The following is a 72089-nucleotide window of genomic DNA, read 5'->3' as shown; positions in this document are numbered from 1 at the left end:
AATTTTCAAATAGAATATGTAGAAAATGCTAAAATTGTAGATTTGATTTCTAATGATGTATATGTTAATTCATATATTTTTTTTTTTGATTATGTTGGCTGAAGTGATTCTAATCTCTTTTGTTGTGCTGCCGTGTTGGTTGCTCAAATAAATTTCTTGTTCTTTTAGGTATAATTTTTTTTTCTACTAACTGCTTAGTAGTCAAATTGGCGTGGGAGCGATGTAGATGGCTATCAGAAATATGTGAATTTGCCAAATTATTACCTAATTGTTATGTAGATGTGAGAGAGCAATTTTTCACTGAGATGATAAATCTTGAAAATCTCAACTAGTAGGAATAAATGATTAATAAGTACCTCAGCGGATTTAGGGACTAATGATCCTTCAGCCTAAATATGTAGAACACAAAAATGTTGCTCTTGAAATTTGCTGCAATCAGTTGCCATCTGATTCATTATTTGGATTACTGCAGATTTTTTTCTCCTGGTCAAATGGTTCTAAATGTGTTTGTTTCAACAATTATCCTTATATATGTTATTATTTCTCTTTTAGTTGTATTCAAGGTTGAATGGATGCCAATTGGGATTCCATTCTTTTTATATTTTCATTGAGATCCAGAGGAGACTGACAGTGTTAACAGTAGCAATGCCCACGTGATTTGAGAGTTGATTGCTTTCATTTGAAGTTGATTGCTCTCAGTTAAACTTCACATTGGTTTCCACTCTTAATATCTGAATTAGAGTTGCGGATTTAGGTGTTAGAGTTAAGGTGGACTTGAACTTAATACAAATTAGGGAACAAAATAAATCCAGATTATGGAACAGAATTGAAAAGTTTATCCATTAACGAGAGGTAGATGGAAGTATAAAACTTCCATGTAGCGGATTCAGAAATTAGAGTTGAGGTGGACTTGAACTTAATACAAATTAGGGGACAAAATAAATCCAGATTAGGGAATAGAATTGAAAAAGTTAACCATTAACAAGAGGTAGATGGAAGTATAAAACTTCAATGTGGCAAATTCATAAAGCAGATGTTAAATAATTAGAGAAGATACTGGGAAGAAAAAGGTTGATTTTAAAATAAGATGGGAGAAATAACAAACTGCAACCATATGCATTTGAACCCATTGAAAAGAAATGATACATTCCATTTGTTAATGGGATAAATACAAAGGAAATGTATATTCATCTGAATCCACGAAGATAATGAAAGATCATGTACATTAACAGTTGTGCACAGAGAAAATTGTACTTATTTTCGTTGACATCATACTACATGCCAATTGAAGCTTTAAAGATAAATATCATTTTCTTGACATGACAAAAGAAAAAATAATCACAATCGCAAACAACAAGAATGATGATGCAACAAAGTTTGATGGTAAACTGTCATACTTATAGCAAGTTGTAAGGAATTTCACTAGGAAGTGTATGCATCTTGTAGCTTTCAAAAAATTCCTCAATGCCTCAAAATATTCCTTTGCTCACTCAAGATAAATTTTCCCCCAAGAATAAAGGAATAAAAATGTCATTGTCTAGTTAGAGGTAAGTAAGTTCTGCATTATGAATCAGAATGAAGAGATTCATCATTTTGACAACACTCGTATTTACAAGATAAATAAGGGAGCTAATAAGTTTTTATCCTATTTTAGCATTTATCTGGCCGCCAAAAATGGGTAAATAATTATAATGATAATATTAATATTAATAGTATACACCACTAATTTTTCGCTAGCAATTTTTTTAGATTCAGCTAAGTTAAAACAAGGATTAACAAAATTTCTCAAGATAACATTGTTGTTTTTATCAAGTACGTAGAAAAAAACCCCTAAACAAATTCCAAAAGTAAAAGACTTTACTGTAAAGAGAGGTCAAAGGATAAATCGAGATGGATTCCTAAGTCTAAAAATGATGGCGAATATTAGAAACCCTAACAATAGATTGCATCCCTGTCTTTTTTTTATCCTCCTATGTAGAAGACTCCCAAAATCAACAAGGAACAAAAATAGAAGAAGTTGAAAATAGATCAATATCAGATTTGGTGTCTAAAAAAAATACATCTTTGTAATACAACTCAATTGGAAACAAACAAAGTCGAAGGAGACAGAGGCTCGTCAAAGACGGAGAGGAAGTGGGTGTTCGTGTGAGCCGAGATGCCTGCACCATGAATCCCTACCTAGATCCATCTGGTACCAAATCTAGTGAGGTGGCTATTTGTCACCTTCACCATCCTATCTTTTCCGCTATGTATTCAAATCCAATTTCCTTCTTACACATGGGCCGGTAAGGATGTAAATCTATGACTCGAATTGTACTGAATCAATATGATTCGTGTGTGATCACGACCACATCACCAGATCCGTCGGGATAAAAATTGTCTAACATTTTATCGCCCAAATCATTTTTGCTACCTACTCAAACGTGTAACAGACACATTAATGATCAGATATGAAATGGTCAACGTTAATGGCAAATATGTAACCGTCTAGGTGAAATGATCAACTTTTCATGGTCGGTGCTAGCATTTCGAGCCAGGCAAGTAAAGGCAGCAAATGACCTTTATTCACCCTTTTAACGCTACCAAGGGTTGGTAGAGAATGTGATCTTGAGTAGGAGAGCAGATGCAAGAGAAAGAAAACTTCATCTACTACTGTTTTCCCTCATTTATTCCTCTCCATTGTGTGTTTCGCTCGGTGATCTACTCGTGATAGTATTTGGGTACGAATTCAGTTCACCGTGACCAATCAATGTTTGGTGCTGATCATGATTTGTTGTTATGTCTTGAGAAACAGACGTCCTTCATAACCCCGAAGCACAACCTGAAGGGGATAAATATGTTTCAAAAAAACTATGTCAAACGTGGGTCTGGACTTTTGATTTTCTCACTCAATCCTCAGGTAGCGATCCACTCGGACTCGGAGTACTTCCTGAGCACAACGTTTATGTTCTCGACTCAGTATAATTTCCCATCTCGGTCCTCAATGTCCCACTTGGGCTCGGACAACTTTGATTACTTGGCAGACTCGACATTGCGGGCTCATCACTCAACCGACTCAACACTCAACTGACTTGGCACTTAGTCGACTTGGCAGCTCGACACTTGGTAGCTTGGCCGACTCGACTCTTGCCACCTTCTTGCAACTCGGCAGCTCGGTCGACTCGGACTTGGCAACGACGATCCACTTACGCTCGAGCAATATCATACGGTAGTTTGGCGAATGGTGACAAGATCGCTCAAGCACTTAACAGCGCTGTCAACAAAGTAGATCGATCATATCCAAGCTGACAACCTGACAATTTGATATTATCAACTCAAGTCATCTCGCGGATAAATTTGAAGTTGCATTAATAATTTCAATTGAGTAAATTCATTTTTATCTCTGCCAAAATTGCCAATAAAGTTTATTGCCAATCTTCCATATGATATCTCAATGTAAATCCTTGCTAGATTGCCTAGAATTTATTACTCGGCTAAGATGGTTTACTAGAGTTGGAAGATAGTAATTATGAGTGATGAACTATTTCAGAGGAGAAAATTGGGGTAATTGAAGAATGATTATATGTGATAACAAAGGTTGAAGCAAATAAGTTTTCTTGGCATGCATTTGGCTCTCGTTTGAATAGATGACAATGCGCATCTTATCATTAGGAGCCAAAGAATGCAAAGCTTGGTGGGGTCTCCCATCAAACTTGTTTGTTTCATAAGGAGCTGAGTTGGACAGAGGAGTAGTTTTGATCAGATGTCCTTTTGTAAGATAACATAAGATAGCTCAGGTGTATATATATATTTCTATAGTGGTCAACTCGGCTCCTTTAAAATTTCCCATTGACCAAAAGGAACGGTGTAATATTACGAGTGGTTTGAACATTATCGATGTTCATTTGTACGGTGTAAAAATCAAATTCTCATTACTGAAAATTCATCCGTTCGTTTACTATCGGAGATTAAATACCTTTTTGTGCTTGTTCAATTGCTAGTGTCAATGGTTGCCTCTTCGTGCCGGGGGAATTTTTTTAAGCATTTGTAGTCAATTGTGTTTATAAATACGAGTCATGACTTAATTTATACGGGAGTAACTTATACCTTAGGAGGAGAGGAGGGTAGCTAGTGTTAATAGATCATTGGTGAAAACATCAAAAAGGTGAATTAGACGTAATACATGTATCAAAGAATTATACTCATCTTAAATTTTCAAAAACCGACTTTTAAATTTTAAAATTTTAGTAGTGTTATCTGTTTCGGTCTGAAACCAATGTGTTGAATTGAGTCACATGTGAGGAGGATTACATGATTTTAAAAATTCATTCTTTTCGGTTTTGAAGTTAAAGTGCGTGGCAGAAAATTAAGTTAGAAAGAGAAGTAGAAAAATGAGCAAAAGAAGAAGAACACAAGTGGTTTTACTTGATTCAGAGTCTTCGCCGACTCCTACTCCAAGACCTAGGTCCCTCGGACCTATCAATGGGTAATCTACTAAAATACCTCTTCCGAAACTGCCGGAAGATGAGATCAAGTACAAAGAAAGTCGGAGAAGTTTAACACGCTACACTTCCTGTTTGCAAAAATTAAGTACAATAAAAGAACTTTGGTTACTAAACAATGTTTGAAGTCAATCGGCTTAAGCTCGGTGTTTGGTAGGCTTCTCGACGACAATCGAGCTAGCAGAATCGTAGCAACGTAGCAGCAGGAGGCCAGAGCAGTCGGAAAGTTGTTTGGATGTGTAGAAGCTCGTATCGAAGGTATCTTTGAAGCTTGCTAACCTCTCCTTTTATAGCCTTTGGTGGGGACTCGAGAGCTTATCAAATCTCAAAAATTCGAATTAGATGAGAAGAATTTGACCTTATCTTTTACTATTTGAATCTGGCTAATCCAAGGCGCCTCTATTAAACTGGTTCAACACACTAATCTTCCGGAGGTTATATCTTTTGACTTCGAGCTCGGAATCAAGCTCTATTAGTTGTCATGCGTGTAGAATTTGAATATCTACGTTTGTCTTTAAAATATAGAGTTAGAATATATGCATGAACAATTTATATATATTTATGAGTTAGATCCTATCTTACCAAGACCAGGATCTAATTAAAGTCTCAATTTAGGTTTTCGAAATGGACCTAAATTAGACCGATACCTATTGCCCTTAGAACGGGGATGCGTCCTCACTTAGTCACTCTCCTCTAGTAACTTACCTCTACTTACCGGGTGTAGAGTTACCTTCTGAAATCGCACATCCGGACTTCGGGAATCAAACATCCCTAACTACCATAATCGCACATCCGATCTTCTCCAGTTGGGAATCGCATATCCTGACCTATCGGAATTGCACATCTAGACTTCGTCCACCATGAATTGGACATCCCGACTGCCAATCGAGAATCGAACATCCCGACTGGATTTTCTTCCAATTGGGAATTAAGCAGCCCGACTGCTAATCGGGAATCGAATATCCCGCAATCTGCACACTTAGTAAATGCATTAGATTATGACAACACCTAACTTAACTCTTTCATTATTCATCAGAATCTAAGTTAGACTATTAGTGTAAATTGCACCAACAATCTCTCCTTTTTTTTATGCAATGATAACCTGGGTTATGGTTAGGAAAACTAATACAGAAGAAAATAACAATAAAAACTAGCAAGTTTTGTTTTATTTCCTTAAACATTTTTGGGTTAGTGTTTTCAAGTTGTCACTTATATTTTAGTTTTTCTTACTTAACCCTTACCCTCCCCCTTAGGCATTCATAAAAAAAATATACATGTAAGTACACATGGGAGTATAATTTCTTTAAAAATAAGCATAAAAAATATTTTTCAAACTTTTTTCAAAGGACTTAAACAAACACTTTTTAAAGCATGTTTCAAAACGAATATTTCAGAAGTATACGTGTGTTTTTAAGGCAAGTTTTGAGAGTAAAATTTTTAAAGAAGATTTTTAAAATAGGTTAAGAAAACTCCCTCTGAACCTAATATATGGTTAGAAAAATATTCATCTTAAATGTCTAACCATTAGTTACTAACTAACTATCAGAGGACAGTAGTGTTCACTTGGTTAGTCAAGTTAAGTAAATGGATCCATGTAGTGTTTGACTAAAATGAATTACTTAACCTGATCATTATAATTTTGATATTTTTCACCCAGACTTGTGTTAATGCACTGATATAAGCATCTGAAGTCTAGGCAATCTGCCTATGCATCTCACATCGTTCTAAGTTTGTGAATACACAATCAAGGTATACCTATTGTGTTTGTGAGATGCTCAAGTCCTAGAACTATAGGAACATGATTTCTATAGATTTGATCTAGATTAAGGCTAAAATTAATTTTGAAATACTAAGAAAATGAGAATTTTTAGAAAAATATAAGTAAAGATTTTTCTTAGAATTTGTAAATCATTTTAACAAAATATTTTAAAAAAATAGTCCTAGCCTATTGTACACATTCCCAGTTTTCTTCATAGATTACTGAAATTAGATTCTGGTAGTGATTTAGTGAAGATGTCAGCCAGATTTGACTTGGACTCAACATAGTTGAGTTCAATGTATCCTTTGGTGACATGATCTCTAATCAAGTGATGTTTAATTTCAATGTGTTTGATTCTTGACTGATACACTAAATTTTTAGTTAAGTTAATTGAGCTAATGTTATCAATATTGATTTTTACATTTTTATATTCTAGGTTAAAGTCTTTTAATGCGTGCATCATTCATAACAGTTGTGCTACACACTCACCTATTGCTATGTACTCGGCTTCAGTAGTAGATAAAGCAACACAGTGTTGTTTTCTACTAAACCAGCTGATAAGTGATGGTCCCAGTAATTGACATCTACCACTTATACTTTTACGATCTAGTTTACAGCCACTATAATATGAGTCAGAGTAACCTATTAGTTCAAAATTAGGTATCCTAGGGTACCAAATTCCTACATTTGGTGCGCCTTTTAGATATCTAAAAATTATTTTTACATTAGTTAAGTGAGATTCCTTAACATACGTTTGGTATCTAGCACACATACTAACTGCAAATAAAATATCAGGTCTGTTGGTGCAACATCTCTCAGGTCAAGGTTGACCTGGTTGACCAAGCTTAAGTCTTGGTTTGGGTTTCGATGTTTGACAATACAAGGTTGATTGAAGAAGAGTCAAGTAGGTCAAGGATTGACTGGATACTTGACTGGGAAGTCCTAACTGGGATGTTAGGCGAAATGAAAGTCCTGGTGAGTGAAGCCAGGCAGCAGAGAAATCCTAGTGAGTGAAGCTAGGTGAAAGTCCTGGTGAGTGAAGCCAGGCAGAAGAGAAGTCCTGGTGAGTGAAGTCAGGCAGAAGAAAAGTCCTGGTGAGTGAAGCTAGGCAGATTGGAAGTCCTGGTGAGTGAAGCCAGGCATGATGAAGAAAAGTCCAAGTAGGTCAAAGGGATTGACCGAATACTTGGCACAAAGAAAAGTCCAAGTAGGTCAAAGGGATTGACCGGATACTTGGCACAAAGAAAAGTCCAAGTGGGTCAAACGGATTGACCGGACACTTGGTGAGGGAGTCCTAGCAGGTCAAGGAAGTGACTAGATGCTAGGCATGACGTACCAACAGGTTAAGGTTGACCCAATGTTGGTTTGGGAGGCTTGGGACTTGGTTTTGGGTAAAAACCAAGAGCTGGATCAATCAGTGGATCGATCAGTGGATTGATCAGTGAATCGATCAGTGGATCGATCAAGGCAGTTTCCCAGCGCACAGAAAGCCTCTGGATCGATCCAGAGGTCCCAATCGATCAGTGGATCGATTGGGACGCTGCTGCTTCGCGCGATAAGCGCTGGATCGATCCAGGCATTTTTCCAGAGCACAGAGGCGCTCTGGATCGATCCGTGGATCGATCCAAAGCCTCCCCGATCGATTGGGAGCATTCCAATCGATCGGGATTCGACCGTTAGCGTCGATTTAAGCCGCAGGCGTTCATTTCCTTCGGTATTGCTTCCACGACAGACCTCAGATCTTCACCAGCGACTCCACAGAGCTCTCAACGCCAGTTCTTGAAGTTCTTAGAGATTCTTCCAAGTCAAGAGGTGGATCTATTGCAAGAGGAAGAAAACTAGGGTTAGGGTTTTCTTGTACTCATTGTAAGCTTTGTGCTTGTATTTTGTATCCTTTCCCCTTCTTCTTGTAGTGTGAACTTGTAGGGCTTCTCCGCCTTCGGTAGTTACCGAAAAGGAGGGTTTTATTAGTGAAGGGTGCATGAGTAGGTGTGGATCCTTGGACTAGTCACCTCTTATGAGGTGGATACCAAGTAAACCAACCTTGTCAGCGTTGTGTGGTTTGTTTCTTGTATTTCCGCTGCGCATCTTTGAAGAAACAAGCAACGACGAGCACCTAGCACGCGACGAGCTATTCACCCCCCTCTAGCTACTTTTCGGTCCCAACAAGTGGTATCAGAGCGAGGTCGCTCTTCACCGGAATCATCGCCGGAAGGGGCAAACAAAACAAGCCAAGCTAGAGGGTGAAGAAGTTGGAGCAAATTCTTCAAGTTCAAGATTTTATCAAGCTCAACTTCAAGATGCAATTCCAAGATGGACTTGGATTTGACACAAGGGTGGCTCCACCATATTCATCTACAAGCTTCGATTCTTGGAAATCAAGAATCAAAAATTTTCTTATGATGGAGATAGAGCAATGGTTTGCTCTAATAGAAGGATTTGAAGCTCTAAGAAATTCAAAGGGAAAAGTCCTCAAGAAAAGCAAATGGAGCAAGGAGCAACTCTAAAGATGTGAGGCCAATGACAAAGTGACCAAGCTTTTGGTCAATTTATTGCCAAGCAACATCTTGGAGCAAATTGGAGAGTTCAAGGATGCCAAGGAGCTTTGAAGCAAATTGACATCAATCCATGAGATCCCCTCCACTGTACCAACCCAAGAAAAATCCAAAGAGGGTGACTCATTGGAGCACGATCAAGAGGAGGACTCTGAGGTTGAGAGATGCTCAACTTCCGAAGAAGAGAAAATCCAAGAAGTTTCATCCTCAAGGGAATGCAATGAAGGGAACAAGGAGGGAGCATACTCCTTGTTCCATGTAGAAGATGATGAAGCCTCCACCTTGAGGGTTGAGGGGGAGCAATCCTTGGTGACGCCGGATCAAGAACAAGAAGAATCCTCCACATCCGGGTCAAGAGAAGAGGATGAAGAAGCTTCCACCTCCACAAGTCAAGCAAAATCAAATGGAGGAGTATCAAGTTCGGATCAAGAGGAAGCTTCTACCTCCGGATCCAAAGGAAAAGATGCCACTCCTACAAGCAAAGGTGTAAATATTTCAATTAATAATAAAAATCATATTATATGCTTTGAATGTAGGGAACATGGGCACTACAAGAGCAAATGCCCTAAATTGGTCAAGAAAAAGGGCCAAATGGCACAAAAGGGCAAGGAGAAGCCCAAGGAGACCATCCTCGAAACAAAGAAGAGCAAGGAGCACATTGTGTGCTTCTCTTGCAATCAAAAGGGGCATTACCGAAGTCAATGCCCTAATGGGAAGAAGGTGGTCAAAGCTCATGGAGGAAGCTCAACTCAAGGGGGAGCCTCCAAGGTAAAAAAGAAGGTATCTTTTATTGAGCCTATTCCCTTGTAAAATGGTAAAAAGCATGCTAGGTCAAATTTATATCATTTTAATGCTATTTACCATGAAAATAGGAAGCATGATAGCGTTAAGGAAAATCATGTAGCTTATCATGCCAAAACCTCTCAATCTAGGGTTAGAAAGGTAGATAGAAACTTAGGTAAGAACCCTAAGGATTCTAGGTATGTACCTAAGAAGAAGAAAAATCATGATTTTAGTGAAAAATCTATGGTTGAGGGATTATGGAAGGAAAATCAAGTCTTGAGGTCAAGACTTGATAAATTAGAGAAGACCCTTAGAAAAATCACAAATATGACATAAGGGTCTAAGGGTAAAAATCTAGGTCTAGGAGTATCAAAGTCATCCAATGGCCATAGAGGTTTGGGATACAAACCTAAGGCTAAGAAGGATGAAATTTCGTACCATAGGGTTCCATATAGTTATGGAACTAACCCTAGGTCTAGTGGTAAAGTCAAGAATACTAGGGAAGTCATCCCTAAGAGTATTTTTGCAATAAATGTGACTAAGGCTTCTAAGAAGTCTAAGAAAGTCACAAACAAGGTCACAAGGGAGACTATCCCTAGAGTTGACCTAGAAAATGTGACCAAGGCTTCCAAGAAGCCAAACAAGGTCACTAGAAAGGTATCTAGGGAAGTTATCCCTAGTAAATACCTAGAGCATCCAAGGAGCACCAATAGGTGTTGGGTTCCTAGGAGCATCTTCTCTACCCATAGATGGGTTAGAGAGTGTCAACTCTAAGAAGAAGGGTAGTTAACCCAACTTTGAAGAAATTGACACTCAAGGAGCATTTTCAAGGTTATTATTAACCTTTGAAAATGAAAAGGATTATTGATTTACTCTATGAAAGAGTAAAATGTGCCAAATTTGAGAAGTCTTGATCTTATTTTAAAATGACATAATTTAGGTAAGGCATAAGAAATACCAAGTTGGGATTTTGGTATTTGCTTAGTAATTTAAGGTAAATCTAAGCCTTAATTTAAAATGCTACTCTTGTGGAAAAATGAAATATGCCAATATTTGATGAATAAGCTTGATTTCAATTGACATAAGTTAATCAAGAGAATTAGAAATGCCAATTTATGTTTTGGCATTTTCTTGAAGCATTTAGGGCGATCTAGGTTTAACTGTTAAGGGTAGCTAAGGTTTAAGGATACTTAGATAAAAAATCTAGGAATATTTTATTTATACTAAATCTTACCATGTCTTGTTTGCCCATCATATGCCATGACATCATGATTATTTTTGCATTCATGACTTATTATGAAAAATATAAAAATACCATGTCATGACATACATACATCATGTAGTTATAGGAATTTTTTTTTTTAAAAAAAAAATTATTTCTCTTTGATGTATACCATAACATTATCATGCATTATGTTTATTTCCTTTAAGTTAAGGACAAATGGCATTAGCTCAACAAGTGGCATTTGTTTAACAAGTGGAATAAACAAGTGACATTTGTTTAACAAATGAATCAACAAGTAACATCCTTGGTGGATGTTTATCACTTAAAATGCCTAGATAGATATGCATGATCCCTAGATTAGGGCAAAAGCAAACTTTACATCTCACAAAGACACATAAAATGACTTGTATGTGTTTCAATGCACATTAGATACAAGTGAGATGTTAGGATGATGAACAAAAACTCAAGATGTTGATTTAGTGCATTCTTTTGAGTTTTAAGTTCATCAAAACACATAGTTATGTGTTTTCCCATCATTGGGAAAGCTAATGTACAAGTCATGTACATTAAGCCCAAGGAACATGATGGGATATTGGTTTTGAAAATGGTTTTAAAATGATTTTGGAAAACCTTGGTGAAAGCTATCTTTTGATAGTAATCACCATTGGATAGTTAGACACAAACTTGAAGAAAACACTAAAGTTTTTGCAAGTTTTCAAGTTTGTGTCAATCTTTTAAAACATGAAGTATTTTCATAGAAAACTATTTTTCCATGATAATATATGCCCTAAACAATGTCTACACAAGTTTTCACGATTTTTGGAATTTTGTAGAATTTTCTAGGGGTTTCTGAAGTTGACTGAAATTAAATTTCAGCAACTTTCAGACCTCAATCGATCACCCAATCGATTGAAGGGTCTCAATCGATCGGGCGATCGATTGAGAGCAGGCTTTCTGCCAACAGAAGCCGTCTGGATCGATCCACCGATCGATCCAGCCCTCCTGAATCGATCAGTGGGTCGATTCAGCAAGGTTCAATCGATTGGAACCCAACTCCAATCGATCCAAGTTGCTGATTTTGGCTGGGAAGGCCTGATTTCAGCATTTTGAACCTATGTTAGTCTAGGTAACCATTTCAAACCCCTCAAAATACATTTGTATACATAAAAAGGGAGTTTTCATGTTGAAAACAAGGATGAATTGGTTAAGGAAGACTATATTGAAGTTTAGGTTGAGGTGTGTTTCAAATTTTGAATATTTGAACCTCACAACTTCAAAATTTGGGTTTCCTAAAGGTTTAGGAATTCCAAGTTATTGTTGGTGCAATGACAGAAGTTATCACCATGTCTTTAGGGGGAGGGACTCTTTAAAGACATGAAAATTATTTTTCATGAAACTTGGAAGGTGGTTAACCTTCTGTGTGAGAAAATACTCAAGGTTGAGCATTTGAACTTTACTGGGGAGTGGATATCCTCATTGTTCAACTGGTTTCAAGTGGATAATTCTCAAGGATGGACATTTGCCTACATTGAGGAAGAATGTAGGGTTCAGGACAAATGAAGGGTATGAGACCTTCATTTGGGTCATTGGACCTTGTTATTGCTCCAGGGCGAGCATTGTTGATAATGAAGGGAATGGGCCCTTCATTATCATGTTGATCATAACGAGTGAAGTTGTGAACCATGATGAGCAACTCTTCAGGGGGAGAGTTTTCAATAAGTGGATTTGTTGATGTGTGCCCAAAATTGGGGCATGGGTTGATGTGTGCTCAAAGATGGGTTGATGTGTGCCAATAGGGGGAGAATGAAAGGACTTGTGAATGAGAGTAAGTTAGGCTTTCATTACCTAGAGGGAGTTTGCCCTCTTAAGGGGAGAATGGAGAGCTTAACTTATGTGTTCATTACCTAGTGGCATGAAGAAGAATGAGGCTATGGGATTAGTCTAACTTACATGTGGTATTGTAAGTGTTATTGTGGTATTATCAAATATCAAAAAGGGGAGATTGTTGGTGCAACATCTCTCAGGTCAAGGTTGACCTGGTTGACCAAGCTTGAGTCTTGGTTTGGGTTTCGATGTTTGACAATACAAGGTTGATTGAAGAAGAGTCAAGTATGTCAAGGATTGACTGGATACTTGACTGGGAAGTCCTAACTGGGATGTTAGGCGAAATGAAAGTCCTGGTGAGTGAAGCCAGACAGCAGAGAAATCCTAGTGAGTGAAGCTAGGTGAAAGTTCTAGTGAGTGAAGCCAGGCAGAAGAGAAGTCCTGGTGAGTGAAGCTAGGCAGATTGGAAGTCCTGGTGAGTAAAGCCAGGCATGATGAAGAAAAGTCCAAGTAGGTCAAAGGGATTGACCGGATACTTGGCACAAAGAAAAGTCCAAGTAGGTTAAAGGAATTGACCGGATACTTGGCACAAAGAAAAGTCCAAGTGGGTCAAACGGATTGACCGGACACTTGGTGAGGGAGTCCTAGTAGGTCAAGGAAGTGACTAGATGCTAGGCATGACGTACCAACAGGTTAAGGTTGACCGAATGTTGGTTTGGGAGGCTTGGGACTTGGTTTTGGGTAAAAACCAAGAGCTGGATCAATCAGTGGATCGATCAGTGGATTGATCAGTGAATCGATCAGTGGATCGATCAAGGCAGTTTCCCAGCGCACAGAAAGCCTCTGGATCGATCAGTGGATCGATCTAGAGGTCCCAATCGATCAGTGGATCGATTGGGACGCTGCTGCTTCGCGCGATAAGCGCTGGATCGATCCAGGCATTTTTCCATAGCACAGAGGCGCTCTGGATCGATCCGTGGATCGATCCAAAGCCTCCCCGATCGATTGGGAGCATTCCAATCGATCGGGATTCGACCGTTAGCGTCGATTTAAGCCGCAGGCGTTCATTTCCTTCGGTATTGCTTCCACGACAGACCTCAGATCTTCACCAGCGACTCCACAGAGCTCTCCACGCCAGTTCTTGAAGTTCTTAGAGGTTCTTCCAAGTCAAGAGGCGGATCTATTGCAAGAGGAAGAAAACTAGGGTTAGAGTTTTCTTGTACTCATTGTAAGCTTTGTGCTTGTATTTTGTATCTTTTCCCCTTCTTCTTGTAGTGTGAACTTGTAGGGCTTCTCCGCCTTCGGTAGTTACCGAAAAGGAGGGTTTTATTAGTGAAGGGTGCGTGAGTAGGTGTGGATCCTTGGACTAGTCACCTCTTGTGAGGTGGATACCAAGTAAACCAACCTTGTCAGCGTTGTGTGGTTTGTTTCTTGTATTTCCGCTGCGCATCTTTGAAGAAACAAGCAACGACGAGCACCTAGCACGCGACGAGGTATTCCCCCCCCCCCCCCCCCCCCCTCTAGCTACTTTTCGGTCCCAACAAGGTCAACTTGCAATTATGTATAAAAGACTATCTATGACACTCCTATAATATTTTATATCTACTGGATTTCCATTTGGATCATTATCTATGTTTATGTTAGTTGCCATTGGAGTTTTTATTTTTTTGATATTTTCCATTCCAAATTGTTTAAGTAATTCTTTGATATATTTTGGTTAGTAAATATAATTTTCTTCATTAGTTTGTTTAATTTGTAATCCTAAGAAATATGTAGTTTACCTACTAGGCTCATTTCAAATTCTTGTTGAATTAAAGTTATGGATTCTTGCAAAAATTCTGAGTTTGTTGAACAAAAAATTATGTCATCTACATATACTTGTGCTATGAAGATGTCTTGTTTGAGTGATTTTACAAATAGAGTTGGATCAATTTGACTTTAGGTGAACCCTTTGAAGATTAGATAGGAGGTCAACCTTTCATACAAGACCCTAGGTGCTTGTTTAAGACCATACAAGGTTTTCTTTAGTTTAAAGACATGGTTAGGATGATCTAAACTTTCAAACCTAGGTGGTTAACCTACACATACCTCTTCCTTTATTAGCCCATTTAAAAAGGTGGATTTAACATCCATTTGATAAAGGTTAAATTCTTTATATGGTGCATAGCTCAATAACATTCTAATAGACTCAAGTCTGGCTACTGAAGTATATGTTTTATCATAACAAAGTCCCTCTACTCGACTAAACCCTTTAGCTACTAGTCTAGCCTTGTTTCTAATAATTTTCCCATTTTCACTTAATTTGTTTCTGAATACCCATTTTGTTTCTATTACCTTTTTATTATCAGGTAGTGGTACTAAATCCAAACTTCATTTCTTTTAAACAGTGCTAGCTCTTCTTGCATGATTATGATCCAATCTGGGTTAAGTAGGGATTCTTCTACTATTTTGAGTTGGATTTTAGAAATTAGAGATATTTGACTTAGGTTTCTAAATGAGGATCTAGTTTGAACCCTTAGTTTAAGATCACCTATTATTTAGTCAATTAGGTGATCTGAGCTTACTCTTATTGTTCTAGACTCTATTTGTGTTTGTTCATTTTTTTTGTGGTTGATTTTGTTCATCTTCGTATTCATTTATTGAGTTTTCATTTGCTCCCCCTAGATTAGTGTTAGGTTTAATAAAATCAATTGGTTGATACTGAGTTAAGTCAGATTCTTTGGTAGTTTCATTGAATTTTACATTGGTTGTTTCCTCAATTCTTAGAGTTGTTTTATTGTAAACTCTATATCCTCTACTGTTTAGAGAATAACCTATGAAGATTCCATTTTCTACTTTTGAGGTAAATTTTTTAAATATTCTCTTGTGTTTAATATGTAAACAGGACATCCAAACACCTTAAAATATTTTATGCTAGGTAATTTATCATAATAAATTTCAAATAGAGTTTTATTTTATTTTATTATTAATTATTGTTCTATTTTATATATAGCAAGCTGTATTAACAGCTTCTGCCCAGAAATATTTTGGTAGTTGATATTCATTAAGCATTGTCTTAGTGGCTTCTTAGAGAGTTCTATTTTTCCTTTTGACTGCTTCATTTTATTGAGGTGTGTTAGGACAAGATAACTCTTTATTTTTAGTCTTTTTCTTTTTCAATTTGTTTATACAAATTACTAAATATTTTGTAAGTTTCATTCTTATTTTTTAAAAATTTTACCCAAGTAAATCTTGAGTGATCATTAATTATTACTAGACAATATAAGTTTTTATTTATATATTTTATTCCATGTGAGTCAAATAAATCTAAGTGTAATAATTCAAGCGTTGAATTGGTTTGGATTTGATTAATTGGTTTGTGGGTTGATTTAATTTGTTTCCCTTGTTGACATGCTTACAAATTGTTGAGTCTAAGTCAGGTAGTTTTGGTAGTCATCTAACTAGTGATACTTAAGTGAGGAGCTTGTTAGGTTAATTGTGTAAATGTTTTTATCCCTAAATCCTTTTAATTTTATTGTGGGGCTTGTCATATGTTTAAGTAAACATTCAGTGGATGTAAATCTAACCTTATACTCTCAATCACACAATTGACTGATACTAAGTAAATTGAATTTGAAGTTTTCATTCAGTAGTAGTACTTTATGAATAATGAAATTAGATTCTAGTTCAATGTTATCTATTCCAATTAACTTTAGCTTCTCGTTGTTTACAAAGGCAACTGCTCGTAGTCTTTTGAAGGTCAATTTTGTGAACATGGTTTGATCCTTGGTCATGTGTCGAGAGTAGCCACTGTCTAATATCCATTTAGATTCCTACAAAGGGTAGGAGAAAAGACTTTGCACTTGGTTGATCTATTTTTCTTTTAAGTTTAAGTTTAGTTTAAAGAAAAAAACTTAAGTTCAATTAAAGTTTGATTTTTAAGTTAAGTTTAATTATGTTCTTAAGTTTATTTTTTTTTAATTTGAGTTTTAATTTAATTTAGTTTAATTTAATTTAATTTAGTTTAGTTTAATTTACTTTAATTGTAATTTAGTTTAGTTTAATTTAATTTAATTTAATTTAATTGAATTTAATTTAATTTAGTTTAATTTAATTTAATTTAATTTTAATTTAATCTTAATTTAATTTAATTTAGTTTAATTTAATTTTAATTTAAATAATTTTATGTTAATTTAATTTAATTTTAATTTAGTTTAGCTTAGTTTAATTTAATTTGAGTTAATTTGAATTTAAATCCTTAGTTATCTTACCTGATCTATATTTTCAATCAGGAAATCTTATAATTTTGTGAGATGAGTTAAGCTCAATTCAGGATTTGATTTAACTTTGCGTTAGATTTAAGTTTTGCTTTGGGTTCAACAAATAGACATTTTTTTAGATAAATTTCTAAGTTATGGCGAGTCACTTGGATATTATTAGAGTAACCATGCATTCGAAATTTTCCAAATAGTCCTATCCACTGAACTTAGTATAAAACTTTGGTCTAACCAGTTAAGATCAGTAAGGGATAATTTCAGTTAATTCCACTCAGCCAAATGCACCAGGTCGAAACTATATATTTCTAGACATGCATAAATAAAGCTTCCTTAACCTACTATCATCCAAAACTTCTTCAGTACCATTTTATCAAGTTAAACTTTTATCCCTTTTTAACTTAGTCCTAATTATCCAGCAGAGTAAATTGTTATTTTTGGAGGTGCCAAATAGTTTGGAGCCTCCTCCTTAATTATTGGATTTTTTTGTTTTGGTTTTAGGTTTGTGTCAATTTATTTTATAGTTATAATAGACTTAGTTATAGTTTGAGTTTCAATTAATTTCGTATTTATTTAGTTTATATTTATTTAATTTTATTCTTTTGGTTTAAATTTATTTTAAGAGGTTTAAGTTTAGAATCTAGAGTTGAGTTGTTTGAATTTAGTTTAGAAGATTTAAGGTAGTATATTTTATCTTTCGGTACATAATATTGACTGAGTCCTACTTGCGTGGTTAGATACACTTTTGGAACCCAAGCCTTGGTCATTTTCTTAGTTTAAGTTAGGGTTAGAAATGATTTGCATTTTATGTTACATTGGTATCCGAATCCGCTCTTTGGGAGCATCATATTTAGGCACTTGGTTCCCGAGGTAAACTTTTCCAACTGTCCTTTGAGCTTGGTACATGACTTTTCAGGATAGAGTTTTCTTTCTCAAGTTTTACAACTTGAGTTGAATCTTTGTCTTGAACTTGGCTAGTCACCGAGTTCATGTTCAGTTGTTCCTTAAGGATGTTATTTTTCTTTAGGAGTAGTTTAGTGTGTTCCTCGATTTTAATTAATCTTTTATTTAGGTAGGCTATTATTTTAAAAGAATTTATGTTAAAGAAGGAGTTTACCTTGGGCCAGTCTGATCCGGATGACGATTCATGGCTCGACTCATTTTCGGACTCATCGTCTTAATCTGTTTCACCTTCGATTGTCATCAGTGCGAGGTAGCTTGCTTGCTTTGGTTTGTTTGCTCCCGAACCGTCTTAGGAAGACTCGTCCCAAGTCGCCGTTAGTGCTTTTTTCTGCTTTTTCTTGATTTGGTCTTCATTCGGGCATTCATGTTTTAAGTGCCCCTTTTTGTTGCAGCACGTGATGTTTGCCTTTAGGTTGTTAGATGTCGACTTGAATATATTCTTTCTGTCGTGTTTGGTGAAGCTTTTTTTGCGTCTGGTAAACATCTTCCTTATCATGTTCACCAGTTGCTCTTCTTCGTCTGATTCTGATTCAAATTTAGTTTCTGCTTTGGGTCTAGTTCCCTTTGAAGTACCTGCAAGAAAAGCAATTTCTTTCTCAACCTTTGGATCATTAGTTTGTTTATGTAATTCAAGCTCACAAAATAATTCATCTAATTTTAACTTAGAGAGGTTTCTTGAAACTTTATAGACATCTACGATTGATGCCCATAAGGAGTTTTTAGGGAACGAGTTTAGAGCATACTTGATAACGCCGCGATTCTCGATTTGGTGTCCGATCATGTGCAGGCTATTGAGAATATCCTTGATCTTCGCGTGTAGTTGGCTCGTGGTTTCTCTGTCATGCATTTTTATATTAAATAAAGAATTAAGGAGTAGGCCATGTTTCATTACCTTCGAATCAGGAGTTCCTTCGTGTAGTTCAATGAGCTTGTCCCATAGCTTCTTTGTGTTCTCGTGCGGGCCGACTTGGTTGACTTTTTCCTTTGTGAGTCCGCACTGGATCGTGTTTAAGGCTTTTGAGTTGGTCTGGGCCTTCTTCTTGTCTTCTAGACTCCATCTTTCTAGATTGAGTGATACTTTTGTTGCTTCGTCTACAGGTGCTCGGTACCTTCGTCGGATAGAGAACCATTATTCGATGTCCGTCTTTAAGTAAACCTCCATTCTCTTCTTCCAGTATGGAAAGCCATTTCCGTTGAAGAGAGGGGGGCGAGCGGTGCTATATCCGTCAAGTTAGGCCATTGAGCACTGAGAATAGAAAACTAAAAAGGAGGTACCAAGACTTGGTCTTGGATTAACAGAGTTTGAGAAGAGAGAAAAAAATATCGAAGAACTCGAGTGGTGTTGCACCAACTTCGAGTTAAATTTGAACGAAAAAGTAATTATCTGAAGAGGTAAAGGTTTACCAATTCAAACAAAATGCGAAAAACTGAAATCTAAAAATAACACTAGTTCCCCTAACTTGATTGATGGTTGCATCAATTCAGAGCAGAACTTGTTCTGATATCACTTATTGGATTGAGTCATAGGTGAGGAGGGGGGGGGGGTGAATTACGCGGTTTTGAAAATTCTTTCTTTTCGGTTTTGAAGTCAAAGTGCGCGGCAGAAAACTAAGTTAGAAAGCGAAGTAGAAAAATGAGCAAAAGAACAAGAACACAAACAATTTTATTTGATTCGGAGCCTTCGACGATGGGCAATCTACTAAAATACCTCTTCTGGAACCGTCTAAAGAGGGGATCGAGTACAAAGAAAATCGAAAAAGAGTAATACGCTAAACTTCCCGTTTGCATAAATTAAGTACAATAAAAGAACTTTTGGTTACCAAATAATGTTTGAAGTCGGTCGACTTGAGCTCGGTGTTTGGTAGGCTTCTCGGTGACAATCAAGCGTAGCAGAGTCGTAGCAGGAGACCGGAGCAGTTGGAAAGCCATTTGGACGTGTAGAAGCTCATATCGAAGGTATCTTTGAAGCTTGCTCAACCCCTCCTTTTATAGCCCTTTGGTGGGATCTCCAGAGCTTATCATCAGATCCCAAAAATTCGGATCAGAAGAAGAGAATTTGGCCTTATCCTTTACTGTTCGAATCTGGTTGATCCGAGGCGATTCTATCAAGCTAGTTCAACACATTAATCTTCTGGAGGTCATATCTTTTGACTTCGAGCTCGGAAGCAAGCTCTGTCAGTTGTTATGCGTGAAGAATTTGAAGATCTACGTTTGTCTCTACAACATAGAGTTAGAATATATGCATGGACAATTTATATATATTTATGAGTTAGATCCTGTCTTATTAAAACCAGGATCTAGTCAGGATCTCAATTTAGGTTTCTGAAATGGACCTAAATTAGACCAATGTTTACTGTCCCTTAGAATAAGGATGCGTCCTCACTTAGTCACTCTCCTCCAGTGACTTACCTCTACTTACTGGGTGTAGAGTTACTTTCTGAAATTGCACATCTGGACTTCGGGAATCAAACATCCCTAACTACCAGAATCGCACGTCCGGTCTTCTCCAGTCGGGAATCACACATCCCAACCTGTCGAAATCGCACATCCATACTTCGCCCATCGAGAATCGGACATCCCGATTGCCAATCGAGAATCGAACATCCCGATTGGACTTTCTTCCAATCGGGAATCAAACATTCCGACAACCAATCGGGAATTGAACATTCCAGAATTTGTACACTTAGTAAATGCATTAGATCATGACAACACCTAACTTAACTCATTTGTCATTCATCAAAACCTAAGTTAGACCGTTAGTACAAATGACACCAACACGATGAAGATGTACAATTGATGAGGTGGTTTGTACGCTAACCGTAGGCTTGAATTGGGGGATTTTAAAGTTTCAAGCTAGCCTGCCACGTCACAGAAGATAAAGGGAGAAGGAAGTGTTAGTAGACAGGTCAGGGATGGATCACTGGCGCAATCACTCCGACACTCAAGTTAGTTTGAGATTAATCTAAGTAACTATGAAAATAGTGATGATGAATAGTGAAAACGTTAGAGAGTTTACCTTGCATGGAAAAGAGACCCCTTATATAACACCTTTGTCCTTGACCCATGTAAGGAGGCATCTCATTGTGACAATGTAACCCATAATGTAATATGTCTTACCCCTTGCCTAAACGGTACTTGGTAATCTCATAGTAGGGATGTATCTAGTATGCGTTTTAAAGATACATTTCAGGGATTTTCTGACAAACTTCTGCATTGCATTACATGAGACAATGGGCTGATGGACCAAACAGATTAACAAACCTTTAGTTGATATTTTTTAGTAGTGAAGACGTGTTGCTTAAGAGAAGACCTTGTGAGCCTATAAATGAGAAATTTAAACCTGGATGAGCCTCCAAGGGGTTTGAGGCCTTAATGACCCTCAGTGATGTTCCTTCGGTGGAGTCAGCCTTGTTGGAGTCTGATCGGACTTGGTGTACTACCATATTCGATTGGCTTCGGGAGGCTAAACGTTCGAGGTCTTCATAAGGAGATAGGACTTTTAGCATACTTAGAGCGATGTTTGACAACTCAACTACTTGATAGGTCTTAGTTACTTGAAGGCTTAGGGAATTTATTTCGCGCCACATCATATCAACTTTAGAAAGCTATGCCCCTTAATTGTCCGATCGGAACCATCCGATTGGTATTGTAGAAGGAACCATTTCATGTGCTTATTAAAAAACTTAAGACACTTAGCTATTCAAGTTGGGCTTCATAATTTCCGCTAATATCAGGTAGCCGCTCGATTTTGGGGGGCCACGCTCTATACTCCTAGGGATTTATCTCATTTCTCTGCTTAGTTTTCAAGAGCCATATTAGAATCAGGGTGTTTAAATTAACCTTTCTTAGACTCGTGACACTCTTACTTTAACCTTCATTTGATTCGATGGTTTAACTTATTGACCGTATTTGTATCTGAAAATTTGATATGGTGTTCCTATTGTTTAGCAATTAGAGGCTAGATCCTCTGGTCTAAAATTTTTTGGACTAGAGGAGGCCCTGCTCATGCATTGACTAGATGAACTGGATCCCACCTGTATCCAATTCATCTAGTCAATGCATGAGCAAAGGATCAGGACTGATCCAGTAATTCTGGAGCAGAGGATCCCTGCCCCGGCAATTATATACCATTGAAATCTATTAAAATTTTTAATTATGATGTAATTCTGGAGGCGGGAAAGAATATTTCCGAGAAAAAAATGATTATTTTGATGTTTTCAATTTTTTATCTATTCTTATTTTACCGTGAATATTGAAATTAACAAAAAAAAATGCTAATAATAAGTTTCTTGACGATGGTTTGAGTTAGGGTTTTTATATGTTCTGTCGTACCCTAACAAACTAACTTCTACTGCCGTTGACGACAATGCTCCACTCGACCATCCGCCGCCATGCACTTCTTCCCTTGCCCCAACTCCACCGCATTTTCTTCGCCACCTCCACTTCCTCCCCCCTGTCAGGCGGTGGCACCTCTTCTCGCGATCCTCACTTCATGGTCCAGTACCTCGTGAACTCGTGCGGATTCTCCATGGAGGAAGCGTCGAAAGCCTCCAAGCCCCTCGCGCATCTCCGATCGACCGAGAATCCCGACGCTGTTCTTGCTTTTTTCAGATCTCAGGGCATTGATGGCGCTAATCTCAGGAAGATGATATCATGTAAACCAGCACTCCTCTGCGGGAATGTGGAATCAAACTTCACCCCGAAGTTTCAATTTTTTCGCGACCTGGGGTTGTCAGAATCCGACCTCGTTCATGTCATCGTGAAGAACCCCTCCATCATGTCCTTCAACATCCAGCATACTCTTCTCCCCAGATTGAATGCATGGGAAAACCTCTTTGGATCAAGGGAGCTGCTCCTCAAGCATATTAGGAAGCGGTGTTGGTTTTTGAACAACAGGTGTGAAAATGTGGTACGTCCTAACCTGAACTTCTTACGGGATGAGTGTGATATTCCTCTCGAAAGGGCATCACTTGTCCTCAAAAAACATCCAATTTTCATTGTACAAAACCCAAACTCATTACGGGCTTTGGTAGATAGAGCGGAAGGAATGGGATTTACTAGGAGATCTCGAATTTTCCTCTGGATCCTTGACATTTTGTTTAGGACCAGCAGAGAAAAAGTGGTCTCTCACTCCAAGCTCATGAGCAGCTTTGGGTGGTCGAACTCGGAGTTCTGTAATGCAATCGAACGGCAACCAGGCTTCTTAAATATTTCCACAGATATCTTACGTATAAAGATGGAATTTTTGATCAAGGACATTGGGTTCACCCCATCTGGCATTGCTAAACGGCCAAGGTTTTTAGTATACAGTTTGAAGAAGAGGATGATTCCTCGGTTTCAGGTTATGAAGTTATTAAAATCAGAAGGATTGTGGACTTCAAAGGACAAGCAACTTAATTTTTTCACAATGCCAGGCCCAAAATTTCTGAAGAAGTATATTATTCCTTACAAAGATAAATCCCCTAAACTTCTTGAGATCTCGTGCGCTGTAGCTGAATGATGGTTGGATAATTGAAATTGCAAAAGATAACAATGATGTTGAACCAATCTTGTAGTTTTCGTATGTGTATGTTATTTTTTAAAATTGTTCAACTAGAATTAAAATGCCAAGTTTTTTTTTAAATTGCATTTTATATCCTGATTGAGTTGTAGAACAGTTTATCTTAGAAAATTGTGGATTGCACTCTGAAAATTATTCTAGCAACTGAAGGAGTATTAAATAGTCATATTTTTTATTGATAAAAAGTTGAATTTTGTTTTTCCTTGAGCTGGGTGTATGCTATGGTATGTGTTTGCCAAGATGACTGAGGCACCATCTTCTATAAATGTAGGGCATGAAAGTTTTCACAAGCTTTTCTCATTGAAAACAAGCTTTATGGGCGGTGTTTCTTGTTCTTAGAAGGTAGGATTCCTAGATTCAAAATTTTCAAATAGAACGTGTAGAAATGCTAAAATTGTAAAATTTGATTTCTAGCATTGTATATGTTATTCTTTTTGTCTTTTGATTATGTGGCCTGAAGTGATTCTAATCTATTTTGTTGTACTGCTGTGTTGTTGCTCAAATAAATTTCTTGTTCTTTTAGGGATAGAAACTTTTTCTACAAACTGCTTAGTAGTCAAATTGGTGTGGGGGCAATGGAGATCAGTCTCAGCAAGATGTGAATTTGCCAAATTATTTCCTAATTGTTTTGTAGATGTTAAAGATATGCGAGTGTGAACTTTTTTACTAGATATATCTTGACAATATCAACTAGTAGGAATAAATTATTAGTAAGTACCTCAGTGGATTTAGGGACTACTGATCCCTCAGCCTAAATATGTAGAACACAAAAATGTTGCTTTTAAATTTGGCTGCAATCAGTTGCCAGATCTGATTCATTATTTGGATCACTCTGTAGATTTTTTTTTTCTCCTGGTCAAATGGTTCTAAATGCGTTTGTTTCAACAATTATCCTTCTATTATATGTTATTCTTTCGCTTTTTGTTGTATTGAAGGCTGAATGGATGTCAATTGTGATTGCATTCTTTTTTTTTATATTTTCATTGAGATCAGAGTAGTTACTTACAGTGTTAACAGTAGCAATGCTCACATCTCATCATGGAGTCTATTAAACTAAAATGAGAAAGGGCATAGCCGAGTTGGTTATCACATGATAGATTTATAGAATTAAGGGTTGGATTCTGGCAAAAATTGAAGAATCACCCTCTTATATGATAGCTAACTTTGGTTTCCTGATTTACTCCCTTCGGATAATGTGAGATAGTCGTGAGGGACCGTCAAGATAACGGATTTTACCGGATCTATTAAACTAAAATGATCTCAGAGTTGATTGATCTTAGTTAAACTTCACATCTGTAATGGTCTCTACTCTTTAGTACCAAATCTAGTGAGGTGGTTATTGTCGCCTTCACTATCCTTTCTTTTCCTCTGTGTATTCAATACCAATATCCTTCAAGTAATAAGAGGAGCCTTTTGTAGAGCAAGAATGGTCTCTCTCTCAAATAAAATACAAATAATTTTCACGAACAGATGCAGATAGTTCATGCCATACATAGTATTATCATAGATAAGATTAGGGTCAATTTTTGGCAGTTACGGAAGTCTTGTGAGTTACCTTACCCCCTGCATGTGCTATTATTATTGGATGAAGTCTTTCGTGATTTATCTGTTCCTATCTAGTTAGGAGGCCGACGATACTAGACCATTTAAGATAAACATTATCACCTTTTATCATAGTTAAATAAAATACAAATAAAAGAAATAAAATGGTGAGTAGTCTCATGAGAAGGGATAGTCAATTTGTTGACCTTCCTTATGTCCTTATCCATCAAATGCTAATGCCATTGAAATCATGGGCTAACTTTTCTCCTAAAATAGGTTGGTTTTAGTTTTCAAGAATCATTTGATTTTTTATGGCATCTTGCTTGTCTATCTAATTGACTCTAATTTTGTGGTCAAATAATATTGATGACATTTTTATTTAACAATGAATCAAGTAATTGTCACAATTCTATTGCATCAGACTTCTTATTCTATTGATGGGAATCTTTGGAGTACATCTTTCATTAAGTTAATGTCATAGTATGCCCGGTTTTTTGATATACCTCTTTACAAATGGTTGTGGGATCAGTTGTGTAGGATGTCCAGCGTATGACCTTTTACAGAAATGTAGTGCATCCCATTGCCAATTCAAACAAAAGGATGAGAATTTGGTGTTATTTAAATGACATGTTGGAAATGTGTGGAAAAAGGAGGTAGATGAAAGAAGTCTCCTATGTATAAGGGACTTTAGTTCCATATTGGAGGTTGTAAGCTTAAATGATTGGTTTATATTGAATCACAACCAATACAAGTTGTGAATATGTCTAGGAGAAGTTCTCTCACGTGTGGGTCTGTAGGAGATGTAATTCTAAGGCGACATTGAATTAAAGTGATTCATGTGCGAGCACGATCACATTGAATATCGAACTGATTGGGGCAAATCTTACCAATCGATTTTTTTTTTTGCTACCTGCTTAGGTGCGTAACAGACACATTAATAGTCAGATCTGAAACAGTCTACATTAATGATATATTTGTAACCAAGGGTAGAGTCACATTAACTCTTACTCGGGCTGTAGCCCAAGGGCTTGATGATGTTTAGAAGGAGACAAGCTCAGATTTACAGCAGGATAAAAAAAACATGAGAGAAAGAGGAAGTCGGTCCAAGGTGATGATGTCTGCATCAACGCTCGTGGTCCATAGTTTGGGATCAGCTCGAGTAGATCACTTGAGCTGACTCCTCCATTGTCTGTAACTATTCGAGTGAAAGATAGCCAACGTCAGTGTTTCGAGCGAGACAGGTAAAGACAGTAAATGATATTTATTTGATTGTTTGATGTTGTCAAGGTGTGGTACTCTTATATAAGGAGATTGCGACCTTGAGCAGGAGAGCAAACGTAAGAGAAAGAAAACTCTATCCATTATTGTTTCCTCTTGTTTCTTCCTCTCTGTCATGTATTAAGAAAACTCCATCCATTAGTGTTCCCTCTCGTTTCTTCCTCTCTATCATGTCTTAAGAAAACTCCATCCATTACTGTTCCCTCTCATTTCTTCCTCTCTATCATGTCTTAAGAAAACTCCATCCATTACTGTTCCCTCTCATTTCTTCCTCTTTGTCATGTATTTCACTCGACAATCTATCCGTGATAGCATTCGGGTACAAACTTAATTCGCCGCCACAGACCAATGTTTGGTGGTGATTGTTGTTCGTCATTGTATCTTAAAAAACAGACATCTTTCATAACCTCAAATCACAGTCAAAGGGGATGAATTTATTTTAAGGAAATTACGTCAGACACAGGTCTCAACTTCTAGTTTTCCGACTCAGCGCTCATGCAGCAACTCATTGGGACTCAAGAGTACTTCTCGAGCACTCAATGTGTCCGTTCCTGACTCAACATCGTTTTCCCGACTCAATACTTAGCTCCCCACTTGGGCTTAGGTGAATCGGGCCACTTGGCAGAGTCGATACTTTATGGACTTAGCACTCAGCCGACTCGGTGACTCGTCAGCTTGACACTTGGCGGCTCAACACTTGGCAGGTTGAATGGCTCGGCTCTCACCACCTTCGTGCGACTCGACAGCTCGATAGACTCAGACTTGCCACAGACAATCCACTCGGGCTCGGACAATATCGTTCAGTAGTTCAATGGACGACTACAAGATCGACTCAAGCACAAAATCTGCTGGAGTACTCGACAACGCTTTTAATGAAGCAAGTTGATCGAATCTAGACTGATAGATTGAGATTATTAGCTCAAACTATGTTGCAAATAAGTCTGAAATTGTATTAGTAATTTCAATTGAGCAAATTCCCATCTATCTCTTACAAAGATTGTCTAACAAAGTCAAGGTTTATTGCTAATCTTCCAGATGATATCTCAATGTAAATTCTTGCAAGATTGCTAGAATTTATTACTTAGCTAAGATGGTTTACTAGAGTTGGAAGATAATAATTATGAGTGATGCACTACTTCAGAGGAGAGAATTGGTGTAATTGAAGAATGATTACATGTGATACCAAAGGTTGAAGCAAATAAGTTTCCTTGGTATGCATTCGACTCTCGTTTGAGTAAGTGGCAATGGTTGCCATTCTGCCACATGTTATCAATTAGGCGTCAGACGATGCAAAGCTCAGTGGGTTCTACCCTCAAACTTGTTTGTTCCAAAGGAGCTGAGTTGGACAAAGGAGTAGCTTCGATCAAATGCCTTGTTGTGCTTGTTCAATTGCTAGAGTCAATGGTTGCCTCTATGTGCTAGGGGTCTTATTTTTATGCCTTTGCAGAGTTTGCAAATATGACTCATGGCTTAACTTATATCAGGAAGTTACTTGCTATTGTTGGAGCTTTTTGTATGTTGAACGACAAATTTTATAGTGAATAATGATGGGTCATTACTTGCTGGCTTTAGCAGGGCACTCCATGTTTTTAAAAAAGTACCAATTGTAATATTCTGATATTGGAGTCTGACTAAAATATATACATGCTCAAATTTGGTGATTCTATGAATGAAACTCTCTATTCCCGAACAAAGGATGAACTTGAACTTTGGAAGGTGATTGCTTCTAAGGATTTTTATGACAACAGAGCTTGTAAGCTGTCAAGTTCTTGATCTTTGTCAATCCATAGAGTTGTTTTAGACTAAATGCAATCTTTTGTCCGGTATTCATAACAGGACATCCGAAGTTTTGTCAAAAGAACAACGTAACAATGGCGTTGGATTCAAAGTTAGTTAGCTGCATAACAATGTAAGTCTAAACCTCTGATTGATACTGACGTAGTGTTTAGTTCATTGAGCTTTATCTATTAAATTCTATTTGTTTGGTTAATTTCAACTGCTTGGTATTTTCTATTTTCTTTCTTATGGTTTCTGTACATCAATATTTTGGTAGATTGGAAAGAATGTTTAGCATTTCTAAAAGGAATTATTATGTCTTTTTAACTTCAATCTGATTAGCTACTTCTATTAAACTGTAAGAACGAACATTTGTTATTCTACCAAATCCTAAGATCTATATCTAGCACCAAACAAATACGTAGAATCAGAATCAGATACACAAGTAAATAAATAAGTAACGATATATACAAACATGTTGCTTGTGGAACATCACGTATGTGTTTATCTCTAGTATTTCTTTCTCAATATGTATCATTTTTTTAGTGCGTATTAATAGATCTGGGTGAAAACTTTAAAAACTTAGCATTATACTCAAGATTTTTTTTTAAAAATTTCATAACAGACCTTTTAAATTTTAAAATTTTAATAGTGCAATCTAAAAAGTTGTTTGGCAAACGGTGAGAATGATGGTCGCAAATCGCAATTATACCAATGAAATGTATTTAAAAAATTAAATTATGATGTAATTTTGGAGGTGGGAAAGAAAATATTTTCTGTAAAGAAGAATGATTTTTTGTTTTTTTTAGCCTTTTCTTATTTTACCGTGAAAATTGAATTTAACAAAATAAAAATAAAAAATACTAATAACAAGTTGTTGAAGATGGTTTGAGCTAGGGTTTTGAAATGTTCAGTCGTACCCTAACCAGCTAACTTCTACTGCCTTTGACGACGATGCTCCACTCGACCATCCGCCGCCATGCTCTTCTTACCTTGCCCCAATTCCACCGCATTTTCTTCGCCACCTCCACTTCCTCCCCCCTGTCAGGCGGCAGCACCTCTTCTCGTGATTCTCACTTCATGGTCGAGTACCTCGTGAACTCGTGCGGATTCTCCGTGGAGGAGGCGTCGAAGGCCTCCAAGCGCCTCGCGCATCTCCGATCGACCGAGAATCCCGACGCTGTTCTTTCCTTCTTCAGATCTCAAGGCATTGATGGTGCTAATCTCAGGAAGATAATATCCATCAGACCGTCATTCCTCTGCTGGAATGTGGAATCAAACCTCACCCCGAAGTTTCAATTTTTACGTGACCTGGGGTTTTCAGAATCCGACCTCGTTGCTTTCATCATGAAAAACCCCTCTATCATGACCCTCAACGTCCAGCGTATTCTTCTCCCCAGATTGAATATATGGGAAAATCTCTTTGGATCAAGGGAGCTGCTGCTCAAGAATCTTAGGAAGCGGTGTTGGTTTGTGAACAGCAAGTGTGAGAAGGTGGTACGTCCTAACCTGAACTTCTTACGGGATGAGTGTGATATTCCTCTCGAAAGGGCATCACTTGTCCTCAAAAAACATCCAACTTTCATTGTACAAAACCCAAACTCATTACGGGCTTTGGTAGATAGAGCGGAGGGAATGGGATTTACTAGGAGATCTCGAATTTTCCTCTGGATCCTTGACATTCTGTTTAGGACCAGCAGGGAAAAAGTTGACGCTCACTCCAAGCTCATGAGCAGCTTTGGGTGGTCGAACTTGGAGTTCTGTACTGCGATCGAAAAACAACCAGGCTTCTTAAATCTTTCCACAGATATCTTACGGTTAAAGATGGAATTTTTGATCAAGGACATTGGGTTCACCCCATCAGGCATTGCTAAACGGTCGAGGCTTTTAATATTCAGTTTGAAAAAGAGGACGATTCCTAGGTTTCAGGTCATGAAGATATTAAAATCAGAAGGGTTGTGGACTTCAAACGACAAGCAACATATGTTTTTCACAATGCCAGACCCAAAATTTCTGGAGAAGTATATTCTTCCTTACAAAGATAAATTCCCTAAACTTCTTGAGATCTCGTGTGCTGTAGCTGAATGATGGTTGGATAATTGAAACTGCAAAAGCGAACAAGGATGTTGAACTAATCTTGTAGTTTTTGTATGTGTTTGTTATTCTTAAAATTGTTCATGTAGACATTACAATGCCAAGTTTTCTAAAATTGCATTTTATTATACCCTGATTTAGTTGTAGAAGGGATTATCTTAGAAAATGGAGGATTGGGCTCTGTGCAAATTATTCCAGCAATTGAAGGTGCAGTAAATAGTCATGTTCTTGATTGATGAAAGTTGAATTTTGTATTCCCCAGAGCTTGGTGTGTGATCATTTCCCAAGATGCCTGAGGCACCGTTTTATGTACATGTGGGGCATGAAATTTTTCACAAGCTTTTCTCATTGATAACAAGCTTTATGGAAGGCGTTTCTTGTTCTTAGAAGGTAGGATTCCTAGCTTCAAATCTTTCAAATAGAACTAGATTTGATTTCTAACTCTGTATATGTTATTCATATTTTTTTTTGATTGTGTAGTCTGAAGTGATTCTGATATATTTTGTTGAACTGCTGTGTCTGTTGCTCAACTAAATTTCTAGTTCTTTTAGTATAGAAAATTTGCTTTTAGTATAGATAATTTTCCCTTATTGTTTCCATTTGGACAGAATTTTCTATAAACTGCTTAGTAGTCAAATTGGCCTGGTGCAATGGAGATCAGTCTCAGAAACCTGTGAATTTTCCAAATTATTTCCTAATTGTTATGTAGATGTGAAAGAGATGCCAGAGAGAATTTTTACTGAGATGATATATCTTAAAATATGGACAGTAGGAATAAATGATTAATAAATTCCTCACCCAAATATGTAGAACACCAAACTGTTAATTTTAAAATTGGCTTCAATCAGCCGCCATCTGATTCATTATTTGGATCACTGCAGATTTTTATCTCCTGGTCAAATGGTTCTAATTGTGTTTGTTTCGACAATTATCTTTCTTAAATATGTTATCCTTTCTCATTTACTAGTTGTATTCAAGATGGAATTGGATGTCCATTGTGATTCCATTCTTTTTATATTTTCATTGAGAGCAAGTGTTAGATCCCGTGGTTATTTTGATATGATCAATCAAGTTGGTTAGGTCTTGTTTTGTATTTGATCCCTGTGTCTGAGTGTGCAGGAGCTTAGAAACGCAGGAAGTCGAGCGGAAGACGCAGCTAGCGAGAAGGACGACACGGAAAGGGAGCCGACGGGCTCGGTGCGTCCGAAGGACGAGAGAGCTGCGGAAGAGTATATCGGTGGGCAAGAAGAACGTGCGCGGTGTTCGAGGGACGTTAAGTCGGGGAGGAAGGTTGCTCGAGGAGAAGGTCGAAAATTGGGTTCAGGTGAATCCTATTTCGATTGGCCAAAATCACTCAAGCAAACGAAGCTTCGGAACTCAAAGCGAAGAAGAAAAGGAGTCAAAAGAGGTTGGAAACTATTTCATGCAAGCAGGAAGGTACTTATAGCAGGAACCTTGAGCTGTTAGAGTATTTCATGCTTGTTGAAGACGCCTTGAGCCAGGTCAAAATGATCGTTGAGGTTCGAATAGAGTTCTATCCGAACAACTCATTGGAGGTGCCTTAGACCTCTATTGGAGGCGCCTTAGAATTACGAGATAGAGTTTCCAGGGCCTATAAAAGGACCTCTGGACTTAGGACTTAGATATCAATTGTTCAATCAACTCTGTAGTCATTCCTAATAATAATTCTGAGCTGTTAGAGTGTAAAAGGCTTCTTCGCCTTCAGTAAAGGAGATTTTTTCTAGTGTGTTTTTCATCGTCCTGGATTAACAACCTTCTTGGTTGTAATCAGGTTAACTGTTGAGTTTCTGCTTTATTTCTGTTTCTTTATTTCAGTTATTTTATTATTGCTATTGTATTTTTGAGTTGAAAGCACGAGAAGGGTATAACTTTTATTTTTCAGACAATTTATCCCTTCTTGCCGGCCTCCGCTGCACCTACAATTGATATTAGAGCTTGACCGCCTCAGAAGGACTAATCGCCAACAGAAGCACAAAGATCAAGACGATGGCTGGAGCTAACATTCATCCCCCGAAGTTTGACGGAGATTTCGCTACATGGAAACGAAAAATGGAGGTATTTTTAAAAATTTAATTTGATATACTTTTAATAATGAAGTATGGATATGCAGCGCCAAAAGATAAAGAATAGTGCAACTGGACGAAAAAGGAGCAGGTCGATTGCGTGACCAACAGAAAGGCTGAATTTCACCTGCTCAGTGTTATACCGCCCTAGGAGGTAAGTCAAATCGAAAGCTACGACCCCGCCAAAGACCTCTGGGATAAATTCCTGGAGCTCCACAAGGGCACCTCAGAAGCGAAGCTAGCAAGGCGCGACATCCGCCGGACACAACTAACAAATCTCCGGATGAACAACGGCGAGAAGGTTCCGCAACTCCAAGCGAGGATCAAGGAGCTGATAACGCAACTGACAAATCTCGGTAAAACGGTAACAAACCGAGATTCGATCCGGTACGCGCTCAACGCCTTCCCGAGAACTCCCGAGTGGGCCTCCTTAGTAGATACGTACTACATCTCTAAGGATTTCGAGGTAAGTAGTTTAGAAAATTTATTTTCAACTTTTGAACTTCACGAATCTCGGATTGCAGAGCCCAATGAAGTGGAGAAAACAAGTTAGAGTATTGCCTTAAAGGCAAGAACAAACGATTCTGACTCTGAAGCTTCGATCGACGAATCCGAAATGGCACTATTGGTAAGATGCTTCAATAAATTTTTTAATTCTAATAAATTTAGATCGCAGACAAAAAGACATCAGTAAAGAAAAAGAACGGTTCGTTGCTATAACTGCAACGAAGAAGGGCACATCAAAGATGACTGCCCAAAATTAAAGAAAAAGGAGAAAGAGAAGGAAAAGACAAAGTACAAGAAACCAGAATTCTTCAAGCACAAGAACCTGAAGGCCACTTGGTCAGATTCGTCTTTTTCCGAATCAGACGTCGAAACCTTCTCAGAGTTAGCGCTAATGGCTAACCATCAGCTGGAAGAAGAGTCAAGCTCAGAGATGAACATAGATGAAGGGAGAGGAACATCAGAAGAGGAAAGCTGCAGTGAAAGGGAAGCATCACCAAGTCAGGTAAGTCAGGTGCGTAATCTTACCCCTACTCAGTCATTTCGCTTTATTAAAGCCCTTTCTAAAGATTTAGATAAATTAGAAAAGGAAAATGAACATTTGAAATTAGAGAATGCAAAATTGAAAGATGAAATTGAAAAATCGAAGACTGATGCATGTTTTAAAATAAATATTTTTAAAAAGTCAAAACTTAAGATTTATGGAAAATTAAACTGATATGTTAAACATCATCAAGGTCAACTTAGGAAAATTTCCAAGAATTATATATCCCCTAAGTTTTTAATTAATTTAGTAGGAAGGAACCTCTATTGGGTTCCAAAAGACTTATTAGAATAATTTTCTTTTATTATTAAAGCTTCCAGCAAGAAAATTAAACGTTAAAATTTCTTTATGAGATTTTGTCTAAGGAAGTGGTTGTTGCTCCAATAACCAAGAAGGCCTAGTGCCTCGCCACGACCTGGAAGCTGAAATATTGAAATAAAATGTTTAATTAACTTTCTAAAAAAAGAATTAAAACTAAAATTAAATAATGTTTTGAAAGTTTTTTAAACATTTTCTTGAAAATTCTAAAAATTCAGTTTACTTAGAAATTTCTTTTCTGGAAAATTCTAAAAATTCATTTTACTTAGATTTTTTTTAAAAAAAATTCAGTTTACTTAGAATTTTTTTTTCTAGAAAATTCTAAAAACTCATTTTACTTGAAATTTTTTTTTACAAAAAAAATTCATATTCTCTTATTATTACCCCGTTTTTGTTATGATCAAAGGGGGAGAGATAATATAAATGTAGGGGGAGAGAGTTTTTTTTAATAATTCTGAGTTTTAAAAATATTTTTGAAAATTTTTGTTTAGCTCTTAATTAAATAGTTACAATTTTATGCTTAATATGTTAGTTTAGTAATTTTCTTTAAAATTACTGTTTGTCTATTTTTACCCTAACTTGGACTTGAATTAATGCACATAAAAAATGGGGAGATTGTTAGATCCCGTGGTTGTTTTGATGTGATCAACCAAGTTGGTTAGGTCTTGCTTTGTGTTTGATCCCTGTGTCTGAGTGTGTAGGAGCTTAGGAACGCAGGAAGTCGAGCGGAAGACGCAGCTAGCGAGAAGGACGACACGGGAAGGGAGCCGATGGGCTCGGTGCGTCCGAAGGACGAGAGAGCTACGGAAGAGTACACCGGTGGGCAAGTAGAATGTGCGCGACGTTCGAGGGACGTTAAGCTGAGGAGGAAGGCTGCTCGAGGAGAAGGTCGGAAATTGGGTTTGGGTGAGCCCTATTTCGGTTGGCCGAAATCACCCAAGCAAACGGAGCTTCGGAAGTCAAAGCGAAGAAGAAAAGGAGTCAAAAGAGGCTGGAAACTATTTATACCATGCAACCAGGAAGGTACTTATAGCAGGAACCTTGAAGGCACCTTAAACATGCATTGAAGGCGCCTTCAACATTGAAGGCGCCTTCATTGCTTGTTGAAGGCACCTTAAGCCAGGTCAAAATGACCATTGAGGTTCAGATAGAGTTCTATCCGAACAACTCATTGGAGGCGCCTTGAACTTCTGTTGGAGGTGCCTTAGACCTACGAGATAGAGTTTCCAGGACCTATAAAAGGACCCATGTACCTAGGAATTAGATATCAATTGTTCAATCAACTCTGTAGTCATTCCTAGCAATAGTTCTGAGCTGTTAGAGTGTAAAAAGTTTATCCGCCTTCAGTAAAGGAGACTTTTTCTAGTGCCCTTTTCATCGCCCTAGATTAACAACCTTCTTGGTTGTAATCAGGTTAACTGTTGAGTCTCTGCTTTATTTCTATTTCTTTATTTCAGTTATTTTATTATTGCTATTGTATTTTTGAGTTGAAAGCACGAGGAGGGTATAACTTTTATTTTTCAGATAATTCACCCCTCTCTTACCGGCCTCCGCTGCACCTACAACAAGTTTACAAACTTAAATACAATTTAATGTAGAAGTTGCTGACAGTAGCCAAAATTCTATTGCATTGACTTGTTATTCAATTGATGAGATCTTAAATCGGATCAAAGAGGTGATAATACTCATACCAGATAGTACTTCTGAGACTTAGCCCCACACTCTTTAAGGGCAAGACCCCTATCATAGGACCGGTAAGCCCCAAAGTGTCGGTTGGACCTATGGGGCTAAGCTCCCTACTTCTCATATATCAATCTTCCATCATGCAATCGATCAGTTACAAGGTCGGTCGTATTTCTTCCAGTAGACAACATTGTCAGCGAATCACAACAACCCGTCAGAGAATAACAACTATTTGACATGGAATATTTCGCTATCATAACACATGTGCAATGGAACTTTCCTCTGAGGGTGGACGAAGATCTTCCATTACCTAATGTTACCTGACATATTCTGACATTAGACATTCTCTGCTGTCTCATTATTGCAAAGATTATGAAAGACGGTTTGTATACATGAAACAAAACCTTCCTTAATGGGTGCTTGTACGTCTTCCATTACTCGACATTTTCTTATACTAAACATTCTCTGACGCTTCATTATTGCAGAGGTTATGAGAGTCAGTATAAAAATGAGATTCTCTCTAATGGCCAAGTACATTTTGAATAGACATTTTTACTATACGCTTTAATGGGCGCATGCTCATACATCTACTGCTCATCTTCTTCTCCACTTTTGGTCACTATTCTGATTTGAGTGTCGGAGTGTCTGCACCAAGGACCCCTCCCTAGTTCTCGCTCTAATGTTTTTATTTGCTCTCTCCATTATGCGCAGAAAGGAGCATTCAAAGTCATTTTCTTCCACCTTAGAGTCTTCCAACGATCAACATTGCAGCCATCTACCTAGCGCGTGATAACCATGATTTTGCTATATTATTTTGATTCATAATGCATGCTTTTATTGATCTTCTCATAGATTGAATTTATATTTTCATCATGTTTCATTAATTACATTTAATTTTGGACTTAATTGCAAATTAGTTTATTATCATGGTATTTGATGCTAATATTTGATTATTATTTTGTAGGCATCAAAAGGGTCGTGGACCGATTAGATCAAACCACATTTGGGCTCAAATCTAGGGCTAAATAAGTCGATCAAGTCTTGGAGCGATTGAGATCGTTCATTGAAGATAGGAGAGATCTGAGCCATCCATCAAGGATCTGGTCCATCCAACCTAATGAGGAGCAAATTTTGTCCGTTGATGAAGATCCAGATCCAAGACGTTCTAGCCATTGATCAAAACCTGAATTAATCTGGACCGTTGATCAGATTGGGAGAGGTTTAAAATCGGAGAAGCTACAATGGCTTCGACGAGCTCGGCGTTTTCGTGATTTCGGCACTGTTCCTTCTCCTTCTTCAACGACGCCGAAGCCTCCCATTCTACTTCCAGATCTAAAAACCTAATCTCTTCATCTCCGGTGAGATTACAATGATCCCACGACCAGCAATCCAAGGGCAGAGCGCGAATTGAGGGCATTCCCTGTTTGTGGTCTTGATTCCAGCGAGCGCATCCAAGCCAAGATTTGAGGGTGTTCCCCGATCTTGTGCTGCCATCATCCAACGGAGGTGTCAGAGAGCATTCCCCAGCATTTCCGATTTCACTCAATCATCGATTTCACCTTGCGATTCTAGAATATCCTCTATTTCTCGGCGGCTGGTGAATTCAGAGGGTTCTGAGCCAGTTAGGGCATTCCCAGTAGTTTTTGACTTTTCCTGAATGAGCTGCGAGTTCAGATTTTCATTGCTGAGTGCTCGAAGAGCGTTTCCAGAAGCAATTCAGTGACACGGCAGAGAGGAGAGGTTCAGTTGCAGATTTTGGATTGTGGAGTGTTATTAGTTAGTTTTTTTTATCTGTCATTCCTTTGCTCAGATATGAAGATCTGATAGATAGATTGCACTTTATTCTTTGTTTTGCATTGCCTACTTCAGTTTTTGATTGAGTTTCTTATGCAATTCCATTTTTGATGTTCTCACTTGCAATTCTGATTTTGTTGAATTTCTGCAATCCAATCCTTTTTACAACTACTTAATTAGTTTGTAATTTAGATTCTGATTTGAATTAGAAGTTATGATTAACACAAGTTTGTTTAGTTTTGGTTATTTAGTTAGTTAATTTTTGTTCTCTGCATTGGATTTATGGTAACTGACATGGAGTTTCAACGTTGAATGCTTACTTGAGCTTTCGATTGTTACCTAAATTGTATGTTAATGATCAAGTGTGAGATTGGATAATTTGTTAGTTAAAGAACTTGAGTCAATGATGATAGAGTGATGCTAATTTGATGAGGTGGAGTTGAATCATGTTTAGATGATGATGACTTTTCTTCGATTCAATTCTTGAATTAATTAGATGAAAACAAGTTGTAAAGTGAATTAAATGGAAAAGCTTAATTGACCTTGTTGATGTAATAATTCGATTTGAATCAATTCTAGAATTAACACACACTTTTTACTAGTTATCCTTGGAAAAATACGACTTGAGACTCGTTGCTACAACACTTTTCTTTAGTTTAGTTGAGTTTCCAATCTTTATTAATTTGGAGCGTCTAGTGACATGCAAAACGGCGATTATCAAATTTTAGTGCCGTTACTGGGGACTACATAACTAGTAGTATGTGTGTATTTTAGATTGTGCATTGATTGATTTATTTTGTTAGCATCTTTATTGATTTGATTACTTATCTTTTGTGTTTTCATGTTGAATTATTTCTAAATTGTCAAGTTCTTTAATGTTCATATATTCATTGTGTTTGAAACTTTATGCTCTTGAGTCTTCTAATTTTGAGTTTAGTGTTGTAGTGTAAGAACAGGAGATTTCAGTAGCATGGATCCATATTTTCAAAAATTTGGAGGAGGAATGGAGAATCAGTATTTTCAGCCTGAGTATCAATTTTACCCAATCATGGATCAACAAAATAGGTATGAGTCATTTTCTAATGCTTATAATGCTAATTGGGTGGATCATTCATGTTTTAGGTATGAAAGTACACAAGGACAATTTATTGAGCCATATCCAGCCTACCAGAATTCATATGAGGTTCAAGAGGTTTCAACATCTTCTATGTCACATTCTTTTCAACAGAACGATTCTCAATTTGGAATGTCAACATGGAAATTCAAGGAGATTATGCAATAAATGAGAGAACATCAAGAGTAACAATTCTCAAGGATACAGAATATACAGAATCAGTTAGATCAAATTGCAGCATCCATCAATCAGTTATAAGCACAAAACTCCAATGAGGAGATGGAAAGTAGAGATTCTGTCAGGCTGACCCTACTCCCATTTCTTCGTAAAATTTTTCTAGTATTATTTGTGAAGATGATGTAGTTATTCATATTTCTGATTCTACTAATGTTGTTGCTTTAGATGATTTGAATGATGCAGATACAGATGCAGAAGATGATTTAAGTGTAGGGGAATGCTTACTGGAAGCATTACCTCAAGAATCATCAAGAATAGAGGATGTAAGTGTAGGAACTTGTGCTATGGAGACAAGAACCCAAGAATCACTACATGAAGTTGTACAACCACCTGAACCAGAGCTTGTGACATTATTTGATGAAAAGGAGGTAACAATCACCACTCTAGGTACCTTTCAGCTTGACAAGGTTAGTATTTCTTGTGATTTATCAGAAAATTTCATAAAGGTACCACTCATTGATTTTATTAGATGTGATTCATTGTTTGATATATCTTTTACCCACACTAATATTCTCCTATTTTCATCTTATCTCACATGCGTGTGGGAGGTGTTGTCCTTAATTGATTGTGTAGGAGAAGTTAAGCTTCCGGAGTGGGTACTAAATCTGAATTGTCTCCGACCTCCAGAAAGAGTTTTCAACGGAAAAATGATAAATAAAAAGGATTTGTTTGTAACAAAGAGTACTCCACTACCGGCGTGGATTCTTTTACTGAATCTTCTTCAACCACCCGGAATTGAGGGGAGTTCGTTCTTTGCTTTTCTTCTTGCTTTATACATTTCGTTAGTTTCATTTTCTTACATTTGCATTTTGCTTCCATACTTTGCATTTTGTTTAGTTTACATAGTGTGCCATTTTGAATAAATTCTTCATGGGAATTTTTTAGTAATATTTTTAAGATGGTAAAAGTTTCTTAAATTTGATCATCAATTTTAGGTCATTTGACATGATTGGATGCTCTCCTTGCATTATATTGGTTAGTATGTTGGTGGATTCTAATTTGATTAGTTGAGCTTGATTGTAAAAATTACCTAGAAAGGGCCACTTTAAACCTATATTTTGTTATATTTTTGTGTGGCATGCACTCATAATAATTGGAACTCTAGAACTTGCTTTGCTTCTTTTCAAAATCACAATATCATTGATATGCATGAATATGATGAAGGATATTTTCTTTCCCATTCTTTGGTTCCTATTCCCATTCTTTGAATTCTTTTCCTTTCCAACTCTAGTTGGATAAATCTTTTGTCACCTTGCTTTGCTTTCATTCCATTGAGAGTTTTGATTGAATTTTCTTGATGAGTTGGATTGTTCGAGAGGGATAAGAATTTAAGTGTGGGGGAAGGAATGAATGTTCTTGAAATTAGATTTTGCTTTTGAAGTGGCTGACTTTCTGGAGCTGCTGGTAGCTGAAATAATCTTGTGAATCTTTCCATTCGTATGCAAGATCAAAACCAGAATTGTTGGAGTATAGAAGTGTGATATGGGACAGTAAGAATAGTGAGTTAAGATGGAATGTTAGAATGTTGTTGCTGCATATGTGTAAATTCTAAAATTAGAATTTGAAAAAATATTTAGAATTCAAGTTTCATTACTGGATTGGAGAAAGTGCATGACAATTGCATGAAGAGATACCAGATTTGGAGGGAGATGATAGTGGTGCAAGGTTCTGATTAGTAGAAGGTTTAAGTGAAGCACTTAATTTCTCAATGTCATTCAATGTTCATTCTCTTTAAGCCTACCATGGCTCAAGACAAGGAATTTTAGTGAATTGACTTCTGGAAGTATACAACTTTAGGACAAAGTGTAGAGTATTTTTAGAGACAAGTGCTGGAGAATTCTTTTGAAACAGTAGATTCTTGTTGCAACCTTGCTACTAGAAGGAATTTCATGAATTCTGATTTCAAGGATTGATGAAAACAATATCATGTGGTTACATGAAACTCATTTTCCATTGGCTTAAAAGACTTAAAATGGATTCCTTTGCAACCAATATGTTGATGAAAACAATGTATTAGAGAATTTGTATTCTGAAATTGAATATCTGAAAAATTATTGTGCATAAAATTTTGTTGTAGGTTATGGAGCAGTGATGGCCCAAAGAGAAGTCTCTATCTTTCCCTTGTCAATTGGTACTACAACATCTCTAATATTGTTGAGATGCAAATTCTAAAAAGTGTTGGATGTTAAATTCAGAAACTAAACTCAGGAAGTTTGTCTATATTTTGTTGAAAAATCCAAACTGTGGATCAAATTGGAATTGTTTTGTGCCAAACGTGAAGATGGATTGAGTGAAAAAAAAGTACTGAAAGGAAGAATTCAGAAGTTAATTTGATGTTGTGAATTTCTGAAATACAGAATTTGAATTATGAAACTTAATTCAGAAATGTTTCACAAGCCTCTAATTAGCAAGAAGTGCAAGTCAAGTTGATGATCTTCCATTACCATTTCGTGTTCTAATCTCTTCAAACTTTACATGATTTTAAACAACCAACTATAATGGATGTGGATTCGGAATTTAAGTCAATACTGGAATTAACTCCAATAAGAAGTCTGAAGGCAAATAGAATTGTGGTCCTGAGTTTGGAGTTTCTTTTGGATCTGAACAATTGATACATCCAATGTTAGCTGTTGAGCATTTATTTAGCTAGAAAGCATTGAGCATTAGCTACAGAAAAAATCAGATTCGTTAGTATCGGATTTCTGAGTCAGATACCTTGTGCAAAGACAGTAATCTGATGCTTGATATTGCTGCAGGGAAGAAATTTTAAAGTGACAACATCTACACCAACACAAATGTGGAATAAATTAAGATGCAGATTGAATTTGATTTAGAAACTCTGGAATTCAGGAGTTGCATGAATTAAAGTTCTAAATTTGGTGATTGAGTTGCTGAACTTAATGTGTAGTGGAGTCTATATGGAATTGGTGATTTCCAGAACTTAACATAATTTTAAGTTTCTGAAAATCCAGTTGAATGATTTTGGATGTAGAGTTAATTGAAGCATGAGTATCAGTTCAGGAAAAAATTTTCATCAAATCAGTAAAGAAAGTAAGGAGGAAACCTATTCTTTTGCACTAAATTGTTGAGGTTGTTTTTGATCAACATTATTTGGAATTCAACCGCTAACCAATGTATTGCTATATGAAATTCTTCTGAAAGATTAATTATTTTCTTAATTCTCAAACAGGGAAAACTACCTCTACTTAATGCCAATTCTGAATATGTTTTTGAACAGCTTCCAACTAATACAGTTTGGAATCAAACTCTGAAACACTTGGAGAGCTAAGTGATGAACAAAATTGAGCCTACAAAATTAGGGAATCTAACCAGTAGCTGAATTTTGTGTTAAATAAAGTCTGTTTTGTGCAAATTCTTCATACTGATTCTGACCAGCAATAACATGGAACTGTTCTCATGTCATTACAATGTTGAATGACCTGAAGTGATGCATTGGTTTGAGCTAAATTCTTCATGCCTTCAACAGAATTACATGGAATTTAATTTCTGAAACTAGAGTATGAAAAAGAAAAGGAAAAAAAAAAATCAGAAATGAGTTAAAATTTCGTAGACAGTTTCAGAACTTGATCTTTGTCCGAGATGGACAATGTTTTAAGTGTGGGGGAGGGAATTCTTCTTCATAAGTTGATTTGAAATTATTTGAGTTTTCAAGAGATGGAATTTAAGTGGAAAAGCAGTGAAAGAAAAAAAATGACAAATCAAAAGAGTATCAAATGTGAAGATAGAGTATCAAGAATTTTGGATTGCCATCAAATTGAAGGAGAGGTTAGCTTGATATTTTGAATTGGTAACGGCAAATGATATTCATCTCTTTTCACATCAAATTGGTCAACTCATCAAGTATATTCCTCTAATACTCTTATATTTTAATTTTCTTCATTGAATCATTTTCTTTTGCCTATTTCATTCACTTTAATTGTTCTTCTTGATTCCATTTCAATTCTTGATGATAAAATCCTTTTGATTCATGTATACTATGTTTTATAGTGGCGGAGAATTAGAAAATAAGCAAGTTTATGGTAGTGAAATGTTGTGAGTTGCATTGAGTGAACTCCACTTATACATGTTTGAGTGTGAGAGATAGAATATGTGAATACCTAGTGAGATTGTAACTTGCTTAATTTTTCAATTGGATTGAAACTACCATACCTATTGATTATTGTTTGGATTGTATTCATAATTGTTTGTGATCTTTAGATGATCTTAGTTAATTATCTTTTACCATCTTCTAGGTATTGTTAAGGAATTTGTGTGGAGATGATTTTAGATTTTCTTGACTTGAACGGGGCGTCCAAGATTAAGTGTGGGGGATTTAATAACCATGATTTTGCTACATTATTTTGATTCATAATGCATGCTTTTAATGATCTTCTCATAGATTGAACTTATATTTTCATCATGTTTCATTAATTGCATTTAATTTTGGACTTAATTACAAATTAGTTATTATCATGATATTTGATGCTAATATTTGATTATTATTTTGTATGCATCAAAAGGGTCGTGGACCCGATCAAATCAAACCACATTTGGGCTCAAATATAGGGCTAAACAAGTCGATCAAGTCTTGGAGCGATTGTGACCGTTCATTGAAGATAGGAGAGATCTTAGCCATCCGTCAAGGATCTGGTCCATCCAAAATAATGAGGAGCAGATCTCGTCTGTTGATGAAGATCTAGAGATTTTGATCAAGATCCAAGACTTTCTAGCTGTTGATCAAGACCTAAATTAATCTGGACTATTGGATCAGATTGGGAGAGGTTTAAAACCGGAGAAGCTACAGTGGCTTTGACGAGCTCGACGTTTTCACGATTTTAGCACTGCTCCTCCTTCTTTAGCGACGTCGAAGCCTCCCATTCTACTTCCAGATCTAAAAACCTAATCTCTTCATCTCCGGTGAGATTACAATGATCCGACGACCATCAATCCAAGAGCAGAGAGAGAATTGAGGGCTTGAGGGCGTTCCCCGTTCTTGTGTTGCCATCATCTAACGGAGGTGTCAGAGGGCGTTCCCCAACATTTCCGATTTCACTCCATCATCGATTTCACCTCGCGATTCTAGAATATCCTCTATTTCTTGGCGATTGGTGAATTCAGAGGGTTTTGAGCCAGTTAGGGCATTCCCAGTAGCTTTTGACTTCTCCTGAATGAGCTATGAGTTCAGATTTTCGTTGTTCAGTGCTCGAAGGGCGTTTCCAGAAGCAATTCAGTGACACGACAGAGAGGAGAGGTTCGATTGCAGATTTTGGATTGTGGAGTGTTATTAGTTAGTTTTTTTTTAATCTGTCATTCCTTTGCTCAGATATGAAGATCTGATAGATAGATTGCACTTTATTCTTTGTTTTGCATTGCCTACTTCAGTTTTTGATTGAGTTTCTTATGCAATTCCATTTTTGATGTTCTCACTTGCAATTCTGATTTTGTTGAATTTCTGCAATCCAATCCTTTTTACAACTACTTAATTAGTTTGTAATTTAGATTCTGATTTGAATTAGAAGTTATGATTAACACAAGTTTGTTTAGTTTTGGTTATTTAGTTAGTTAATTTTTGTTCTCTGCATTGGATTTATGGTAACTGACATGGAGTTTCAACGTTGAATGCTTACTTGAGCTTTCGATTGTTACCTAAATTGTATGTTAATGATCAAGTGTGAGATTGGATAATTTGTTAGTTAAAGAACTTGAGTCAATGATGATAGAGTGATGCTAATTTGATGAGGTGGAGTTGAATCATGTTTAGATGATGATGACTTTTCTTCGATTCAATTCTTGAATTAATTAGATGAAAACAAGTTGTAAAGTGAATTAAATGGAAAAGCTTAATTGACCTTGTTGATGTAATAATTCGATTTGAATCAATTCTAGAATTAACACACACTTTTTACTAGTTATCCTTGGAAAAATACGACTTGAGACTCGTTGCTACAACACTTTTCTTTAATTTAGTTGAGTTCCCAATCTTTATTAATTTGGAGCGCCTAGTAATATGCAAAACGACGATTATCAGCGCGCCATCTTTCCTTATTTCAAATAGGATCAATTATTAAGAGGATAGAATATATATTTAATTGTCTTATATTCATCCGTTTTCATTGTTTGTTTAAATGCTTGGGCAAGCATCATTGAACATATGTCACGTGTAAATAAAAAACAATTATAAGTGGAATATATGCAAGAAAAAATTAACATTAGTTCAGTTAGTCAAATAATTACAGTAAATTTAACCCCATAAAATATAGATGGATAGTATGATATATTAGAGGTTTTAGTTTCATTTGCTATAATTTGTTGGGACCGAAAAGTAGCTAGAGGGGGGGTGAATAGCTCGTCGCGTGCTAGATGCTCGTCGTTGCTTGTTTCTTCGAAGATGTGCAGCGGAAAATACAGAAACAAATCACACAACGCTAACAAGATTGGTTTACTTGGTACCCACCTCACAAGAGGTGACTAGTCCAAGGATCCACACCTACACACACACCCTCCACTAATAAAACCCTCCTTTATGGTAACTACCAAGGGCGGAGAAGCCCTACAAGACTCAATACAAGAAGAAAGGGAAAGGTAATGAAATACAAGCTTACAAGCTTACAATGAGTGCAAAAACCCTAACCCTAGTTTCTTCTTCTTCTCTTGATCCGCCTCTTGACTTGGAAGAACCTTCAAGAACTGGCGATCTCGAGCTTGAGAAAAACTATGGAGGAGTTGGTGAAGATGTGAAATGAATCGGTGAAGAAGTGCTGAAGGACACGCCCGCCTGCAGCTCAAATACGACGCAACGGTCGGATCCCGATCGATTCGAAAACTCCCAATCGATCGGGGAGGCTTTGGATCGATTCACGGATCGATCCAGAGCACCTCTGTGCTCTGGAAAAAATGCCTGGATCGATCCACGGATCGATCCAGCGCTTATCACGTGAAGCAGCAGCGTCCTAATCGATCGGCTGATCGATTGGAACCTCTGGATCGATCCACTGATCGATTCAGAGGCTCTCTGTTCGCTAGGAAAGGCATGGATCGATCCACTGATTGATCCAGCTCTTGGTTTTTGCCCAAAACCAAGTCCCAAGCCTCTCAAACCAATATCCGGTCAACCTTGACCTGTTGGTACATCATACCTAGCATCTGGTCACTCCCTTGACCTGCCAGAACTCCCCACCAAGTGTCCGGTTAATCCCTTTGACCCACTTGGACTTTTCTCTTCGTGCCAAGTATCCAGTCAATCCTTTGACCTACTTGGACTTCCCAAACACCAGATGTTTGATCATCCTTGATCCATCTGGATTTTCCCTTGCCTGGCTTCACTCACCAGGGCTTTCACCTAGCTTCACTCACTAGGGATTTCCTTCTGCCTAGCTTCACTCACTAGGACTTTCACCTGGCTTCACTCATCAGGATTTCCTTCTGCCTAGCTTCACTCACTAGGACTTTCACCTAGCTTCACTCACTAGGGATTTCCTTCTGCCTAGCTTCACTCACTAGGACTTTCACCTGGCTTCACTCACCAGGATTTCCTTCTGCCTAGCTTCACTTACTAGGACTTTTCAGTCAGGTATCCGGTCACTTTTGACCTACTTGACTCTTCTTCATTCACACTGATCAGTCCCTGATCAAAATCTCCCCATATGAACAACTGCACCTGCATTGTCCATGTGTCTACATGTATTGTCAAATATCGAAACTATGACCAAGACTCAAGCTTGGTCAACCCAGTCAACCTTGACCTAAAGGATATTGCACCAACAATCTCCCCCTTTTTGATGTTTGACAATACCTTTAAGTTAGGACTACTCTGAGTTAAGCTAATCCCACAGCCTTAACTCTCTTCATGCCAAAGTATGAATGTTGGTTCCCTTCATTCTCCCCCTATGACCTCCCCCATAGGTAATGAAGGCCTAACTTAAACCACACATTCTCCCCCTATTGGCACACATCAAACAACCACTATCTCTCCCTCTGAAGAGATACCCATCATTGGTTACTACTTCACTCGTTGAACCTTTATCCCTTTTTAAACTCTCCCCCTGAAGAGTTTCTCAAGGTCGTGATCAACATCATAATGAAGGTCCCATACCCTTTATTTTCCCTATATTCTCCCTCAAAGTAGACAAATGCCCAACCTTGAGCATTTTTCAACCATTTGAAATACCACTTGAAATAATGAGGATATCCACTCCCCATTTCAAGTTCAAACGCTCATTCATGAGCATTTTCTGAAAGGAAGGTTAACTACCTTCCAAGGTTCAGGAAAAATAATTTTAATGTCTTTAAAGAGTCCCTTCCCCTAAAGACATGGTAATAACTTCTGTCATTGCACCAACAGTGACTTGGAATCCCTAAACCTTTAGAAACCCCAAATTACGAAGTTTTGAGGTTCAAATATTCAAAAATTTGAAGCAAACCTCAACCTAAACTTTAACTTAGTCTCCCTAACCAATCCATCTTTGTTTTCAATATGAAAACACCCTTTTATGTATACAAATGTATTTTGAGGGGTTAGGAATGGTTACCTAGACTAAAATAGGTTCAAAATGCTGAAAATAAGCTTTCCCAGCCAAAATCAGAATCCTGGATCGATTGGAGTTGGGTTCCAATCGATTGAACCTAGCTGAATCGATCCACTGATCGATTCAAGATGTGTAGATCGATCGGATGATCGATCCAGCGAGCTTCTGCTCGCGAGAATTGCCTTCTGAATCGATCCACTGATCGATTCATACACTCCAATCGATCCATGGATCGATCGGAGCTCTGATAGTTGATGAATTTCAAATTCAGCCAACTACAGAAACCCCTAGAAAATTCTACAAAAATCCAAAAATCATGAAATTTCGTGTATACATTATTTAGGGCATACTTTATCATGAAAAAAATAGTTTTCTATGAAAATACATCATATTTTCAAAGATTGATACAAGCTTGAAAACTTGCTAAAACTTTAGCGTTTTCTTCAAGTTTGTGTCTAACTATTCAATGGTGATTACTATCAAAAGATAGCCTTCACCAAGGTTTTCCAAAAACCTTTTAAAATAATTTTCAAAACCAATATCCCATCACATTCCTTGGGTTTAATGCACATGACTTGTACATTAGCTTTCCCAATGATGGGAAAACACATAACTATGTGTTTTGATGACTCTAAAACTCAAAAGAATGCACTAAATCAGCATCTTGAGTTTTATTCATCTTCCTAACATCTCACTTGTATCTAATGTGCACTAAAACACATACAAGTCACCTTATAGTCCTTGTGAGATGTGAGATTTTGGTTTTGCCCAATTCTAGGGATCATGCATATCTATCTAGGCATTTTAGAGATATTAGACATCCACCTAAGATGTCACTTGTTAATAAGTGTTGTTAAATGTCATTTGTCCTTAATTACAAGGAATTAAACTTAATGCATGATTATGTTATGGCATACATCAAAAGGAAATAATTTTTCAAAAGAATATATCCTATAACTGTTAGGACTAAAAGTAGCTAGAGGGGGGGGGGGTAAATAGCTCGTCGCGTGCCCGGTGTTTGGCGTTGCTTGTTTCTTCGAAGATGTGCAGCGGAAAATACAGAAACAAATCACACAACGCTAACACGGTTGGTTTACTTGGTATCCACCTCACAAGAGGTGACTAGTCCAAGGATCCACACCAAAACACACACCCTCCACTAATGAAACTCTCTTTTATGGTAACTACCAAGGGGGGAGAAGCCCTACAAGACTCAATACAAGAAGAAGAAAGGGTAGTAAAGAAATACAAGCATACAAGCTTACAATGAGTGCACAAACCCTAACCCTAGTTTCTTCTTCTTGCTTTGATCCGCCTCTTGACTTGGAAGAGCCTCCAAGAACCTTCAAGAACTGGCGATCTCGAGCTTGAGAAGAGCTGTGGAGGAGCTGGTGAAGATCTGAAATGAATCGGTGAAGAAGTGCTGAAGGAATCGCACGCCAACAGCTATAAACAACGCCAACGGTCGAATCCCAATCGATTGGATTGCTCCCAATCGATTGGGGAGGCTTTGGATCGATCCACGGATCTATCCAGAGTGCCTCTGTGCTATAAAAAAATGTCTGGATCGATCCACGGATCAATCCAGCGCTTATCGCGTGAAGCAGCAGCGTCCCAATCGATCCACTGATCGATTGAGACCTCTGGATCGATCCACTGATCGATCCGGAAGCTTTCTTTTCGCTGGGAAAAGCTTGGATCGATCCACTGATCGATCCGGAGGCCTGGATCGATCCACTGATCGATCCGGAGGCTTGGATCGATCCACTGATCGATCCAGAGGCTTTCTGTTCGCTGGGAAAAGCCTGGATCGATCCACTGATCGATCCACTGATCAATCCACTGATTAATCCACTGATCAATCCACTGATTGATTCAGCTCTTGGTTTTTACCCAAAACCAAGTCCCAAGCCTCCCAAACCAACATCCGGTCAACCATGACTCGTTGGTACATAAAACCTAGCATCCGGTCACCCTTGACCAGCTAGGACTCTCTCACCAAGTGTCCGGTCAATCTCTTTAACCCACTTGGACTTTTTTCTTCTTGCCAAGTATCCGGTCAATCCCTTTGACCTACTTGGTCTTTTCTTCCTTGTGCCAAGTATCCGATCAATCCCTTTGACCTACTTGGACTTTCACCTAGCTTCACTCACTAGGGTTTTCAATCTGCCTAGCTTCACTCACTAGGACTTTCACCTGGCTTCACTCACCAGTATTTTCCTTTTGCCTGGCTTCACTCACCAGGACTTCCATACTGCCTAGCTTCACTCACTAGGACTTTCACCTGGCTTCACCCACCAGGATTTCCATCTGCCTAGCTTCACTCACTAGGACTTTCACCTGCATTGTCCATGTGTCTACATGTATTGTCAAACATCGAAACTATGACCAAGACTCAAGCTTGGTCAAAGCAGTCAACCTTGACCTAAGGGATATTGCACCAACAATCTCCACCATTAGGCACATTTTACTCTTTCAAAGAGTAAATAATAAATCCATTTCATTTTCAAAGGTTAACAAAAATCTTGAAAATGCTCCTTGAGTGTCAATTTCTTCAAAGTTGGGTTAACTACCCTTCTTCTCAGAGTTGACACTCTCTAACCCATCTATGGGATAGAGAAAATGCTCCTAAGAACCCAAAACCTATTGGTGCTCCTTGGATGCTCTAGGTATTCACTAGGGATAACTTCCCTAGATACCTTCCTAGTGACCTTGTTTGGCTTCTTAGAAGCCTTGGTCACATTTTCTAGGTCAACTCTAGGGATTACTTCCCTTGTAACCTTCTTTGTGACTTTCTTAGACTTCTTAGAAGTCTTAGTCACATTTGTTTCAAAAATACTCTTAGGGATAACATCCCTTGTATTTTTGACTTGACCACTAGACCTAGGGTTGGTTCCATAACTATATGGAACCCTATGGTAAGAGATTACATCCTTCTTAGCCTTTGGTTTGTATTCCAAACCCCTATGGCCATTAGATGACCTTTGTGCTCCTAGACCTAGGCTATGCTCATTTTGCCCTTTTAGAATATTTTCCATCTTTTTTAGGGTCTTTTCCATTTTATCAAGTCTTGACCTCAAGACTTGATTTTCTATCACTAAGTCCTTAGTTTTTGGTTTTCCATGAGCATTTTTGTTTTTGGGCTTGTATCTATTATCCTTAGTGTTCCCGCCCAAGTGTCTATCTACCTTCCTAACCTTAGGTTGGGTAGTTTTGGCATGTAGAGCCACATGCTTTTCCTTAAAGCCCTCATGCTTTCTATTCTTATGGTAAATTGCATTAAAATGATAAAAATTAGAACTAGCATGCTTTTTACCATGATGTAAAGAGGTAGGCTCAATAAAAGTTACCTTCCTCTTTACCTTGGAGGCTCCCCTTTGACTAGTGCCTCCTTGAGCCTTGACCATCTTCTTCCCCTTGGGGCATTGACTTCGGTAATGCCCCTTTTGGTTGCACAGGAAGCACACAATGTGCTCCTTGCTCTTTTTTGTTCCGGGGATGGTCTCCTTGAGCTTCTCCTTGCCTTTTTGTGCCATTTTGCCCTTTTTCTTGGCCAATTTGGGGCACTTGCTCTTGTAGTGCCCATGTTCCCTACATTCAAAGCATATAATATGATTTTTATTATTAATTAAAATATTTATACCTTTGCTTGTAAGGGTAGCATCTTTTCCTTTGTATCCGGAGGTGGAAGCTTCCTCTTGATCGGACCTTGATTCCCCTCCATTTGATTTTTCTTGACTTGTGGAGGTAGAATCTTCTTCCTCCTCTTCGTCTCTTGACCCGGATGTAGAGGCTTCTCCTTCTTCTTGATCCGGCGTCACCAAGGATCGCTCCCCTCAATCCTAGAGGTGGAGGCTTCATCATCTTGAATATGAAGCAAAGAGTATGCTCCCTCCTTGTTCCCTTCGATGCATTCCCTTGAGGATGAAGCTTCTTCTTGGACTTCTTCTTCGTAGGTTGAGCATCTCTCAACCTCGGAGTCCTCCTTTTGGTCTTGCTCCAAAGAGTCACCCTCTCTGGATACTTCTTGCTCTTGTACAGTGGAGGGGATCTCTTCATGAAGCTTGGCCAATTTGCTCCATAAATCCTTTGCATCTTCAAATTCTCCAATTTTGCAAAGGATGGTGTTTGACAATAAATTTACCAAAAGCTTGGTCACTTTGTCATTGGCCTCGCACCTTTGGACTTGCTCCGAGCTCCATTTGCTTTTCTTGAGAAGCTTGCCCTTGGAGTTTGTTGGAGCCTTGAAGCCTTCCATAAGAGCAAACCATTGCTCTATCTCCATCATAAGAAAATTTTCGATTATTGATTTCCAAGAATCGAAACTCGTGGAAGTGTATGGTGGAGCCACCCTTGTATCAAATCCAAGTCCATCTTGGAATTGCATCTTGAAGTTGAGCTTGATAAAATCTTGAACTTGAAGAATTTTCTCCAACTTCTTCACCCTCTAGCTTTTCTTGTTATACTTGACCCTTCCGGCGATGATTCCGGTGAAGAGCGACCTTGCTCTGATACCACTTGTTAGGATCAAAAGTAGCTAGAGGGGGTGGGGGTGAATAGCTCGTCGCGTGCCCGGTGTTCGGCGTTGCTTGTTTCTTCGAAGATGTGCAGCGGAAAATACAGAAACAAATCACACAACGCTAACACGGTTAGTTTACTTGGTATCCACCTCACAAGAGGTGACTAGTCCAAGGATCCACACCAACACACACACCCTCCACTAATGAAACTCTCCTTTATGGTAACTACCAAGGGTGGAGAAGCCCTACAAGACTCAATACAAGAAGAAGAAAGGGTAATAAAGAAATACAAGCATACAAGCTTACAATGAGTGCACAAACCCTAACCCTAGTTTCTTCTTCTTGCTTTGATCTGCCTCTTGACTTGGAAGATCCTCCAAGAACCTTCAAGAACTGGCGATCTCGAGCTTGAGAAGAGCTGTGGAGGAGCTGGTGAAGATCTGAAATGAATCGGTGAAGAAGTGCTGAAGGAATCGCATGCCAACAGCTATAAACGACGCCAACGGTCGAATCCCAATCGATTGGATTGCTCCCAATCGATTGGGGAGGCTTTGGATCGATCCACGGATCGATCCAGAGTGCCTCTGTGCTCTGAAAAAATGTCTGGATCGATCCACGGATCAATCCAGCGCTTATCGCGCGAAGCAGCAGCGTCCCAATCGATCCACTGATCGATTGAGACCTCTGGATCTATCCACTGATCAATCCGGAAGCTTTCTGTTCGCTGGGAAAAGCCTGGATCGATCCACTGATCGATCCACTGATCAATCCACTGATCAATCCACTGATAGATTCAGCTCTTGGTTTTTACCCAAAACCAAGTCTCAAGCCTCCCAAACCAACATCCGGTCAACCATGACTTGTTGGTACATAAAACCTAGCATCCGGTCACCCTTGACCAGCTAGGACTCTCTCACCAAGTGTCCGGTCAATCTCTTTAACCCACTTGGACTTTTTTCTTCTTGCCAAGTATCCGGTCAATCCCTTTGACCTACTTGGTCTTTTCTTCCTTGTGCCAAGTATCCGATCAATCCCTTTGACCTACTTGGACTTTCACCTAGCTTCACTCACTAGGGTTTTCAATCTGCCTAGCTTCACTCACTAGGACTTTCACCTGGCTTCACTCACCAGGATTTTCCTTTTGCCTGACTTCACTCACCAGGACTTCCATACTGCCTAGCTTCACTCACTAGGACTTTCACCTGGCTTCACCCACCAGGATTTCCATCTGCCTAGCTTCACTCACTAGGACTTTCACCTGCATTGTCCATGTGTCTACATGTATTGTCAAACATCGAAACTATGACCAAGACTCAAGCTTGGTCAAAGCAGTCAACCTTGACCTAAGGGATATTGCACCAACAATAACTACATGATGTATGAATGTCATGACATGGTATTTTTGGATTTTTCATAATAAAACATGAATGCAAAAATAGACATGATGTCATGGCATATGATGGGCAAACAATCATGGCAAGGTTTAGCATAAATAAAATATATCTAGATTTCCTATCTAAGTATCCTTAATCACTTAGCTATTTCCACTTGTTTTAACTTAAAACGTTAAACCTAGATTGCCCTAAATGCTTCAAAGAAGTGCCAAAACCTAAATTGGCATTTCTATTTCTCTTGATTTGTTTATGCCACTTAAAAATCAAGCATATCCTCAAATGTTGCCATATTCCATTTTCCCTCAAGAGTAAACACGTAAATCAAGGCCCGGATTGTCTTAAATTTCTAAGAGAATACCAAAATCCCAACTTGGTATTTCTCTAGGTTTTCCCAGTTTATGCCATTAAAGATAAAATCAATTTTTCCACCATTAGGCACATTTTACTCTTTCAAAGAGTAAATAATAATTCCATTTCATTTTCAAAGGTTAACAAAAACCTTGAAAATGCTCCTTGAGTGTCAACTTCCTCAAAGTTTGGTTAACTACCCTTCTAATCGGAGTTGATACTCTCTAACCCATCTATGGGGTAGAGAAGATGCTCCTAGGAACCCAACACCTATTGGTGCTCCTTGGATGCTCTAGGTATTCACTAGGGATAACTTCCCTAGATACCTTCCTAGTGACCTTGTTGGGCTTCTTAGAAGCCTTGGTCACATTTTCTAGGTCAACTCTAGGGATAGCCTCCCTTGTGACCTTGTTAGTGACTTTCTTAGACTTCCTAGAAGTCTTAGTCACTTTGGTTGCAAAGATACTTCTAGGGATATCTTCCCTTGTATTTTTGGCTTGCCCACTAGACTTAGGGCTTGTTCCATAACTATATGGAACCCTATGATAACTAGGCACATCCTTTTTGGCTTTGGGTTTGTATCCCAAACCTCTATGGCCATTGGATGACTTTTGTACCCCTAAACCTAGGTTATGCTCATTTTGCCCTAATAGAATATTTTTCATCCTTTTTAGGGTCTTTTCAATTTTATCAAGCCTTGACCTTAAGGCTTGATTTTCTACCATTAAATCCTTAGATTTTGGTTTTTCATTAAACCCATGAGCATTTTTATTTCTAGGCTTATAACTAAAACCCTTAGTTTTCTTACCTAGATTTTCATCTACCTTCCTAACCCTAGGTGTGGTAGTTTTAGCATGAAAAGCTATATGTTTTTCCTTAACACTATCATGCTTCATATTTTCATGGTAAATAGCATTAAAATGATAGAAATTAGAATTATCATGCTTTTTACCATAACGTAAAGGGGTAGGCTCAATAAACGTTACCTTCTTCTTTACCTTGGAGGGTACCCCTTGACTAGTGCCTCCTTGAGCCTTGACCATCTTCTTCCCCTTGGGGCATTGACTTCGGTAATGCCCTTTTTGTTGACACAAGAAGCACACAATGTGCTCCTTGCTCTTCTTTGTCCCGGAGGTGGTCTCCTTGGGCTTCTCCTTGCCCTTTTGTGTTACTTGACCCTTCTTCTTGGCCAAGTTAGGACACTTGCTCTTGTAGTGCCCACTTTCCCTACACTCAAAACATATTATATGATTTTTATTTTTAATTGAAACATTTATACCTTCTTGTGTAGGGATGACATTTTCTCCTTTTGATCCGGAGGTAGAAGCTTCCTCTTGATCCGAAGATATTCCTCCATTCGATTTTGCCTGACTTGCGGAGGTGGAAGCTTCTTCATCCTCATCTTCTCTTGACCCGGATGTGGAGGATTCTTCTTGCTCTTGCTCCGGTGTCAATGAAGATTGCTCCCCCTCAATCCTAGAGGTGGAGGCTTCACCTTCTTCTTCATCCTCTTGTACATGAAACAAGGAATATGCTCCTTCCTTGCTCTTTTGATTGCACTCCTTTGAGGATGAAGCTTCTTGGACTTCCTCTTCTTCGGAAATTGAGCATCTCTCAACTTCAGAGTCCTCCTCTTGGTCTTGCTTCAAAGAGTCACCCTCTCTGGATTCTTCGTGCTCTTGTACAGTGGAGGGGATCTCTTCATGAAGCTTGGCCAATTTACTCCATAATTCCTTTGCATCTTCAAATTCTCCAATTTTACAAAGGATGATGCTTGGCAATAAATTGACCAAAAGCTTGGTCACTTTGTCATTGGCCTCGCATCTTTGAACTTGCTCTTGGCTCCACTTACTCCTCTTGAGAACTTTGCCCTTTGAATTTGTTGGAGTCTTGAAGCCTTCCATAAGAGCAAACCATTGCTTTATCTCCATCATAAGAAAATTTTTGATTCTCGATTTCCAAGAATCGAAGCTCGTGGAAGTGTATGGTGGAGCCACCCTCGTGTCAAATCCGAGCCCATCTCGGAATTCCATTGTAGAAGTTGAGCTTTTGAATTTCTTTGACTTTGACAATTTTGCTTCAACTTCTTCACCCTCTAGCTTTTCTTGTTATGCTTGACCCTTCCGACGATGATTCCGGTGAAGAGCGGCCTCTCTCTGATACCACTTGTTGGGACCGAAAAGTAGCTAGAGGGGGGGGGGGGGGGTGAATAGCTCGTCGCGTGCTAGATGCTCGTCGTTGCTTGTTTCTTCGAAGATGTGCAGCGGAAAATACAGAAACAAATCACACAACGCTAACAAGGTTGGTTTACTTGGTATCCACCTCACAAGAGGTGACTAGTCCAAGGATCCACACCTACACACACACCCTCCACTAATAAAACCCTCCTTTATGGTAACTACCAAGGGCGGAGAAGCCCTACAAGACTCAATACAAGAAGAAAGGGAAAGGTAATGAAATACAAGCTTACAAGCTTACAATGAGTGCAAAAACCCTAACCCTAGTTTCTTCTTCTTCTCTTGATCCGCCTCTTGACTTGGAAGAACCTTCAAGAACTGGCGATCTCGAGCTTGAGAAAAACTGTGGAGGAGCTGGTGAAGATGTGAAATGAATCGGTGAAGAAGTGCTGAAGGAGACGCCCGCCTGTAGCTCAAATACGACGCAACGGTCGGATCCCGATCGATTCGAAAACTCCCAATCGATCGGGGAGGCTTTTGATCGATTCACGGATCGATCCAGAGCGCCTCTGTGCTCTGGAAAAACGCCTGGATCGATCCACGGATCGATCCAACGCTTATCGCGCGAAGCAGCAGCGTCCCAATAGATCGGCTGATCGATTGGGACCTCTGGATCGATCCACTGATCGATTCAGAGGCTCTCTGTTCGCTAGGAAAGGTCTGGATCGATCCACTGATCGATCCAGCTCTTAGTTTTTGCCCAAAACCAAGTCTCAAGCCTCTCAAACTAACATCCGGTCAACCTTGACCTGTTGGTACATCATACCTAGCATCTGGTCACTCCCTTGACTTGCCAGAACTCCCCACCAAGTGTCCGGTCAATCCCTTTGACCCACTTGGACTTTTCTCTTCGTGCCAAGTATCCAGTCAATCCTTTGACCTACTTGGACTTCCCAAACACCAGATGTCTAATCATCCTTGATCCATCTGGATTTTCCCTTGCCTGGCTTCACTCACCAGGGCTTTCACCTAGTTTCACTCACTAGGTATTTCCTTCTGCCTAGCTTCACTCACTAGGACTTTCACCTGACTTCACTCACCAGGATTTCCTTCTGCCTAGCTTCACTCACTAGGACTTTCACCTAGCTTCACTCACTAGGGATTTCCTTCTGCCTAGCTTCACTCACTAGGACTTTCACCTAGCTTCACTCACCAGGATTTCCTTCTGCCTAGCTTCACTCACTAGGACTTTTCAGTCAGGTATCCGGTCACTTTTGACCTACTTGACTCTTCTTCATTCACACTGATAAGCCCCTGATCAGAATCTCCCCATATGAACAACTGCACCTGCATTGTCCATGTGTCTACATGTATTGTCAAATATCGAAACTATGACCAAGACTCAAGCTTGGTCAACCCAGTCAACCTTGACCTAAAGGATATTGCACCAACATAATTATCAAATATGCATTTGCCATAAGTGTATTGGGTTCAATTAAATATTATCATGAAAAAGTTCATATATATAATGCAAAAAGTTGAGTTGGGCCATACTAGAAGCAACACAGTCCTACATAAACAAATTAAGCATCACCTTAACACATAAAACAATATGACAAATTATAAAATAAAGGAAAAAAACTACCACTATTATTATTTATAGAATAATATTCATAGCTGCTACATTTATAGCATCTACGAAAATTATATATGATATAACAAATCTAAACATGTAGGTGATAGAAAAAATTTAACATTCAAATGTAGTATTCTCAATGTAGCATGTTAGTCATGAAAATAATATTATCCTTATTTTACCAATACACTTTTGATACATAAACAAATTACTCATCCTTGTCTTATCAATACATACTTATGCAACTTCGCTACCAAATATCTCATTTTAATTGACTAGTTTCAATAATGTCTTTGCTACCACAACATCTGTATTCTTCTTAAAATATGTTTTCTGTTGTTGAACAAATACATATACAAACATACCATTTAGAAATTAACAACAAAAGAATATAGTAACTGTACCTTCAAGACTTTAGATTTTTGACTGTCAATCTTAGCATAATGTTGATTTGATGAAATTGTGGCAGATTTATTCGATAGGATAGGGACTTCTGGATCTTCATGCTGAACAATCTCCTTCCCTTTCTCTTTCCCCTTAGTTGTCCCATGTGCAGGCATAGGTATTGTAGTAGTTTGTTTACTATCAGTTCTCTTTCTTTTAAGTGCTTGTTCAAATTTAGTAGTTGGTAGTGACCCAAATCTATTTCTAGCGCACCTCTTTATCCTTGTATTTCTTGACAGATTAGGCCCTACCTCTTTATCTAGGGTTGGGATTGCTCAGAGCTCTTTTGATACCTTGCTCTGCAATAAACTTTGAAGCTCTGTTATTTTAATAACTTGTTCAGTATGATTCTATCTTTTACTCTGCATATTCGGTCCTTCTCAACAATGGATTTATCACAATTTCTAGCACTCATCTCCAGTAAATCAACAAGTTTCTTATTGTTGTCTCCTTATTTTTAATCAGCAACTCCTTGGACGCAACCAAAGTAATTTTCTCAACAAGTTGTTCATCTTTTACTTTACATAATTGACATCCAACTTACTCTTGAACATGCAGCTTGATCTTAAACATCCTCTATTATATACTCCGGAACATCCTTTGATACATGCTCTTGAACTTCCTCTTCATCTTGTTTAGGAAATTACTTAACAAAGTTCTATGTAATTTGATCATTAATTTTCTCTACAACATTTATTAGGGAATCAATTAATAGTAGATGTTCCTCTAAATCGGATAGAATCAAATTAACTTTTATTGTTGACAAAGATAGTTGTCCAATCATATTCTTTATTTTTCCTACACATGAGGTAGTCCACCTCCATCCATATATTTTTGGAAGAGCATGTGGGTTGTATGGCTATACAATAAGAATGGTTATACATTTTGAATGACTGATAGACATTAATGAAGTTATATCAAAATATAACAACTTACAGTAAGGAGTTGTGTAAATCCTTTCAGTACTATGAGAGTTTAATTTTTCTCAAGACCCTCTAGCTTAGGCCTCAGTGAGAGCATTATATTATACCAATGGATTCCATCTGTGGGGTTATATAGTTATAAACAACCTTACATCAATTATATCTATCTAAATTTTCAAAGTCATCTACACAATCAATTAATGATTGTCTATATATATTGTTAGTAGTAGAAAATAACAAGTAAATACAAAAATACAAAATAAAAAGTTGACAAAACAAAAGATCAGTTTGAGGAGATGATTATTTGTTTATGTTGATCATTTTTGTTCTCTAGTTCATTCATTGAACAATCCCGTTCTATGAAATGTTGAAGATAGAATGATGCGGAGCCGATATCCAAATGCAAAAGAATTTCATTGACTGGAAATCTTTGAATCAGTACAATATTTTTCCTTGTGAATCTAATCTTCTGATTTTGAAAGATGAAACAGTTATCTTGATAGTCCCAATTGTCAAATATAGTTTGTACAATGCCTCTAATATTTGAATTATCCGGTATGTCAAGGACCAAGGCAAATGAATTCCACTTATCAACTTCATCTGTCAGATATTTGGTTGTATTGATAATACGAAGGATTTAAACGAGTGGATGTTACTTTTTTATTATACTTTCTTATGATATACACAAAAAATAGAGCTTCTGCGATGTTGAAGCATTAGACATCATTTAATTCTGGAAAACAAATACTTGATATTATAGTGATACATTACAATGTTAATTTTCAACAATATAATGATACATCAGCTAGTGCTAATGAGGATACAATATTGTAGTAATTATCAAATCGTAGCAACTAGTTCTAATGAGAATACAATGTTATAGCAGTTATCAAATCATAATAGCTATGATTTGATAGATGTCACAACGTGCTTAGACTAGAACATTCTAAGACTAAGCATGTTATAGCAGCTACAATTTGGTAATTGATACATGTGTTTAGACTAAAACGTTATAGGTCTAAGTATATTGTAGCAGCTACGAAATTATAGATATTATAACATTGTAGCTACTACAACAATGACAGTTAGATGTGTACTACAAAAGAGGAAGATGTTCAAACCCTCAAATGAAAACTAAACTAACACTAAAATTTAAACCTTAAATACATACTTACAAGGAGAACATTTCAATTGGATCAAATCGAAATACCAAAATACATACAACATATAGGAAGCTTAGGAGACGAGACATCCTAAGGGTGGTCCCAGGGCATAGCATATACGGTGGACTCATGACATTTTTGGTGTAATAATCAAGGGTCGATTCTCAGGAATTGATGACTTGGGATTTACCCTATCATGCACTTATGACCTGTGTACTTATATTTATCTCTTTTCATATTCGTACGATCGATATTAGGGGGTCGCTAATGTAACGAATCTATTTTTTTTTCTTAGGAGACGACGGGCAAATAATGCGATGGAGTTAATCAGTGCATACAATCAAGGATGAACGACTCAACTCGAAGGACAGATCGAAAAGTGCCCTTTTATTTTTTGAGAAATACAAAATACCATATATTGAGTTTTTTCCAATCTGGCCAACCATCCCTGAAACCCTACATCCTTGTCCCGCCCACCTAATTGATCTAGGGTTTTCAACGTCAACCAATCTACAAACGAACTAAACTGGCCCAACAGTGGAGGGAGGATAGAAGGACATATGTAAAAGTGGATGAGATATCCTTTTGGAAAAATAAATCAAAATTGAACGTCCTTGGGTAAAATAATAATAATAATAATACCTTTTAAATTTTTGCCCTTCTGATTTTACCGTGGAAAGTTGAAATTAACAACAAAATAATAATAATAATAATAATAATAATAAATCAATAAATACTTGAATGGTTTGAGCTAGTGTGTTGATATGCTGTGTCGTACCCTAACGACCTAACTTCTACGCCCTTCGACGACCATGCTCCACTCGACCATCCGCCGCCATGCTCTTCTTGCCTTGCCCCAACTCCATCGCATTTTCTTCGCCACTTCCTCCCCCTTGTCAGGCGGAGGCACCTCTTCTCGCGATCCTCATTTCATGGTCGAGTACCTCGTGAACTCGTGCGGATTCTCCATGGAGGAGGCGTCGAAGGCCTCCAAGCGCCTCGAGCATCTCCGATCGACCGAGAATCCCGACGCGGTTCTTGCTTTCTTCAGATCTCATGGCATTGATGGCACTAACCTCAGGAGGATGATATCCTGGAAACCAGGATGTCTCTGCTGGAATGTGGAATCAAACCTCACCCCGAAGTTTCAATTTTTACGCGACCTGGGATTGTCAGAATCCGACCTCGTTGATGTCATCACGAAGAACCCCTTCATCGTGTCCCTCAATGTCCAGCGTACTCTTCTCCCCAGATTGAATGTATGGGAAAGTCTCTTTGGATCAAGGGAACTGCTCCTCAAGTATCTTAGGAAGCAGTGTTGGTTTTTGAGCAGCAGCATTGAGAATGTGGTACGTCCTAACCTGAACTTCTTACGGGATGAGTGTGATATTCCTCTCGAAAGGGCATCACTTGTCCTTAAACATCATCCAACCTTCATTGCACAAAACCCAAACTCATTACGAGCTTTGGTAGATCGAGCGAAGGGAATGGGATTGACTACGAGATCTCGAATGTTCCTCTGGATCCTTCACATTCTGTTTAGGGTCAGCAGAGAAAAAGTTGAGGCTCACTACAAGCTCATGAGGAGCTTTGGGTTGTCGAACTCGGAGTTATGTACTGTGATCGAAAAACAACCATTCTTCTTAACTTTTTCCACAGATTTCTTACGGATAAAGATGGAATTTTTGGTCAAGGACATTGGGTTCACCCCATCCTTCATTGTTAAGCGGCCGACGCTTTTAGTATTGAGTTTGAAGAAGAGGATAATTCCTCGGTTTCAGGTCATGGAGATATTAAAATCAGAAGGACTATGGACTTCAGACGACAAGCTGCATATGTTTCTCAGAACATCGGACCAAAAATTTCTTAACAACTTCATTCTTCCTTACAAAGATAAATTCCCCAAACTTCTTGAGATCTCGTCAGCTGTAGCTGAATGACGGATGGATAATTGAAACCGCAAAAGAGAACAAGGATGTTGAACCAATCTTATGGTTTTCGTATGTGTTTGTTATTCCTAAAATTGCTCATCTAGACAGAAAATGCCAAGTTTTCTAAATTGCATTTTATCTCCTTATTGAGTTGTAGAAGGGATTATCTTAGAAAATTGAGGATTGCACTCTGTGCAAATTATTCTAGCAGCTGAAGGAGCAGTAAATAGTCATATTTTTTTATTGATATAAGTTGAATTTTGTTTTTCCCTAAGCTGGGTATATGCTGTGGTATGTGGCCATTAGCCAAGATGACCGAGGCACCATCTTCTGTACATGTAGGGCATGAAAATTTTCACAAGCTTTTCTCATTGATAACAAGCTTTATGGAAGGTGTTTCTTGTTCTTAGAAGCTAGGATTCCTAGCTTCAAATCTTTCAAATATAAAATGTAGGAAATGCTAAAATTGTAGATTTGATTTCTAACTCTATATGTTATTCATTTTTTTCTTTGATTATGTGGTCTGAAGTGATTCTAATGTTTATTATTGTCCTGCCGTGTTGGTTGCTCAAATAAATTTCTTGTTCTTTTAGGTGTAGAAAATTTTTCTACAAATTGCTTATAGTCAAATTGGCGATATTTAAGTTCAATCACAAGCACAACAGATTAGTTGCATAGAACATGGGTTTTCTAAACTCAATGACTAAAGCTAAGCAAATTACAATAAGTGGAATAGCAAATTCAAAACAAAAAGAAACAATGCAAACTAAACTAATCAGATCTGATCAAAGGTAATGTGAATAAAAAATAAACAAAAATAAACACGTTCCTCATAACAAACCCAAAATCCAGCCACTCACTCTGTCGTGACACAGAAATGCTCCTGGGAACCTCCCTTCAAGCATCCGACAAAGATTGTCCAAGCTCCCAGTTGATATCAGATGATGCTCACAGCTCTTGGGTACCTCCTTTCAAGCTCGCAACAGTTGATGATCACATTGTCGGAAGAACAGAGGATGGATTCTATGAATTTCCAAACCAGATTGATTGATCAAATCAACATAGTTTAGCTACAGAATGAGGATTGGAATAGGATCATAAACTCCTGGGAACCTCCCTTTAAGCTCCGATGAATGCAAAGATCGATGATCAGGAACCTCCCTCGATCAGGAATGCGGTGGTGAAACAGAATCCAAATCGCGAACTGGGACACCTCCCTTTGCCGCTCTCTGACCTTGGATGATGAACCTCCGTAGCTCAGAGATCGCCGTTGGTGAAGGTGACGAACTCTCAGATCTGAAATGGGGACGGGAGCGTTAGGGATGAAGATGAACAGTGCCTAAAATCACGAGGAAAGAAATTGCCCGAGCCCGAAGATCACTGTAGCTTCTCACTGGTTGTTAAATCAACTTAAATCTCAATCAACAGCTGAGAACGCTTCAGATCTCATCTAACTGCTAGATAAATTCAGATTTGGATCAAAAGCTTCGGATCTTGATCAATGGCTGTGATCTACTTCCCCTTGACTTGGATGGATTAGATCTTCAATGGATGATTCAGATAACGGTCCAAATTACTCCAAGGCTTGATCGTCTTGTTTAAACTACGATTCAAGCACAAATCCGGTCTGATCTGATCGGGTCTATGATCCTTTTGATGCCTACAAAAAATATATCGAAATATTAGCATCAAATACCATGATTATAAGCCAATTTGTAATTAAGTATAAGATTAAATGCAATTTATGAAATATGATGTAACTATGATTTTAACTTATGAGAAGATCATTAAAAACATGCATCATGAATCAAAATATTTTAGCAAAATCATGATTATCAAATCCCCACACTTAGTCTTGAACGTTCTGTGCAAGTCAAGAAAACCTAAGGATCAACTAAAAATCATCTCCGCAATAATTCCCTAGTAATATCTAGAAGATGGTAAAAGGAATTTAACTATAACCATCTAAATATCACAAATAGTCATGAATTCAATCCAAACAATAATCAATAGGTATGACAGTTTCAATCCAATTGAAAAACTAAGCAAGATGCAATCTCACAAGGTATTCACCTATTCTAACTCTTACACTCAAACATATATATAAGTGGAGCTCAACTCAATGTCACTCACAACATTTCACTACCATAAGTTTGCTTATTTTCTAATTCTCCACCACTATAAAATATAGCATACATGAATCCAAAGGATTTTATCAAGAACTAAAATAGAATCAAAAGAACTAGTGAAGTGAATGTAATAGGCAAAAGAAAAGGAATCAACGAAGAATTGAGAGTATTGAAAGAATATACTTGATGAGTTGACCAATTTGATGTAAAAAGAGATGAATACCATTTGTAATTACCAACACAAAAGATCAAGCCAAACTCTTTTTCAATTTGATCGCTACCATAGAATGTTGGCACACTATCCTCTCTATTTGATACTCTTCATTACTACTGTTGGCACACTTTAATTCTAGAATTTGGAAACTCAAATGATTTCAAATCACCTTATGAAGAAGTGTTCCTTCCCCGACACTTAAAATATTGACCGTCTCGGAAAATGCAATATATCATACTATCTAATTACTTGATACTCTTCTAGCCACTGTTTCTGAATTCAGTTTTAGAATTTAGATTTAGAAATCAAAGCTAAGGAAGTTGCTGGCCTTGAGCTATGAGAAAGTTGAGCTTCAATTGGAAGAAGGAAAGAAACCAACTAGCAATGAACCAAGTGCTGAAATAACTTGAAGTTCTGAAATAACCATTCCATTTCTGCATTTCCTAGATTCTGCAATACCATCTTCTCCAGATTTCAGAATTTCTGAGTTCCATAATTTTGGTTCAAGGAATCAACCCTTCAGATGTTTAAGGCTTAAATTATGAAGAGTTTTGTTGAGGAGAAGATTGTATTTACAATGAATTGACAAGAGCCTTAGTTGAAGTAGTTGCTGTTCAGAAACAGGAATTACAATTGGCAGATGGAATTTGGGACAATTCTCTTGTTCTCTTCTTTTCTTCTTTCAATATTTTTCTGTGCTGCATCTGTTACTCATTCCCTAATCAGCTCAAAAAGTGCTTCCACTTAGTGTGTATATATAAACAAGAGTGCTGCATCAATAGCAACTGGCCCAACAATTATTAGACCCCAACAAAAGCCAAAGGGAGAACAACTTCCATTAACTCATCTTAACAATTCAGCAATCTGGAGCAATGCAATTTCTCCTTTAAAGGATAATCCATGTCAACCTCTTCCTAAGCATTCTAACTCACTGAATCTAGCACTGAAATCAAGCTCATAATTTCATAATTACATCCATTGGAGCTACATGCTTAAAATCAGACAAGAGTTTAACTCTAATCCTTCAATTTTAGAAAACTACACCAAGCATTCAATAGATAAAGGACCAAACTACATTTTGCAATAATCCAACTGATCCCTGCACATGTTACTCAGACCAAAGATATTCAGAAATGAAATCGATTCCTAAACTTTTGTTGCTTCAGATTCAGAATTCAGATTCAGCAAACATGTTTCCAGCAATTTGGTTTACAAGCTTGGTACAAAACAACTTAACTCATTGTCACAGTTCACACTTTTCAGCCTAACAATTGTAACTCCTTGAATTAGGTTTCAGAAACTAAGAGTTGAGGTAATTACAACTTGTGTAATCAAGAATTTAGTTCATCAAAGGTTAATATTTGATACTAGGCTAACAGGATTCAAAATTAAAGTTGTTGCTTGTAAATATCTTCAACATAATTGGCATATGAACTCAGATAGTTATTTCTGAATTTTGGGAATTGAAAATTCAGTTTTAAGAAGTAGCAAAAATTAACTCAGATGCACTTCTTCAAGTTGATTCCAAATGTCAATGACAAATATGACACTTAACTTTGACATAAAATTGAATCTTCATAGAAACATATAACCGAAATTTCCAAGTTCAGCATTGTATTCAGAAATCAACTTCAATTTCTGTGCAATTTTATTACTGTCCAGATTATGTATCAGTGCAGATTTTTGGTACGCACGTTACCACATACTGATGTCTTGGTTACTCCATTCCCGATACTGAATTCCCACATAAGCTAAAACATTAAAGATGAAACCTTCCTGAGTTGCTTAACAGCAATGCATTTCCAGAGTTCAAAATTTAGCTTTGATGTAGTTACAACAATCTAATTCTGATCAACTTCTCTATTATTTCATAGTTCATTGCTAATGGGCTAATGCTACAACTCTAGTTATCAATTCTGAAATTGGCAGGAGAACAATTTCATGTTGTTGTTGGTCAAAATTAGCATTTAAAGTTGGCACAGTGCATGTGTAACTAGTTGCTGGAATACAGGCTTTACTGATTCAAAAAAACTAGTTGCTGGAATTTAGTTGAAAATTCAACAGGAATTTGGTTGAAAATTCAGCAGGAATTTGAAGAGTTGTAGCTCTCAAAATTCCAAGGTTTCATATTTCGTATTCAGGCTCCAGCTCAAAGAATTAAGGCTGTCAATCTAGATCTTATGCAATAAGTTGAGGGTCTTATTCCTTTTAATTCAGCATCACAAACCCTTGTAACACATTCCCAGTATCACTCTTCTTTCCTCTCTTATTGGCTTCTCACTAACCAGAATTCCACAACCAAGTTTGGCACGCCATTTTTTTCCTTTTTTTTCTATGATGGAACTGATTCCTTAATAGCATAGGCAGTGCTCTTCTATCAATTTCAGATGTGACTTCTCAAATACTCCATTGCCATCAAGCAGAATATAATTCCAAGGAAATCAGAATGTGATTTGTAAAAACATTCCAATACCAACTGCTTCCTTCTCCTTTTTACTTCATTTCCTTCTCTACTATTATGTTTACTGAACAAAAATGGACAATTTACAAACACTGTTGTTCACTTCCCTTCTTGAAATAGCTTGTAGGTTGTATCCTTGTTATCCAATGCAGGAATTCTAAATTGCAATCAGCTGCTTAAAACTCAATCTTACAGTAACATCTGATTACTAGCAATGCAGTTTCAAAATCTATAAATTAAGGTAGTTTCAGCTTATATCATGGAGAATACTTGAGCTATGAAGCAACTCCAATGCTGATCAAAAATAGCATCAACAATTGGCACAAAATAGATCTGGAATTCATTGGCTGAATTGTAGCTACTATTTTTTTTTAAACGAGAATAACTTCTTCAAATGGCTACTGTACGTATCCTGGACAGTTATCAACTCAATCTCAAAATTATGAGCTAACCTCTTTACTTTCAGTGCCCTTGAAATACAACAAACTATTGTAATCATTTTCATCAGTAACATCTAAAGCAGGCAACCACACCAGGACTTGAAAATGTTCTCAAATTATCCTACTAAACTAATGGGGAATCCAGCTTGGTTGGTTTTCCACAGCCTCAGTAAAACTGAAATAAGGGATCTCAATGAAAATTCATTAAACATCATGAAACTTTCAACAATATAACCCTTGCCTTAATTCCATCATTTCAAAATTTCAAACATATGCAATTAACCCCCACACTTAAAACTTTGCATCCATCTAAGGCAATCTAACTCATCAAGTATTCAACCAAAACTCTCGCAAAGGATGAAAACAAAGCAAACAAAGATGATCAAAGGTTAAAATGCTAGATGAAAATGTTTTAAGAAAATTGTGGAGAAAGAAATTTAAAATTATGAGGAAACAAGAATGAGAACTATCCTTCATTTCCATGCATACATATGCTATTGTGACTTTGAAAAGAAGTAAAACAAGTTCTAGAGTTTCAATTGCTAGGAGTACATATCACATAAAAATATAATAGAGATTAAGCTCGTGGTAGTCCTTACTAGGTAATTTTCATGCAATCAAACTCAATCAATCAAAGTGGAATCCACCACCACACTAACCACTATCATGCTAGAAAAGAATCAAATCATGTCAAATGACCTAAAATTGATGATCAAATTTAAGAAATTTCTACCATCTTAAAAGTATTACTAGAACAATTTCATAGAGAATTTTATTCAAAATGACATGCTATGTATACTAAACAAAATGCAAAGTATGGAAGTAAAATGTAAATGTAAAGTATAAAACTATAGAAACATATAAAGCAACAAGAAAAACAAAGAATGAACTCACCTTTATTTCGGGCGGTTGCAAACGATTTAGAAGTAGCAACCACACCGGTAATTGAGTAATTGTGGTTACACTCAAATCCTTTTTATTCATCCTTTTTCCCTTGAATATTCTTTCTGGAGGTCAGAGATTGTTCAGTTTAAGCATCCACTCCGAAGGCTTAAAATCTCCTACAAAATCAATAAAGGACAACACCTCCCACACACATTGGGATAAGAAGAAAATAGGAGAATATTAGTTTTTACAGAAAATATATCAAGAAATGAATCACATCTAATAAAGTCAATTAATGGTACTTCTATGAAATTTTCTGATAAATCACAAGAAATATTAACCTTGTCATGTTGAAAAGTACCTAGAGGTTCTAGAATGGTGATTGTGACCTCCTCGTCATCAAGTAATCTCTCAGGCTCTGGTTCAGGTGAATATACAACCACAAGTAGTGATTCTTAGGTCCTTGCCTCCATAGCACAAGTCCCTACACTCTCATCATCAACATCCGGGTTAGGTGATTCTTGGGGTATTGCTTCCAATGTGCAATCCCCTACACTTATATCATCTTCAAGTAAATTTTCAATTCCTGCATCATTCACAACATCTAAAGCAACAATATCAGTAGAATCAGAAATATGCACAACTACATCATCATCACAAAAAATTTTAGAAAATTCTTGTGAAGTAATGGAAGTTGGGTCAGGCCTGACAAAATCTCTGCTTTCCATCTTCCCACTGGAATTTTGTGTTTATAGCTGGTTGATGGCTGATGTAATTTGATCTAATTGACTCTGTATATTCTGTATCCTTGAAAATTGTTGCTCTTGATGCTCTCTCATTTGCTGCATAACCTTATTAACTTTCCATGTTGACACTTCAAATTGACGGTCATTCTCTTGAAACCCATATGAATTTTGGTAGGCTATATCTGGCTCAAAAAATTGTCCTTGTGCATTTTCATACCTGAAATGTGAATGATCCACCTAATTAGAATTATAAGTATTAGAAAATGACTCATACCTATTTTGTTGATCCATGGTTGGATAAATTTGATGCTCAGACTGAAAATACTGACTCTCCATTCCACCTCTAAAATACTGAAAATATAGATCCATGCTAAAAGAAATCTCCTGTTCTTACAATACAACACTAACAATCAATATTAGAAGACTCAAGAGCATATAGTTTCAAACACATGAATATATGTGTTAGGGTCGAAATATGCTAGAGGAGGAGGAGGGGGGGTGGGAATAGCTCGTCGTGCGCTCATCGTCTTGCTTCTTGGTGATGATAGGCAGTGGAAATATAAGAAACAAAAATACAACGCTAACAAAAAAAATTTACTTAGTATCCACATCAAGAAGAGGTGACTAATCCAAGGATCTACACATTACATGCACTCTCCACTATGAAAACACTCCTTTACGGTAACTACCGAAGGTGGAGAAGCCCTACAACACTCTTAATACAAGAAGAAAGAAATGGAAGCAAATACAATTGAAATCTTATAAGATTTACACTTGAAACCCTAACCCTAGCTTCTTCATATTGTCATAGATCGCCTCTTGACTTGGACGTGCACAAGCACTTGCCTCCAAGAACCTTCAAGAATTGGCGGTGAGAGCTCGAAGAAGTTGTTGTGAAGATCTGAGATGAATCGGGAGAATGTCTGCTGAAGAAAACGCTCGCAACGGCTTTATCCAGCGCCAACGGTTGGATCCCAATCGATTGCATTGCTCCCAATCGATTGGGGAGGCTTTGGATCGATCGGTCGATCGATCCAGAGCGCCTCTGTGCTCTCTGGAAATCGCCTGAATCGATTGCCCGATCAATTCAGGGTTCTCGCCCGATTTCCAAAGCTCCAATCGATCGGGTGATCGATTGGGAGGCGTTCTGTGCGACGCCGATTCTTCCCCAATCGATCAACTGATCGATTGGGAGAAGCCTTTGTCGCGGGACTCACCCAATCGATCAACCGATCAATTAGGCATGAGTCAATCGATCGATTGGACTCACTTGTGACTAGCCAAATCACGTCCAAAGTCCCTAAACCCAACATCCGGTCAACCATGACCTATTGGAACATCATGCATAGCATCCGGTCACCCTCGACCTGCTAGGACTTCCTCACCAAGTGTCTGGTCAATCCCTTTGACCCACTTGGACTTTTTCTCCTCGTGCCAAGTATCCGATCAACCCTTTGACCTACTTGGACTTCTCAATACCAGGTGTCCGGTCAACCTTGACCCACCTGGATTTCCACGTGCCTGACTTCACTCACCAGGTCTTCCCTTCTGCCTAGCTTCTGTAAAATACCGTAAATTGACGAATAATGTTAAGGGAATTTTTCGAAAGTTTTAGAAATTTTTTGGGAATTTTTCGGAGCTCGTATGACTCAGGTTACGGGGATAAAAACAGAGCACGGGAAAAAGCCTGTTTAGGCTACCCATTTAAGCGAGGAAATGTTTATTTTTATTAATTTCTTTTCTTTTGATTTTTTCTTTCTTTTTCTTCACTGTTTCCTCCCGTGCCCGTGCCCTAACCTCCGCGCGCTCTTCCTTCTCTTCTCACGCGGCGGTTTTTCCCCTTTTGTCTCTTCCTCCTAGCCTCTGCCCTAGCGCCGGCGCCGCCGTTTCTCTTCTCCTCTGTGCGTCGACACCAACTCAGCGTGCCCTAATTCTTGGTCTCCTTCTTCCCGCTCGGAGCAGCGCCGTGCCACCCGATTCATCTTTGTCGCCGGCGCAAATCCATCGCCACCTACTGCGGGAAGCCACCCTCGGTTGATGTGGGCCGACGCTAGAGAATTGGTGCTGCCCTAGCCTCTTCACTGTTGCACATCGTCGGCCAAGACCCGAGCAGTGCCGATCAAGCCGACTCTCCTTTCCTCGGCCCTAGTGTCGGCACAAGGAATTGGGTAAGACATTTCGATTTTTGGTTATAGGTTTGTTGAGGTTTGGATGCGAAGTGTGTTTCATTAATTGAGGATTTAGATTACACTCTAGTAATTTGAAACTAGTGAGAGTAATTGATGAAGAGCTTCTCTTCAATTCAGCAGCCTCTAGTTTCTTTACTGAATGATTACAGTGTTGCATTGAGGTGAGAAGTGTATAAATTGGATTCGTACTAAATTAAATCCATTGTTTCGTTTGCTGCATTGGATTGATTATGGTTTTAAGATTTAAAGTGTTAATTGTGAACAGGGGATTGACTCATTTACAAGATTGAGGCTGTTAATTTGTGTAGCTTGAGTGGTGAGTGATTTGATGTTTAGTTTCAGGTGATGGTCTTATGCTCAAAGGTTAATGTGTTGATTTTGATCCAGGGTGCGAATTTGGGAAAATCAACAACTTCACCTAGCCAGGTTGCAACGACCGGCATCATACTTTTCGGCTGTGAGTCATCAGTGGTGGTGTGAATTAGGGTAAGGATTAGGTGTATTTAAATACTTGTTGTAGATCATGTTCCGAATTGGAGGATTTGGGTAGACGATCATGTGTATGTTGATTAGGTTTATGTGTTTTTGAAATTAGGGTTTTTGTCCTAATTTAGGGTTAAAGAATTTATTTAGCTATTTATAGGAATTTAGCTAAATAATCGTATATCTGTTGGATACAGGACTTTGACGCGAGACGAGTATCTCGGAGTCAGATTTGGACCATTTTATCGGAGGCGGGTACTTTTGACTTATGTCATTTGATATACATAGTAGTGAATATAACAAGTTGCATTAATTATGTTCTTATTTATTCCAGTTAATCACTACCCAATAATTGTTACATGATTGATTGATTGTTTATTTTTCATCTCATGTATTCCTTACCTGTTGATACATGCTTATAGGGGTAGTGATATACCATGCTTCACCATGTTCAGGACCTAGGTTTTTATACCTTCTGTGTACCTTTGATTTGATTTGATTTGATTCGTTGACCTATGGTGCACTTTTATATACACATGGATTAGGTCAGGATATTTTGTGGTTAGTGCCATGCACCATTTGCATGATTGCAAGCTGTGCGATAGTTCGCTCCATTATTGTTGAGCACATCGCCAGTTACATGGATCTGCACACACCACCACTCATGGGTTAGTGGTCGATTCAGGCAGAGTGTGTTGCAACAGGGACTCTTTTAGGCACCGTTGGTCCGCTCATGGGTAGTGTGACACAACGTGTTATCCGGCAGGGATTCCTCCCCGTCATCGTGTACCGGGAGTTAAGAGCATTGCGCTCCCCCATTTATGATTTGGGGTAGGAGGATAGGTGTACTCCGACAGCATCCCGTCCACTCGGTCACTCATCAGGAGTAGTGACGACAGAGTGCACGGTTGTCACAGCCCTACCCACTCGGCCTCACTATTGTGTGAGATGATCGACTGGCGTCAGGGGTGACCAGGACGCATCATTGGCATCATATGCATGATGCATTTATTGCTTGTGTTTGTGTTTGCTGCATTGATATGCTGCATATTGTTTGGATACCTATGTTTGACATGCATAAAGGATTTCAGTTTGCATTTACCTTTATTA

The 72089-nt window shown here is 37.9% G+C and overlaps 3 protein-coding genes across 7 annotated transcripts; all 3 read left to right on the top strand.

Moving 5' to 3' along the window:
* The first annotated feature begins 22157 nt into the window (after positions 1 to 22157).
* LOC122028270 lies at positions 22158 to 24068 on the top strand. Its single transcript, XM_042587308.1, has 2 exons — positions 22158 to 22752; positions 23927 to 24068. The coding sequence occupies exons 1-2, from the start codon at positions 22210 to 22212 to the stop codon at positions 23930 to 23932; spliced, it is 549 nt and encodes a 182-aa protein (XP_042443242.1). The 5' UTR covers positions 22158 to 22209; the 3' UTR covers positions 23933 to 24068.
* Positions 24069 to 28884: 4816 nt separating this feature from the next.
* Positions 28885 to 38852, top strand: LOC122026927. 5 transcript variants are annotated; one of them, XR_006124200.1, is made up of 3 exons: positions 28885 to 30020; positions 30356 to 30483; positions 36191 to 38852. XR_006124200.1 is itself a non-coding variant. In XM_042585680.1 (2 exons), the coding sequence occupies exons 1-2, from the start codon at positions 28954 to 28956 to the stop codon at positions 30387 to 30389; spliced, it is 1101 nt and encodes a 366-aa protein (XP_042441614.1). In that variant the 5' UTR covers positions 28885 to 28953; the 3' UTR covers positions 30390 to 31191. The 5 variants fall into 5 exon arrangements, 1 of the variants encoding a protein (XP_042441614.1); XR_006124199.1 differs by having other exon boundaries at positions 28885 to 30147; positions 30235 to 30483; XR_006124202.1 differs by having other exon boundaries at positions 37966 to 37980.
* Positions 38853 to 60313: 21461 nt separating this feature from the next.
* On the top strand, positions 60314 to 61441 carry LOC122026530 (transcription termination factor MTERF15, mitochondrial-like). The gene has a single exon (XM_042585267.1). The coding sequence runs from the start codon at positions 60314 to 60316 to the stop codon at positions 61439 to 61441; it is 1128 nt and encodes a 375-aa protein (XP_042441201.1).
* Positions 61442 to 72089: the final 10648 nt, after the last annotated feature.

Source organism: Zingiber officinale, chromosome 10A, assembly GCF_018446385.1.
Source record: "Zingiber officinale cultivar Zhangliang chromosome 10A, Zo_v1.1, whole genome shotgun sequence".
NCBI classification, from domain to species: Eukaryota; Viridiplantae; Streptophyta; class Magnoliopsida; order Zingiberales; family Zingiberaceae; genus Zingiber; species Zingiber officinale.
This window is presented reverse-complemented; position numbering and strand designations above follow the sequence as displayed.

Coding starts and splice junctions, on each gene's coding strand:
- LOC122028270 (XM_042587308.1), top strand. CDS start 22,210: ATGCTCCACTCGACCATCCGCCGCCATGCACTTCTTCCCTTGCCCCAA.
- LOC122026927 (XM_042585680.1), top strand. CDS start 28,954: ATGCTCCACTCGACCATCCGCCGCCATGCTCTTCTTACCTTGCCCCAA. Junction 30,021..30,355: donor GACCCAAAATTTCTGGAGAA/GTATATTCTTCC, acceptor TGTATTCCCCAG/AGCTTGGTGTGTGATCATTT.
- LOC122026530 (XM_042585267.1), top strand. CDS start 60,314: ATGCTCCACTCGACCATCCGCCGCCATGCTCTTCTTGCCTTGCCCCAA.